Source organism: Callospermophilus lateralis, chromosome 3 (assembly GCF_048772815.1).
Source record: "Callospermophilus lateralis isolate mCalLat2 chromosome 3, mCalLat2.hap1, whole genome shotgun sequence".
NCBI lineage: Eukaryota > Metazoa > Chordata > Mammalia > Rodentia > Sciuridae > Callospermophilus > Callospermophilus lateralis.
This window is the reverse complement of record NC_135307.1, coordinates 40,372,144-40,444,232: the sequence shown is the minus strand read 5'-3', so window position 1 is coordinate 40,444,232 and position 72,089 is coordinate 40,372,144.

Sequence of the window (72,089 nt, the reverse complement as noted above, 5' to 3'; positions counted from 1 at the left end):
TGTTATGTCTGTTACATTTTTTATATAGGGTGATTCTCCAAAGCTCCTGTGTTTCTGCAGGAATATTCAGAGATAAAATTATTGAACTGTGAAAGCTCTAACAGAATCAGTCCATCCTAGTTTGAATGGACTGGATAGTAACTGTAGGCAGGTGGGGCATGACTGGAGGAGGTAGGTCAATTGGTGATGTGCCCAGGAAGGGTGCATTTTCTCTGCAGCATTTTACTTTCTGACCCTGCAGTAAGTTCAGCAACTTTTCTCTGCTGGTGCATTGCTTTATCTTGGGCCCAGACAATCAGTCAGCCATTTATGGACTGAAACCTCTTAAACAATGTGCCCCAAATAAACTTTTCCTTCTCTAAGTTGTTCTTGTTGGGTATTTTGCTCTCAAAGACAAAAAGCTGACTAAAATAATGCCCATGCAACATTAGTTTGGAAGTGCCCTATGTTAAGTAAACACTTTTGAAAGACTTTATCAAAGTCAATTAATTTTTAGTCATTATTTACTAAATAAATCGCTTAGTAAATCACTTAGAACAGGGTAACTAAATTTTTCAAAGACTATTTTCCATGAAGGACAAACTAGCCTGGATTTCAAGTTTTCTTGTTATATCAATCAATATTCTGTCTTTTTACATATGGGAACTGTTTTTATTTGCTCTTTCAGGCCTAATATTCACGGACTGAGTGCAATAGACCTCAATTGGAATGTAATTGAGGGGACATTTTATTATGAAGGAATTAGCTCAGTGGGAGCTATAAATTTTTCTTGAGATTTAATATAACATAGCCAATTTTCAGAAAGAATTAAGAGAAAACACCAAGGTGGAATGTTACAGGAATGCAATGCTCATTTGTGTACTGGGATTGTAAATGTGAAGTAACATCTGTTTGCGAAATGATGCATCGGAACATTGCTTCTCTGAATTTTGTACTCAAATTCATGTATAAAGGTATAAGTACTAGTGCTAAGTTGAGAAATGGATTAAAAAATATTACATCTGTCTCTAGTATTAAATAACAAATATTCTGTTAGAAAACCTAACGCCCAATGGGAAGTATAGAATTCATAGTTGCATAGTTGTGAATATTAAGAAAAGACTTAATGCTTTGTTTTCACATATTCTGTAACTTGGAAAAGCAAATGTATTTTTTTGTTTTCAAATATTAAAGAAATGAATAATTTGTAGGAAATAAATTATTTATTAATGTGGAATATAGCCCTTAAGAGTTTTACATTTCCAAGCTTAGAAGGCAAACAAGGTCATAATGTTTTTAAAAACCCTATTTATTATGGTGAGTCAAAGGCAAATAGCATTTAAATATTTGCTGAGTTTTCTGACCTCAAGACAACTGAGGCAACAAGCCCGGTTTGTACACAATTAATTGCAATTCACTGAGGAATGTCATACCTACCATAAGAGACAAACAATTAATAGTGATCACAAAAAAAGAAAAACTTAATAATTACTATTGAGCATAAAGAATACTTCTTAGAAATGTCCTTTTACTTTGGACTTTGAAGGATAAATTGAATTTCACAATCTAGACATGGGAGTGTGCCTGTTTTGACAAGGGGATAGATTTGGGATCCTGAATTGGGTATGAAAAGCATGTGTAAGAATGGAGAATGTTTCAGCCTGAAAACTGATTAAGAAAATGGTTTGAGAAGAAAATTGAGGATATAACTCCAGGGAAGCATGCTATTCTTATTATGGACACAAAAGAGATGTGGGGAAACTAAATCTTGTGAGACTAGATAAGAATGTTAAATGGTCTGGGAAGTTGACTTTATTTATATAAATAGGGAGATCTCTGACATTTATACTTTTTTACTGTGATAAAATACAGAAAACATGAAACTTACCTTTTGTACAATTTTGAGGGTGCAATTCAATGGCATTAAATATATTCCTGATGTTGAACAACCTTCACCACTATTCATTAGGTGAATAATTACTACTATATATTTCATTTGTTATCAAAAACCTTTCATACTTCATTGATAGCTCTCCTACTGTATCTCCATTTATAAGATTTACTCAGTTTATTGTATATCATTTATTGTATATCATAGATTTTTTAAGGAAAAGAACCAGCAAATTTATTTTGAAGGCAGGAACCTAGAATATTTCACATCTTTATATCCCTTGCTATCACCAACAAGCTAGTTAAATTTTCTAGATTTCTCTCACCTAGAAATTTAGAATACTAAATTACATAATTACTAAATTCTGTTTATGTAGAAGCAGGTATGTGACCTGTGTCCCAAGTTAGAGAAACCCTGCACTTGGAGTAATGCCATCTTGAAATTCTTTATAACTTTTGAAAAAGGGGTCTCACATTTTTATCTTGCATTGGTCCTTATAATACTTGGTTTTGTGTAAAAATACATATGACTTTCATAATAAATGAGCTGGTAGATATTCTGAAATATTTTCTGCTCTGTATTCTTTATCATAAAGAAAAGTAAATTTTCCAAGGGAAGAATTGAAGATTCATGAAAATCAAAAAAATTCAGCTCTCACACCTCTACCCCCTTACACACAGTGCTATACTTAAGACTGAAATTGCCTCACTTTGATTGCCCACAGAGAAAAGTGAAGCATTTTGATTTACCTACCCAAGAGTTTTCTAAATGTTCTTTTCAGGCAATATCTTTAAACAGCAATACAGTTATGACAGGTTGAATTACAGCATTTAGCACTTTTCCAGGAGTTTTTAGATTTCATATGCTTTCTGCCTTTCAGAAAGATCTGTGCCAGACACCTCAGATATGAAATAAATATATTTTTATTGTCTTCTGGAGTGTGTGATGTCACCCATCATTTGCAGTAAGTCTATTTTCTCCTAGCAGGAAAACTTGAATGGTCTGGGGTCTCCAAAGATTTGATTATCTCTAGAAAATGAAATCTTAAAATAATCAACTTAAGAGCAACTATATATTCTACAGTTTAAAATAAAGTTTCTGCTAGTTTATATCTTGAAATTTGGTAATTAAAAGAACAATACTAAACCAATGTCCTAATGAGTAAATAATAGCTTTTGCATGCCTCAGTGAACAGAGAATTATCATGAGTTTCTGCCTCTGATATGAAAATTGCAGATGGTTAATTACTATTAATACAGACATGTTTGCTATAATAAACCTATTACTTTAAGTTTTATAAACTTCTCTCCATATTGCCAAAGTCATAACGTTTTGAAGTGTTTGTTCTAAAAATATTTACATATTTCTACCAACTAATTTTGTCATCTGATATTTACACCATTTTGAATATCCTTATACCTCCTCCTTCCCATTAAAGATGATTCAGAACACAAAACAATTTAATATTTTCCATAGTGTCTCAAATTACATCCTTCTCTTTAGAAGGCATCACTACCTTGAATATTTTGTGACTGGTTGTGATTTTCCCAAGGTCAAGGATGTGTTTCACTACTTGTACACAATTTTAATAGGCACTGACCATATACCTGACATATTTCATGTGAAGTGTCAGAAAAATAATGCACAATGTAATAATAGACTATGCTTTTCATGGTATGCAAAGATTTTCTACCCTTTTGTATACACCTTGAAAAAGCCCTTGCTCAAGTTCCCATGTCTTTCAAACATTACATAAAATATTAATATTATTTTTGCTTGTTTTGTGAATGAATAAGGATGTGAGTTTTCTAAATTTAAAGATCTGGTCCAGATCAATCAATACATTCATTGGTCTATTGATTAACAATAAACATGTCCAACATAGTAGAAAACAAATATTTTATTTTATTTGGGGGTCAATCACATTTTAAATAGCTGACCACTATGATAAAAAAGTCAATTTAAGATAAACAAAGTATGACCCAGAGAAGTCAAAATGTCTAAAGATATGTTATACCTTATTTTCTAAAAGAACATAAAGTGAGCTGCTACTCATGTGTTCAAAACAAAAGTTTACCTAGAAATATTATTAAATAAAACCATTGACATTGGAACAAATTGTAATCCATGTTCTGTTTGTTAGATTACCTTGATATCTCCTTCATCATTTTCTAATTTTAAAACAACAAACCATTTTTAGTTCCTTTGCTGAGATTCACAAAAATATTTTGCTTAGAATATGATAATAATATTTTATTAGAATAACATTTAGAATTAAAATATTATTATAACATTTTAGTATTATATAATATTAGAACATGATATACTATTCTAATTTGATCAGTATAAATTATAATTATACTATTCTGTAGAAAGTATTAAATATCATTGACCATACAATTGTAATTTTATTTACATTTGTATATCTACACAAAATTATATGTATGTATATACCACACTATTTTCTTCAATAAACTGTCTCCAAAAAATAGAAGATAAACTATCTCCAAAAAATAGAAGAACATGCACATTTGAAGTTGACTTCTTTCAGAAATATTACTTAGATAATAACAAAGAATAAAAACTGTTATCAACAAAGGAAAAGAACTAGATTACAAAACATGAATGGATTCAAGAATTCAACAAAATTTTAGAACAGAGAAAGAATGTAATTGAGTGGTCATTGGCATGGCAAAGCAGAGAAAGGTGAAAAGTCAGTAAATGTCAAAATTATGTTTAGAACTTTCAGGAAAAACAAGAAAACTCACCTTGTGTTATGGTTTAGGTGTGGTATCCCCAAAAAGCTCACAAGTGAGACAATGCAAGAAGGTTTGGAGGAAAAATGATTAGGTCATAGCCTTAACCTAATCAGTTCATTGATCCCTGATGGGATTAACTGGGTGAGAACTGAAGGCTAGTGGTGTGTGGCTGGAGGAAGTGGATCACTGGGGCATTGGCTTTTGGGTATATAATTTGTATCTGGAGAGCAGAGTCTCTCTCTCTGCCTCCTGATCACCACACTAGCTGCTTCTCTCTTCCACACTCTTCTGCCATCTTGTTCTGCCTCACCTAGAGCTCCCAGGAATGGAGTTAATCTTCTATTGACTCAGACCTCTGAAATCCTGAACCCTGAAACTCTTCCTCCTCTACAGTTGTTCTGGTCAGATTCTTTAGTTACAGCAGCAAATATTTGGACTAAAACACCATGAAAAATCACCTAGAAAAGCTACTGAAAATGGCAGCTGTGCCAAAAGCCAGGATGATATACCAGATGCATTGTAATAAAGAGTAGCATGTGTGGGGCTGGGGATATGGCTCAAGCGGTGGCGCGCTCGCCTGGCATGCGTGCGGCCCGGGTTCGATTCTCAGCACCACATACAAACAAAGATGTTGTGTCCGCCCATAGCTAAAAAAAATAAATAAATATTAAAAAAAAAAGAGTAGCATGTGGATCATGCATAGGAGCATGAAGCAAAAGTCCACAAACTGGCCTACCCGAAGCAGCAACTCACCTACCCTCCCTGATCCCATCACTCATTTTTTCCAATTAAAATACCGGATGATTGTCTCATGGAGAAGTGTGATGGTCTCAAACAAAGCTATACATATCTCATTTAAGATTACTTTATTGTAAATTGCTTCATTTTATCCTACAATGAATTCCAGGAAACATCAAGTGATACCATATTTCCCAGATTCTCTCAACCATCTTTTTAGTTTCCAGCTGCATCAGTAGAATTACCACAAAATTTTAAACAGTCATACAAAGCAATTATGCAGTATTCAAAACCCAATTCAATGTCATTTCATACAGTTGTAAATTTGTATGAACCAAAGAATACATATGACCTAAGATTTCATCTATCAAATAGAATATTAATTTACATATTTTAGAGCATTATAGCATTCTGATGTTTTTGCATTATTTTGAAAAAGAGTTTACATGTCTAAAGAACTGAGTAAATGTAAAAGTTTAATAATCATCAATATGGATGAAAACTTCTGACTTCTATAAGTAGACAGAATAAATGGGTAAATATAAATGTAAAACTTTTAAAAATCCAGAGATGCTGGTTTCATAATTTAGAAGATCAATCCCTTTTTGAAGTCTGAAGCCCTAAACAAAGGAATTATAAAACAATAATAAAGTTTATGATTCTTTAAAAAATATATATTTTATATAAAATTATAAATATATATTATATGTAATTAAATGTATAATTCTTAAAATAATTTTTATATTTACTTTAAATAAAGTTTTTTGAGAGCAGTTCAGAGGCAAAGGACTCTTTAGTAAAGATTAGGTAGTGTATAAAGAACAGATTTGGGGGCTGGGGTTGTGGCTCAGAGGTAGAGTGCTCGCCTAGCATGCGTGAGGCACTGGGTTCGATCCTCAGCACCACATAAAAATAAAATAAAGATATTGTGTCCACCTATAACTAAAAAATAAATATTAAAAAAAAGAAAAGAGATTTGTTTCATACAGTTCTGGAATCTGGGAAGTCCAATGTAGAGGGGTTCCACAGCCCAAGGTCTAGTGAAGGCCCTTCATCTTATCACAGTAAGTGGAAAGGCAAGTGAACACACATGAATGAGAAGAAGTTATGAAGGCACCAAACTCTAGAACATCCCACTAGAATGGCAACAAAGCTACTTTCATAATAGCCAAACCAATTCATCCAAATCCTCAAGACCTAATTCCATTTTATTAGATGCTATCTCCCCAATACTGCTACACTGGGGATTAAGTCTCCAAAATTTAAACTTTAGTGGATATATTCATATCCTGGTAACATGATTCTTTCAGAATTCATCTTAGAGAAAGACAATGTGGTTAAAGAAGCAATTGAGGCCCAGCTCCTATGTCCTTGTGTAGAATCTTAAGGGAGATAGAAGAGGCAGGACATGGATAATTGATGTGATCTCATTGGAGCTTTTGGATGGAGGAAAAGCTCTCTTTTGAAAGGTGATACTTCTGGGAAGCTCACCCTCTTCTCTTGTGCTACTATAAGCCCTCAGAGTTTATTTTTGCTAAAATGCAGACGGGGAAAAGGAATGAGCCTCCTGGGCTGTCATTTGTTCTCACATTTTTTATATTTCACAAACTTGCAATCTTTAGGAGAGTTTGGCAGTTTTCTAAATACTATTCCATAAATGATTTAGTTTTTCGATTTAAACATGCAATCTAATTAAGCTTATATTCAATATCAGACTCGGAAAACTTTAGATTAATCATATTCATAAGTTTACTTTATTAGATTTATGAATCATTTAAGTACACAAAAAGGTTTTATTTGAATCAGACAATTAAAGTAATTTAGAAGGTAATTTAAAATATTACATGTGCAAATTAAATTTAAAGTTTACAATTAATTCTGTTTGAAATCAAACATGTTATGAAGAGACTCCTAAACTTATAATTGTTTTATAAAACACATTAAAATCTTAAAGAAATTAAAATTCTAGCATTGATAAATTGAGCATTAATTCAAAACTGATGAAATATTGTCCTTAGTGGTCTCTTATGGACACAAATAACCTTTGAGGCTGTAAAATCCCCACAGCAGAAAACATGGCTACAACATGAAAATAGGCCTAAGATCACAAGCCAACAGGAAAGAAGAGTGTGAGAGAAAGAAAGAGTCAGGAACCAAGTGACATCTTAAATAAGCTGTAAATAAAATGATTAGAGAGGCAAGAGAAAATCATTTATAAAGAACAAAGTATTACAGTAAAAGAAAAAAGTATATAGTAGAAGAGAGATCTCTTAGGAACTTAAAAATGATAGGTGATTTTTTAAAATGAAGATTTCAAATATAAAGGGGGCACATTAGAGAAAGAGATGAAAAAATATGAGAAAAGAAGAATAAAATCAAAACAGCAAATGCAATGTTATACATTAGAGCATGCCTGTAATCCCAGCAACTCAGGAGGAGTTACGTACGTATTAGAGGATTACATATTAGAGGCCAGCCTGGCAATTTAATGAGATTCTTAGCAACTTATCAAGAACTATCCCAAAATAAAAAGAGCTGGTGATGTAGCTAAATGGTAAAGTATTCCTGGGTCCAATCCCCAATACTAACGAGAAAAAAGATAATTATATAAGTACCAAATGTATATACTTTCAGACTTCCATACTATCAAATCTATAGGCTTAGCATCAGCAGAAAATGAGGTCCAAGGCAAATTGACAAATGGTCTGTTTAAGTATTTGGAAGGTTCCAAATATAGAACTACTCTACAAAGATTAAAAATGATTTTTCTCGTTTTGTTTTTCTTAGTTCCCAGCTAATTCTATTTTTTTTTTCTTAAATTTTATTTTTGGCTCCTGACATTCAATAAAAATCTTCATCAAAACACTAACTGACCATAGTCTAAAGGCACAGAGACTTCAGAGACCACTCAGAATTTTATAGAAATGATTAGAAAAGTTACTAAATAAACAAAATATTTTGTTGTTGTCAATTTTTAATTAGAACATTGTAATTACACATTTCAGTTTTTTTGACAAAATTATACATACAAGGTATTTAATTTCAATACCCATCCCTTTATGGAGATGACATTGAATATATATATATATATATATATATATTATATATGTGTGTGTGTGTGTATATATATATATATATATATATATATATATATATATATAAAATGTGTGTGTGTATTTTATTTCTAAGAGTTTTGATTGGTTTCTGCTCAGTATTTCTACTTCTTTATTGACATGGTTTTTCATATCTTTTGTATTTTCTCTTTTTTTTAAAAAGAGAGAGAGAGAGAGAGAATTTTAGTATTTATTTTTAGTTTTCGGCAGACACAACATCTTTGTTTGTATGCGGTGCTGAGGATTGAACCTGGGCCTCACGCATGCCAGGCGAGTGCGCTACCGCTTGAGCCATATCCCCAGCACTGTATTTTCTCTTTTAATTCAGTCCTAAGATATTTTAGTTCTTTAATATTTGTGTACGTGTATGTGTATGTGTGTGTGTGTATGTGTGTGTGTGTGTGTGTACTGAGTATTGAGCCAGGGCATTCAATCACTGAGCCACATTCCTACATCTTTTTGTATTTTATTTAAAGCTAGGGTCTCACTGAGTTGCTTTGGGTCTCACTAAGTTGCTGAGGCTGGCTTTGAATTCGTGATCCTCCTGCTTTAGCCTCCTGAGCCACTGGGATTACAGGCATGCATCACTACAAATGACCCTCATTGAACATTTAATAATCATATATATATATATATATATATATATATATATATATATATATATATATATATATATGTATATTAATAATTGTTCTCTGGCATTTCATCCACTTATGTATCTTCAGGATTCTTTTTTTGGGGGATGGGTTGTAACTTGAGGGGGCGGGGTTGTCTGGTGCTTTCTTCATATTTTCAGAGGTTCTGGACTTGCAACTCAATTGAGATGGATTTACCTTCTTCTGTTACACATGTGTGATTGTGTATGTAATTCTTTTTTATTCTAGGATTTTTCTCTGTTTTTGATTTAAGAGTAGATATTGAGGGATGAGACCCAAAATTTCCTACTGGTTGTTCCTCTGTGGGTCTTGTTTTGTTTTAGTTTTTTTTTTTTTTTTTTGTCTACCCAATTCTAAGAGTTGAAGTAATATTTAGGCTTAGATGGGGTTAGATGATGTGTTGGGTGAGGTTCACTGTTGCTTGACTGAGTTGTGAGTACTTTTCATCAGTAGGATCTCTACTCTGTGGTCTTGAACTGTCCCAATCAGTTTATAACCCCTCTTAAGAGTGGAGGTATCCAGAAAGAGCACTAATGTCAGTTGCAGATGTATAGTTTTGAGATAAATGTCCGGTGTGTACTTGAACTTTTGCAATACTCATTGCCACCTATATAGCAATGGTGAAGTCAAAAGTTAACATCAGGGCAACAATATAAAACTGTGGACCAAGTCAGGCATTCAGTATCATGGTTCTACTATGTTATCCACTGTATTAATAATCACAACAACATAAATAGAGTATGAACTACATAAACTATATATATATATATATATATATATATATATATATATATATATATATATAAAATTTACTTGGATTATAGGGTGGGAAGGTGAGAGAAAGTTTGAAATATTTTTAAAACATTTTCAAATGAGAGGCACATGGTAGTGAGCAGATGTTGGCTATAAAGAAGAAGGAATAAAAGATGTACAGAAAGTAATAAAATAAGGAAAAAGAGGACTTGGGAACAAGAAAATTTTGCTGTTACTGAGGGAAGAGAGTAATGTAAGGGAGATAAGAGGAATAAGAACTGAGGTATGGACAAACCATCAACTGTAAGATCAAAATGGCTGAAACCTATGAAAAACTGAACTCCACCTAAGACAAGTTAAGGCTAAATAATAAGCAGGTACAGAAGGAAACAATTAATATAAAAGTAAAATTATATTAATATACATATATTTTTTCAAACCAATGTGTTTAGTAAGTACATTCACTTCCCTCCCACACCCACATATATACACACAAAATCATACATAATAGAAAAAAGTAAAAATAATACAGTACAACGAGATGATGTTTAAAAAATCTTTTCTTTAAATATATCTATCAATTCTATCAATTTAAATAAAGAGTAAAGAGAATAAAGGACGAAGAAGGAAAGAACAACAAAACAATGAGGAAAGAAAAATGTAAAACAAAAGAAAGAATGAAAGAATGAATGAATGAATGAATGAATGAATTTTGCCAAGAAATAGAGTCTGATTTCCATTGATGTGTTGAAAACTAAGGGCAGGGATGGATTTTCATACTTGGTATTTGTTTTTAACTTTGTAACCCTTGAGTTGAGTATTGTAGGTTGTTAAGCCCAACACTTTTGTGTTCCTCTCTTAGCTGTCAGCCTTTGTGCTTGGGAGGCAAAGCTGGTTGTAAGTAGATCTCAGTTTCTAGTCTCCTGATATACAGTAGGATAACCCAATTGGGGTACCCATAAATTGTGTTTTTGTGGCAATTGCAGAGTTCTAATTTGGAGATTCCAGTAATTGGGGTTTAGTTTAGATTAAACTTTGGAACTCTCTGGTGTTTGAGAATTGCTCTCCACACCCTATTGGAGGGGAGATGCTGGTCTCTGCAGGATGTCTGGATCCCTAGTAAAATCCACTTTTAGGGCATAGGGATAAAACCTCCACAGGTTTCACCTTCACCACTATGAATATGAAATACCAGGTATCTTCCCTGGAGTACAGACACTCCTGTGGGCCCTATCTATAGTGCCAGCAATAATGGGAGCTTTCTCCTTTGGGATCCAGAGCCTGAATGGTCCAGGCACACTTTTCTTTTTCTTTTTTTTAACTTTTATATTTATCTTTATTATATAATTTCCAATATTATACAAAAATGAAATTTGATGAATATATCTATCATTTTCATCTGTCACTTTGCAGGCACACTTTTCTTTGTGCCTATTTTGGTATCTCTGGTATCAGAATATTGTCTGCTCAGATACATGATTTCCAACTTCCTGTGTCCTGGCTGTGGGAGTACAGGGGCAGAGGTTGTAGGCATTGGGAGTGCAGCATTGGCCTGGATGTGGGTATTTTCTCAGCCACAGGAGCACAGCTTTTTTTTTTTTTTTTTTAGTAACTCCATTGTAGCTGGTGGGTACCTTCTCTGGTAGGGTGAGTGAATGTGCTTTTTCCCCAGTGGTGGGGAACACCACAGCAGCAGCTTTCCCTGGGAACCTGGCAGCCATTTTCAGTGCCCAAAATGTTTCCCCTCCCACTGGGAGTCATTTTTGGATTTGCTTTCCCTGATTCACTTTCACTACTGACTGTGTCTACTGCTCTAATCCCAAGTCAATTATTCTTTATTTTTTAATTTCTTCATCTGACAGCCATGCCGTCTCCGTTGCTACCATCACTGGCTGTCACACTGGGGCCCAGGCTGGTACTGTTTTTCTAACTTACTTTATTTTTGTTCTCATTTCTGATTTCTGTGACTCTGTTTTGTTTTCAAGTTTCAGTAACTTCCCTTAGATACCCACCTCCCTGAGAAGCCATCTTCCTGCTTTGTAAATCTGATGTTGAGCACTCTCTCTCTAGTCCACCAACTTCTATTTTTTCAACAAACTTCTATTATCCATAGCAAGGTACAAAAATGAACCCTGATGTTCAGAGCCCAATTTTCAGTAAAAATTTTGAAACAGGCAAAGAAACAAGAATGTATGACCAACTCAGTAGAAAATAACAAAAATTGTTCTTGAGGAAGCCCAGAGAGTTGATGTAATTGAAGAAGACTTTGCATCAATTATCAAAAAGATAGTCAAAGACCTAAAGAAACCAAAATCAAAGAACTAATGGAAATCAGGAGAATGAAGTCTTAAGAGACTCTTAAGAATATGAACAAACAGATAAAAATGACAAAAAAGAAACTAAACAGTTTCTGGATCTAAGTATTCTAATAACTAAAGTGAAATGTTGTGGTTTTAATAGAAATTTGATCAGGCAGAATAAAAAAAAATCAGCAAACATAATTATAGGTCCACTGAAGTTATCCAGTCTGAAGTACAGAAAAGGAAAAGAATGAATAAAAATGAACAGAGCCTGAGAGACTGTGTGACACAATTAACCATAATAAATGCTTAATGGAATCCCAGAGAACTGAAGAGAGATCGGGGTGAAATAGTATTCAAAGGCATAAAGGTCAGAAAATTCTCATATTTGATAAAACACAAGAATCTACTTGTCAAGGAAACTCAACAGATCTCAAGAAGGACCAAAACAAACAAACAAACAAAAAGCATACCAAGACACATCATTAAACTGCCAAAAGACATAATCTAGGAAGAATCTTGAATGCAGCAGCAGAGAAGAGATTCATTCAATACAAGGGCTCCTCAGTGTAATTCACCTCCAGCTTCTCATCAGAAGCCACAGAGAGCAAAAGAAATGTGGTATCACATGTTTTAAGTGTTAATTAGGACAAGGGGCACTATGCATCAAGGATTCTGTATCTAACAAACTATCCTTTAAGACAAGGAAGAAATTGTAAACTTTTGGCAAAGCAAATCTAAGGTAATTGATCACTAGTAGAGCTCCTCTACAATAAATGCTAAAGGACATCCTGCTGGTGGACATGAAAAGACGTTTAAATTGAGCTATATGATGAAATGAGGAATCTTAGTAAAGGTAACTACTTACCTGACCTAGAACCCAGTTTTTATTACAGTATTTAAAAAACTGTTGACGTCTTTTTTTTCTATATGAGTTGAGACAAACATATAAAACAATAATTGTAAATCCATGTTAATGGACACAAATGTTTGTAGATAAAATTTGTGTCAACTACATAAGGGAGAAGAGATCTATTTCTTTAAGTGGATAATTTTGTAAAACATTAAAACTAATATGAGGGCTGGGGATGTGGCTCAAGCGGTAGTACACTTGCCTAGCATGCGTGGGACGCTGGGTTCGATCCTCAGCACCACATAAAAATAAAATAAAGATGTTGTGTCCAATGAAAACTAAAAAAAATAAATATTAAAAAATTCTCTCTCTTATTAAAAAAAACTAATATGATTCTAGCTAACTATTGAAATAGGTGGTTATGGGTTTAAGAGACTAATTTTTATAACCAAGAAAATAAGGAATGTGAAGAAGAGTGGAAGGAAACCAAACAGTACAGTAAAAAAAAATCAAATATAAGAGTTGATAATAAATTGAAAAATTAGGGAAAAAAGATATTAAAATGCATATTATATTTAAGTCAGAAAAAAACAATGTATTTCAAACCTTTACTTATATTTGTAGAACAACTTGTCCATATCATAGAAATGTGGCTGATTGTTTCTATGTACTAGCTACATGGAAACAAAATATAGCTAAATTATGCTGAGTTGATCTAAAGGGAAGAATATCATAAATAACATTTAAATATCATGAGTCAGTTAAAATTAACTATGAGGATTTATCAGTTTATTAAACCATACCTAGAGCAGAGATAGTTCAAAGATACAGGATTATTTTAGCAAGGCTTAATAATTACTTGAAAATAATTTCTAATTATTTCTTATCACACTTCCTGGTGGAAAAAAAAGCCTTTGAAGCAGGGCAATAAGCAAACTGTCAAGCAAACATTCATCATGACATTTTCATATAACTTGTTGCCTATTGGGGCCAGAAAACTTGTTTTATGATACTTTTTTTATTTGCCCTTATTAATCAAGGTATGTAAGTTTGATTTAATCATTTGAAAATAAAATTTGTAAAGAATTGCATTTTAACATAGGAAAGTACAAATTTAACTTTAAAGCTGAATAAAATCTTCACTCAAATTGCACACATTATGGCATATCTTGACTTCACAGCCGTTTTCAAGTAGACTGACATGTTTGTTCTTATTACCTTTATTCTGGAACAGGATAGCCCTGCCATGGTTTTGTTGACAAGGTAAGGCGATATATGTTTCTTTTTTCTTTTGTAATGAATGAGATTTGTCTGACTTATGCATGATTGGTTCTTTTAGAGTTGTCAGAAAATCTGCTTAAAGAAAACACCTTCCATTTAACCAAAAATATAAATACATATAGGTAACATGTTCTTTGCAGGAAAAGCAGAAGGACATTGCATGGTAGAATGGAAGAAAATCCTGCTGTGGTATACTATCACTATGCTGGACTGTTATTCAGATGCCATTTATCCAGTATAATAGGAATCACATATGAGAACGCTAGAATTAAAAATGCAACTTGTGACATGAGCATGTTTATTTTATTCATCTGACTTAAATGACAATATTTCAGAGTGACAAAGTTCAAGTATTTTAGGAAAATAAATGACATATACCTGAGGTCAAAGGAGTCTTCGTTTTATATAAAACATGGTCAAATCAATGGTTTAAGTCTGAAGTACAAAATAATCTATTATCTTGTCTTTTTCTACTACCATATGGTTCCCATCAATTCTAATTCTTTACTGAAGTCCATACTTGAAAACTAAATACTATCTTGGGCACTAAAAGCCATTAAGTGGGAAAATGTCTTGGAAGAATGACAAGGTGATTGGCTACCTCAGGTCCAAATGTTTTGTCCATTAGAACTCCATTTTAGCCTGCCTAGACTCTGTAATCTTGTTTCTAAAATAATTCTAAATACAGTCTCTTTATTTTCAGAATCTTGAAATTTGTGTTACAAGATCTCCTGTTTGTGGCAGCTTGCGTTTACTTAGCAATATAAAATGTTGGGAATCTATTTCCTAACCTATTATTTTAATGAAATATAAAAAGGAACTAATCAATATAGAACAAGTTGAACACATTTTAGCTATTCTATAACAAACAAATTTAGAAACAATTGTAAAACATCTTGATATACACAAACTTCCTCAATACTGCAAGTCACAAATATGTCTAGTGTACATTGTGTCTGCCTTTTCCTTTGTGGGCTATCAGTTTATACATTTTAACCTATTCTGCATTCCCTCTAGTGTTTAGATTTGATCAAAATTGTGAAAATTCAACCTGAATTCTTAATTAGAAAGACTTGTCTTATTTTCATCAAATTGTACTCCTCCCCACACACACACATGTAATGACTGTTGTCTGGTTGAACAGAAACTCTTGTCATTATCTATTGCCTTGTTTTGCTTTTTGCTCTAACTTTAAAAAAGTTCCATTCTTTTGGCTTGATTTTCTTGCAGCTGACATCTGGTGCTGTCTGTGTATCTGGAAATGGCCCAGAAAACATAGCTGCTAGGAAAAAAAAAAAAAAGGAACATTCTCTCTTTTGTAAAGGTTAGGTACTGATCCTTTCCAAAGCTAACTAACCTTTCCACTAGTCCCCTTTTAATAGGAATGAATCAAGTTCCTGTAAGCACTGAAAAACACAGATAGAACATATATTTATTAGAATTTATATAATGTTATCAACACTTAAAAATGTTATAAATCATAAAAATTTTGCCCATATTTGCCTGTTTTGTATTTAAAGTCTGTTAAATTATTCAAGCTAATACAGCAGTAATGTCTGACTTAAAATTCTATGCCACCTGTGATAGTAGAGATAGAAGAATATAATTTAATTTCTTGCTATAATGATAATTCTATGATACTTTACTTTCAAATGTAAAGACTGAATGAAAAAGTCATTTCAGGCCTTAATGGATAGAGCTAAAATATATTAAAAATGGAAGTACTTTAGAAAATTCATCTTAGTTTCTGCAAAATTAGCACAGATACAAGAATTAAACATTAGAAGCTTTGTAACTGTCAGGGATCATTTAAGGAAATGGAGAACATCTTTGCCCTTGAAAACAAGAAGATATTTAATATAAAGAATTGTATGATGATAAAAACACTAAAGGGGGAGATGAGATTCTAGACTTGTTCTCTGAGAACACTCAGAGATGCATGTTCCATTTACCATTGGAAGGTGTATGTGAGGCCAGTACCAGTGACCTTCAGTTTGATAACATACCATTGCAGCAACAGACCCAACATTAGGAAGCTAGTTCTGGCCCTGTGCAATTCCCTGACTCCACATAACCAGAGTGTTCTGTGAGGATACTGAATCCTGCATTACCACTGCTCTAAGCATCTTTATTTCATGAAGCCAGAGACAGGAATATGGCAACAGAAATATGCATTTCTAATTTATGTGTTAAATATTAATAATACTGAATGAATGTCAATACATTTATTTTCTATCAATGTCTTTCACTGGTTACAGGAAATGTTTTCAGAGCAGCAATAGACAAAGTGCCTGAAAATTAACTTTCCACTTAACTTCTTCCTTCCAATTCTTGTACTTAGCTATCTAATTGGTGAGAATTAATTAGGATCCAGAAGCCTAGCTGCAGGGGATCTCAGAATTATAGTCCTAAGCCTTCTAATTTTGATACTACAGAATTTCAAACCTAGGATGAAATCTTGCCAAAGGACAATGTGTATCTAAGGCTCAAAGAAGGCAAATTACAGTTTCTCAGAGGATGTTGCTGTTGAGCCAATTGATACCGTCTGTTTACAACTATACTTTAAATTAACCATGATTCAAGCAAAAGGAATCCTGGTTAAAAATCATGTCCATAGATTAAAGAGGCTTTCTATGTTAGATCAACATTGCAAGAACAAAATAAGGTAGAACTGATTAACCAGGTATTTTAAACAGAACATTTTTTTTTTTCTGAACTAAAAACTATGTGTTTACATATAGAGTGGAAAAAAAGTAAATTGGATTTATTAAACATTGGGTATATATCATGAACCACAGGAGATGCTTTTGCTTAAGTTATTTTTAATATACTGAGACATAAGATTTCCAAATAAGCATAAGATTCAGTTGCATCTATAATATGGCAGTTGTTAAAACAGAAATAAAAGCTTTTGAAGTAGATTTTTTTTAAGCCAAAATGTTGGGAACAAGTTTTTCTTGTTTAATTTGGATTCGGGGGTGAGTGTCTAGGTCTTCATTACCTAATACCCCTTTTTTACCCATCTGAAATTTAAAATCAACTGATAGGAGAAGGAGTCAGGCAGATGGAAACCAAATGCCCCTTCATTATTCAAATTGTTCCTAGTGAATTTGATTTAAGTATAAGGGCCAAATCCATTTCCTCATCCTTCCTGTCTTATAAATTTAAACCTTTGAACTGCCACCAACATGGAAAATTTGAATCTGCAGAACAATCGTACTTACCCTGAACTTGAACTCTTCTTGTGTGGAAGGAAAGAGATGTAACTGCCTATGTTAACAGCCATTATCCCACTGGTAGAAAGAGGAGACCAATCATATCAGCCTTCCAACAAGACCTCAGATGTCCTCTGGATGCAGTCACTTGTGGAACAAAGGCTACCATGCACTCTGGGGAACCCTCAATTAAATATTCCTATTCCTGCAGTGGGAGACAAGTTTTCACTCTAGAAACAAGTGGGTCTTTGCAGTGTATGATATATCCAACAATTTAAGTCAACATGGATTTTAGAAGGCACTAAAGAAATAGCATACCCCAAGAGTTGCATTTATGATGTAAGATATGTAAAAAAATATTTAGGATGTTATAAAAATATACAGTTTACTTAGAGCATTTACTCTGTCTTCTCAATTTCCAGTTATCTTCTGAAATATTAAACTCTTAAGTCCTTTCTTCTAGCCCTTTCCTTCCTAGGAATAAGAACCTGATTCATCAATTCTAAAGATAAATTCAGTAATAGTTGTTTTTTAATCTTTGATTAGGCAATACACATTTTTAAAACCATTAGATTATATGATAGCCAATGAGCAGGGCTCCGCATAGATTAGAAATATGTCTTTAGAAATATATGCAAACTTGGCATATTTTAATTTCTCGTTTTACTTTTAGAGATGTAAGATAGTTATGAAGAGAAGAATAAAATACAAGTGTAATACTTTATCAGCACAGGTAAAGAAATGGATTCTTTGCAAATCAAGAGTAACTCCATCCCGTAAGTTAGTAATTTGAGTTGTCTCTCTTCTTCTCTTTGTTAGCATGGCTAAGGGCCGGTCGATTTATTTATTTATTTATTTATTGTTATTTATTTTTTCAAAGAACCAACTTTTAGTTTTATCAATTTTTTCAATTTTTTTTGTTTCAATTTCGTTGATTTCTGCTCTGATTTTAATTATTTCTTGTCTTCTACTACATTTGCTGTTGTTTTGCTCTTCCTTTTCTAGGGTTTTGAGGTGTAGTGTGAGTTCATTTATTTGTTGTTTTTTTTCTTTTTTTGAGAAAAGAACTCCAGGAAATGAATTTCCCTTTTAAAACTGCTTTCATTGTGTCCCATAGATTCCGGTATGTTGTATCTGTATTGTCATTTATCTCTAAGAATTTTTTTATCTCCTCCTTTATGTCTTCTGTAACCCATTGATCATTCAGTAACATATTGTTCATTTTCCAGGTGATGCAGGATTTTTCCTTCCTTCTTTTATCATTGATTTCCAGTTTCATTCCATTATGATCAGATATGGTGCATGGTATTATCTCTACACCTTTATATTTACTAAGAGTTGCCCTATGGCATAATATATGGTCTATCTTTGAGTAGGATCCATGTGCTGCTGAGAAGAACGTGTATCCACTTGATGATGGTTGATATATTCTATATATGTCTGTTAAGTCTAGGTTATTGATTGTGTTATTGAGTTCTATAGTTTCTTTATTCAGCTTTTGTCTGGAGAATCTGTCTAATGGCAAGAGCGGTGTGTTGAAGTCACCCATAATTATTGTGTTGTGGTCTATTTGACTCTTGAACTTGAGGAGAGTTTGTTTTATGAACGTTGCAGCACCATTGTTTGGTGCATACAAATTGATAATTGTTATGTCTTGTTGGTGGATGGTTCCTTTTAACAGTATATAGTGTCCTTCTTTATCCCTTTTGATTAACTTAGGTTTGAAGTTGATTTTATTCAATATGAGTATGGCCACTCCTTCTTGCTTCCGAGGGCCATGTGAGTGGTATGATTTTTCCCAACCTTTCACCTTCAGCCTGTGTATGTCTTTTCCTATCATATGAGTCTCCTGAAGGCAGCATTAGCTTGTTAAGAAGAGGAAAATGACATAACCCTTAGTGCGGTTTCTGGCAATTAGTAACCCCTCAACAAATGTTTTATTATTATAATGAACAATGCTCAGGTAACAAATAAGTGTTGAAGCATGGATTGAAGGCAGTATAGATCTGCAAAACTTCTAATACCCATATTACTGTTATACAAAGTGACTTCAGTATGTGCTACAAGGCTGATGACCAAGAAATGTTTCTTAAACTGAACCAAATGCAGGAGTCACTGGAACATCAATTGAATGAGTCATTCCAGTACCTTTCCATACAGTGTGAACATAATGGAGGACACTCTTGCCATTAGGGTATATTGCTCTGATGAGCAGTAGCTCTTTTTCAATTTCCTTGTCACAAAATGAATGAGCCTATGTATGAGAGCAAAGAGGGCAGAGAGGAATGATTCTGACTTGCAGCAAATTGTGGAATGTTTTCTTTCATCATGAACTGTGAAATTCTTGGATTTTTTAAAAATATGAAGCTTTGATAGGATTGCCTCCCTTTTCTCCCTAAATTTTGTCCCACAGCTAATTTGAATTAAAGTTGTCACATCTGTGTTCTTAAATGCTGCAGCTCTTTTAAGATGTCTAAGTCTTAATAATGTACTGCCACAGGTTTAGAAAATTTTTAAGAAAATGTCGAAGAGATGACTTCTGCCTAGGTTGTGGTCCTTGAACAGTGTCACTGTGAGTTTGATGAGATGTTCTGCCTCCAGCTCTTCAAGATCTCAACATTTCTAGAGCTGAAGGTCAATACCTCTGTCCTAGGATATAAAATTATATAATTACATATGGTTAAATTATCAGTTACTATGATTATTTTGCACTAATATCTAGTGACACCAATTCTTTTTATCCCTTCTTTAATCTACAATTATTTTTTGAACAACCATCATATCAAAGACAGGAAGTTAGACTTAGAGGAAGGAATAAGTTAATTTACAATGCTATTCCTGGTCCCGCAAAATCACAGTAGGAAGGGAGGCTAAGAAAAGTGATTTGATACTATGTATCATAAATAGATGCATAAAATATTCTCAACAAGTATTTATTTACTTCTAGGTGTAATGTAAGAAAAGCTTGAGGAAAGCATGGGATATTTTTAGTGAATGCCAAGAAGTAAAATAAAATATTGATGCAAAAAATAACACCAGAAAGACAAGTTGGTGCCAAGTTGTATAGGACCATTCTAAGAAATTTATAGAGAAAAAGAGTCAAGGTTATCTTAGAAAATTCAAGAGATAAGAGAGGGTTTTTAAATTTTTATTTCATTAGTAGACACATTTATCTGGCTCTCTGTGCACTTACCATTTCATCAATATTGGATGATCTCCTAGTAGGTGCTGGTGATATAATGATGGATGTGATAGTCCTGACTGTGTACTTATGTTACCTATAATACAGTGTCAGGGAAGGAAAACAAAAAAGGCAACATAAAGCATAAATATTTTATTTCATCTATAAGTTGAATATCATTTTGACTACTTTTAAAGTATATTTCATTAACAATTTAGAATTAATATTTTAATTTTAAAATTCTGAAATATTATATGATATTTCTTTGTTAAACTCCTCCTAATAGATGTGGAGGGATTAGCCTTGGGGGTGTCTGAAGCTGAGTTCTGGAGGTGGTGCCTGCTGTGTGGTGTCCCATGAGATGTGAGCATACTGAGAGTTCAAAGTGCTCTGGGGAATTGAATAAGAGCCCTTTGCTTACTTTGGTTTTGTTCATTTGTTGGTACTAAAACTTTCATCATGAAACCTCCTATGACCTAATACCTGGATCAATATAAACCAAATTCATATGATATTTCTACTTTCATACATCATTTATATGCATAAAATTTAACAAATTCCAGGTGGACATCTTTTTTTTTTTTTTTTTTGGTACCAGGGTTGAATCCAGGGACACTTAATAATAAGCCACATCCCCAGCCCTTTTTTTATATTTTGTTTACAAACAGGTCTTGCAGAGTTGCTTAGGGCCTTGTTAAGTTGCTAAGTTGCTGAGGCTGGCTTTGAACTTGTGACCCTCCTGACTTAACCTCCCCAGCTGCTGGGATTACAGGCATGTGCCACTGTGCATGGCTCCAGGGATCTGAGTTTTCATCCAGTTTCTTGCTAAAATGGGAGCTACATCATGAAATTAAATCACTTCAATAAGACACTGACCACCAGCCTTGTTCTTCCCAGCTGACTCATGGAATTTAATTTTTTGTGAATGGCCATTTTGCTGTGTATAAAAACTTTGACTTAGAAAAACTCTAAAAAACTGAAAAAAAAAATTCAACTACCTGTGAATTTCATCTCTACTTTAAAAAATTTCTCTTTCTACGCTCCTGTTTCACAGGATATGGACTTTACTTCTGGCTATATATTTTACTTATTTAGATTTTGTAATGCGAATGCTTTTCTATGTCCTTGAGGAAACACTATTCTTTCTTAGTTATTCCTAGCACCAATTCTACCAGCTTTCTCTTGATTAGCAATACAGTTCCAGCATAACCTTGACTTTTTGTAGAGAAATCTGAGCACTGTAAAACTCAGGACTTGGACCTAGGAGACTAGTAGGTCGGTCAGGCAATTTATAGATTTTATAACAATCTTTGAGAAATCTCAAAAGTCTGAGGAAAACAATTAACATTTATTAAGCACCAGGAGTGTTCCAATTTCTGTAATTCATGTTTGGCTTGCATTATCTTTTACATTTACCTCAGATTTTTTTTTCTTACAAGCCATATAAACAAATATAAAACAACAATATCACCATAGGCACTAGAGCAACTTTTGAAGGTCATGTACCCCTTTTTGCTGCACCTTTAGAGTATTGCTGAAGTCATTTTAAAATATTGTTTCTCTGAATCACTGCAAAATCTGATGTTAGAGTTTAGTAAGCTAGTTTAAATCAGTAAACATGTGATGGTTTGACCATGATTCCTCTCTGAAATAACTGCACTTGGTTCATTACCAACGGATTTCAATTGACACTGTTTAAAAATTTAATTTTATATAAGAATATATATAATTCATGGAGATTTAATTTTGAAGCCGTTACTTTCTCTGCTCAAGTCTCAAGGTTAAAGCCGCTGTTCCCAAACAGTCTGATTCAATGAATACTGCTGTGTATAGTGTATGGTACGCAGTAGACCAATAAAAACAATCTGATTGATCTATCTCGTTATGGACTTGATGGCTTCCAAAGCACTAGCTATAAAATAAGCTAACTGGAAAATCAAAGCTTTAGTGACCTCAGAGGACTCTTCATCACATACTGCAGTTTAAATCATGTTACTTTAAATTTAGATATCACATGCACGGCACATTTTATATAACAAACCAGTGGAAACTTGTAAATAGCATTTTATTTTCCACCTTTCCAGGCTGGAACACTTGGACTAGTGAACAGCTTTCCAAGTATCCACCTTCTCTCAACGTTTAGACTTCTATTTTAGTTAGATATTTCAGGTTCTTCAGTCTTGTTTCCCAGCATCTATATTCTTTTTTAAATGCGTCATTCCAAAGAAACTCACTAGTCCTCTTTACATAGCTTTATGTCTCCCTAGTCGATACATTTATATGCAAAAATCATTAGTTTGATTCTAAAATTTTAATTTGGCAAAAATGAAGGACTTTTTTTGTAGCTGTAGCTGAATATTTACAGACTAGTGGAACAAAAAGGACAGTTTAGTAAAATAAGGTAGCTGTGCTTGGTTGTTTTTTATTTACAGGAATGGTATTATTTTTACAATGATACAAGACAGTTATTAAGTTTTTGGAAAAAGTTGAGTCCCTCTCATTCTATTAGACAAAACTGAAATTTGCATCATCATCTTTCAGCATTCAGTTTTTCATGTAGCCCCTTTCTCCTTCACAGCATCCTAATATTCATCCCTCTCCCTTATATTCTAACACTACCCTCTAGCTATATAAGTATTATTTTACCTGTGTGAACAACTGGGTAAGGGACTTTCTACTCAGGGACTTTTTCATTCTTTCATTTTTCTCTCTCTCTCTCCCCCTCCCTTCTTCCCTCCCTCTCTCCCTCTCTCCCTCCTTCCTCCCTCCCTTCATCCCTCCCTCCCAAAATCCCTCTGTTATGTATTTATTTTAAAAAACCACCTGCTCTAGTAGAAAATCATGACACTGAGTTGAAAAGAAATAGCAATGGATAGTAGTAGCATATATTCAAATTCTTATTAAAAAATGATGTACTATTTGCCAACCACTGTATGAGGCACTAGGATATAGAAATGAAAGATGTTATCTCCTTCCAGGAAATATTCATGTTAAGAGAAATATAAACAGGAAAACATGACATGATATAAAGACTGTTAGGTACTATGATAGAGAAAGACATAGATTGCTATGGCACTAACAGACACCCCAAATCAATGAGAGGCTTTTTAAATGCAGACAAAATAAACTTGGACAGCACTAAAGAATGGATCCGTTCTCACTGGGTAATGAAGAGAAAAGAGATATCCCTTCCAGAGCAGCGTCATGAAAAAGGAATGGAAGATGAGAGGGTAATGTTGGTCTGAGACATGAAACATGTTCATAGTATCCAAAGAGTATGACAAAAAGAGAGACATATGACAAGAGTATGACACAAAAGAGACATATGAGAGTGGGCTGGGGTTATAGCTCAGTGGTACAGTGCTTGCCTAGCATGTGTGAGGCACTGGGTTTGATTCTCAGCACCACATATAAATAAATAAATAAAGGTCCATCAGCAACTATTTTTTGTTATTTTAAAAGAGACATATGAGAAATGAGAGTAGTGAAAATTTTCAAATGGCAGAAATGTAGAAACTCAAATATATATATATATATATATATATATATATATATATATATATATATATGTTTGTAAGCACTGACCCTGAAATTAATGATTAAGTTTAGATCCTACCACTACTATTTACTGATTATATATCTTTGGTTGAGTTACTCAACCCCCATATGTACCATTTAACTCATCTGTAAATTAGAAATAATAATAGAAACTACCTCTTAATAATTAATATGAGGATAAAATGGTTATATATATATATATATATATATATATATATATATATATATATACAGAGAGAGAGAGAGAGAGAGAGAGACTTTGAATCATGACTAAATTACCATTATCATCATCCTTATCAACAACATCCTCACAATTATTACTATGACTATATTAATCATTTGGCAGTGGAGATACATTGAGGGGAGCTTCCCTGAACAAACTGTCTTTAGCATGAGTGTTTCTTGAGAAAATTATTTTTTGAAAGTTCATTTTGGCAGTAGTAAGCAAAATTGTTTGGCACAATTGACTCTTGAAACAGGAAAATCAGAGGTATTTGCAGTATATCATTTAAGAGAAATAATAAAGAGAGAACCAATATGGTACCACAGTGGGATAAGAGAAAGAGATGAATAAAGTGATTTTAATGAGTAAATTTCATTTGAGTTGGTTATTAAGTATCTAGAGTAACCAAGGCTACCTACAAGGACTCTGAGTGCATGATGGTATCTTTCCCTAAGTCAAGGAATACAAGAGGGAGAGTGAGAAGCTGATGAGCTGATGAGCTGATGTGCTGAGAGCCATTGCCAAGTAGAAATGACACATGGCAATTTCTTTGTCAGCCTACCCAATGTTGCTTAGAGGAAGGACTCTCCATATTGGACCCAGGTCATTTGTAGTGACATTGCATGTAAGGTGACCTTGCTCAAGGACCAGGGTGGATCCGGGTTTAGGGCGGATCAGGGTTTAGGGCTCTCCTTGGGTTTAGGGCGGTTCCAGGTTTAAGGTGTACCCTGCTGGGAATAGGGCGTATCCTGCTGCCTCAGGCGTGCCCGCTCCTGGAGTTCCCATTGAGTTTCTCATGGGATTCAGAGAGTATTTGGGATTTTCCCCCAGAACGTGTTTTGCCCCAGAACGTGTTTGTAGAGGGCCGGTGTGAGATCAGGAATAAAGAATTGCTGTTTGAATCTACAAAGCTGTGAGTGGCTCGTGATTTTGTGCCCAGCCAGACTGCGGCACTGATGAACAATGGTTCTGGAGCTCAGAAAAGATTCATTCTGGAGAGTCATCAGTGTTAGATAAACTCATAACTAAAGAACGAATTGTACTGCAAGAAAAGCAGAGGGTCTAAAAGGTGATGCTTAGGAAATACCAACAATTATGATAAAGACAAATAAAAACTAAAATATGTATACTGTTAGACACATCTTTCAAAAGGATATGGAAAAAGAATGCAACAGTTTCACATTCTATGTGCGATTCAGAAATCCCCTCTGACTCTTGTTAGAACACTTTAATAGCTTTCTGCTGTATCTGGCATAAAATATCCAAGTATCCACCTTTCTGTCTCCCTACTCAATACATTTAAATTCCTTATGTGATCTCACTTCTACTGTGCTATTCAGTGATCAACCTGCTCCAGACACATTGTTCTTATTTTCTCTCTCTCTCTCTCTCTCAACACTCAAGAGCATTTGAACTGGTTGCTCCTTTTGCCAGGAATGCCATTGACTGGGCTTCTACATGACATCTCTCACTCCAAATAGAACCTTCTCAAGAAGCTTCCTGTGACTCTCAAGCTAATGCATTCGCTTCCTCACAGTCCCTTTGCTAGTCACTGTCTCTCAAACTACCTTGTATCATCTTATTATTTCACACTTCCTGATACTACCTTGTTTGATTATCTGTTTTTTTATTGTCTGCTTTCCCACAGGTGAATGCAATCCGGTTCATATTATACTTCTGTCTGTCTAGTAAAGCCAGACTTCTTCAATATGAAACAGTTCTTCAGTCTTTCCTTGAATTTTACCACTTTGATGTTTCTGCAAGTTCCAAACCAGTCATTCTGTACAGTGTCCATCAAACATAGTGGCCTCAGGTTTCCACATGCCTAGACCTGGCAATGCTGTTCTGATGGAGTGACAGAATAATACAGCATTTTCCTCTTACAGAGTGATACATAATATTTGATCTCTTACTGGTTATTATAAATTTCATCATTTGATTTTATAAATGTACAATCCCTCTTTATCCCCCTCTGTATTGTGTTTGATTAATAAACATTTTGTGAGGAGGAGCTTTGATAGTGTATGTAAAATTCTGTGTCTCATCATACTTTTCACCCACTAGTTTTAACACCCATTAAAATTTATTTTTGCATTAAATTATTGACTATTATTGTGTGATTGCTAAAGGCAGATTTTCTAGCTCCAAATTTCCTTCCTCATTTTTCTATAAAGAAATGCTACCTCTTGCCTTCATCTCTTTCTTTCCCTTTCTCTTTCACTCTCCTTCCCTTCCATTCTCCACCCCTCACCCCTTCTCTCTCTAAATATGAAAACTCATGAATTTTATTACACTTATTTTGTTTTAACCTCATTGTTATTATTTAATTTGATAAATTGCCACAGATGTAGACAGTAGATTTCTTTATACATACGAGGATAATTTTTAATGCTTTGTGTTTTGGAAAAATTAAGAAAATGAATGGGGTTTCAAACTTGGATTCACAGCTGTATCACCTGTGTAACTTTTAAATCTCCTAATGCTCAGTCCATACCTAGCATCAATTACATAAAAATATTGAGAAGTAAAACCCAGCAATAAATACTTTTTAAGTTTTCCGAGAAATTGAAATGTAAAGCTAAATTTTAGACTCAATGTAGAGAGACGGGCATGTTAGTATAATTTAGTAGAGATAGAGATAAATGAAATGAGGGGAGAAAATAAAATTCATAAAACAGGAGGAGAAATTTTTCTCCAGAAGCTATCAGGACATAAGAGCACATTCTAATTTGTTTTCAGGATGGGAAGATTAGGAAGTTGAAGGATATCCTACCTAATATCTTCTATTTCCCTGGGAAGAAGTAGGTTAGTTTATATGTTGACATCCTGCAGTGAAATTAGGTTTACTTCTAGGCTAACACAAAATTACTGATAATTTTCCCCCTGAATTTGGTTTTAATTCCATACATGCAGAAAGATGAGTGGTTTGTAAAACCAAAGGCAAAGTTGGATTATGGTGGTTAAGATTCAAATAAAATTGAACACAGGAAGGGTCAAATTGTGTGAAAATGTGCAGTATCAAAGGCTGGAGGACATCTTTATTATTATTATTTTTAATAGATTTTTATATACCATATGTAGCATTTACTTACAATATTTACAGATACATTTTGATACTCTCTAATTATGATAATACAATTCTAAGGAAAGTTATACATTTATTCCTACACAATGAAGTAGCTGTTTCTGAATATTTTAAGAGAACATGTGTTGAATGGCTGCTTAGTTTAAAGTATTAGAGTTGGTTCTCTTGCATTCCCTGTCCTGACTTTGGGTCAAACCTTCTTGCTGTGATGGAGGCTCACAGCCACTGCTAAACAGAGATTCTTTCTTTCTCTCTTTCTTTTTAATTTTTTTTTTAGTTGTTAATGGGTCTTTATTTATTTATATGCAGTACTTAGAATCGAACCCTGTGCCTTACATATGCTAGGCAAATGCTCTACCACTGAGCCACCACCCCAGATCAAGAGATTATTTCTTAAAAATGTTTTTCATAAGAAAAACAAAGAGAATTCTATTTTAATACTATTCCCTTTTATGTAAAGAAGTAAAAGAGATGCCTGTGTACTGTCTTTGTATCCAAAGAAAGCATCCCTTCAATTCATTCTCTACAGGGCAGGTGGAAGATTATTTTTCAACAATCAATCTGATCATGTCCCTGCCTTATTTCAAACTCTTTGGTGATTTCCAATTGACATTTATATAAAGGCCAGATATCTTCTGCCTACCTTACTCCAACTCCACCCTGACCCATTAGTCCCATCTCCTCTCCCACAGCCCCTTGCTTACTAAGAGCTGGTGAATATCTTCTAAATGACTTTTCCTAAGAATGGGTAGATTCTCAGACATTGTGGCAGGAATTGTATTGTGAGCCTTAAGAGCTGTTTTTAGAAGCTTTGAGTGACTTCACTCTGCAGTAGATTAACAGATGAAGATAAGCAAATGCTATGGTATTTCAAATATGCTGTACTGAGGGGCCTGCCATGTTTCAAACATTGGACATATGCCACAAGCATAGACTTATGTCTGAATCTTCTTACCTTAATTCTTTTGTATTTGTGACTAGTCTTGATTCTGTTTCTTTTCTTTTTTTTAACTAAAGTTCATCCTTGTCTTATTTTCATTATGATTAGGTATTTACTACCTGAACCCTTTCTGCTAAATAGTAGGCTATTTTGAAAAAAAACTATCCCACAGCAAGCTCTAATTATAATTCAGCTGAACAATAAATTTATATATCTTAAAATTATTCTTCTAAAGATAAGCTTGTTACCTCAAAACAAATTTTACTTTCTTAGGTAGAAAATAAATCTTTTAGTCAAGTTCTGGGTCATAATCATATTAATAATAGTTAGAGAATGTTCTAAGTGTAATTATAGCCATCCTACTGGAAGTTTTAACTAATCTTTATTATTATTATTATTTGTAACTGTGTTATGAAAAGATAATAATTCTATTGTAGCAACAAAGAAATAATTAATTTATGGTAAAAGCAAAAGCAAAAAAATTTTTAAGCTTTAAAAAATTATTTTACAATAATTTTTAATAATTTTACTTAAAATTGTTAAAACTTGGTGAAGATATAAAAATTAAGACAAATAGGTATAGAAAGTGAATAATATCATGTAAAGGAAAAAATAATGTATTATGATAGATATTAAAATACTTTTTAAACTCAAGATTCAAGAGTATGAGGAAAATCATGGATGACAATAATGATGCCCCAATGCCATTTCTGTAGGCATTGATGGTGCCTCTACACCACACATAGTTTTGGCTACCTTAATGCAAATGGACAAGAGCACCAAATCAGATGGAACCTTGAGAGTAGAAAAAAATGAAGAAAGAGAGAAAAGTACAGTATCTGGGATAGATGCTGTCCAACCAATTAAAGTACAATCAAAGCAGCTGGTTAGCCCATGGTAAAGACCCCAAGGAGCAAAGAAAGCTCAGATAAGATCCAAGTAGGAAATTTAATGCTACAATCAAAGAACAAGAAAAAAGTACAGTCAAAATTTAATTCAGAAACCAGCTGGCAAACAGTGGGCAGAAGGAGCTCTGGCAACTTTTCCCTGAAAATCTGTCAGTTTCTACATCATGGACAGGCAACAGTATTTTAGAAGAAAGAATAGTCTAGAATCTTGCAGGATTTACAAGAACTTTAGACGACTATAATTTTCCTCCATTGTGTCAAATACTGATTAGTTCCATGAATTTGTGTTCAAATGAGAATATTAAAGATCTCAAGCAATTCTCAGGAGCTAGAAGAGTGAGATTGTGAGCTAATTACAAAAGTAGCCATACATACCTCTTTTGTTAATGCTGTCAGTATTGATAGTGGCCTCAATGTCATAAAATGTCAAACTGAATTTCACTGCCAACTACTGATCTGAATTCAGAATTTTAAAGACGATTGCAGAATCCAAAGAAACTTTCAAAAAAATCTCTTCTGAGTAGATATTAAAAATTTACTTTCTGCCAAAAAACCTTAATAATGGATGCCTGACACAATCTACTTTGGCATTTAACTATTTTACATGATTGCTACTTTGAGTTTGGGGTTTCTGTTCACATTAGTAATAACCTTAAATAGACTTCAAACCACATAAGTTTTAATACTGTATGGGGCTTTGTTTTATAGAAGATAATTGTTCTAGTCAGGAATCAAAAACCGACATCCCTCTAAACCTATCTTCCCCTTTCTTTCCTCCTTACCACTTTATCCTACAAGCAGACACCCACAGGTGCTCAGCCATCTCACCTTGAAACTAACAAAAACATTATATGTTCTGTTTACTCAGTTCTTAAAATACTTTTCATCAACATTTTTTTTTCTCAAAAATAAATACTGGATTCAGTTTTAATAGTTACCAATAAGAGTACACTATTCTATAAAAAAATTTCAGCCTTAAACTTGATGTTAACTTAGGAGTCTATCTCAAAGAATAAAATGACATAATACTCTCAAATAATTTGTCTTAATTATTACCCTATAGGATTCCATCTGAAATCCACACAAATTTATTGAGATTTATATGCATATATATGTGCTTTAGGAATATTTACATTAAAATAGTGTCCTTAAAGTGAGCCTAAGTTCTGAAGTGAATGTTTTAATGTAAACAAAATTCATCCATAAATTGAACTCTAAATATCATATTACATGTTAATTGTTTAGAGTGAATTTCTTTTTAAATATGTCTTTCCCGCCTCACCCCAATACTTCTAAATGTTGACTTCTTTCTTTGATATTTCATTTGTCAAATGGAATTATCTCATGAAAATTAGAGCTCCCTTTGGGGCTAGCCCAACTTCACTAGGTTTTTAAATTTTCTTTTCTGACCATATCTGAGGTAGTACTTAGGAAGGGAGGAGTACTCTATATCAAGCAGTTGTAAGTATTTGATGAATGTTAATTCATTTAATTTCCACAAGGTAATAAGGAAATATAAACTACAGTTATATTATTTTGTAGAAGCATAAACTGAAGACAAGAAATATTAAACAACTTTTTCCATGGTCACAGTGCCTAGGGTATTTTTGATTCGATTCTGTTCAACATTGGGCTACATACTGAATAGGATTAAATGATACTAAAAAATGAAACAGGTTATATTTTGGTTCTGTGATGTAAGAGATATACTTGACTTTGATCATTGGTATTTAATGCTATTAAAATTGGACATAGGACTTTTGAATGTATGACTGGATTATTAACTGTTTATAATATTCATATTTATTTAATGAAAAGTTGCACACAACTTTTCTTAGCGTATTCGACCTTTTTTCCACCTTTCAATCCAAGTATTACTGTAAAATGTATCTTTCCTTATAATTAGAACATGTAATAGTTGATTTAAAGTCAGCATATGGAGAATGAGGCCTTTATCTGGTATCCAAGATTGGTTCCACAAAGAATAAAATGAGCTAACCAGCTTCACAATGATAGAAGACTTTCAAATAAAGGAAGCAGCATGTACAGCTGTAGCTAATTACAAATTTGGGCTTCACTTTTGTTAACAGCAGACTGATGTTTGCATACCAAGCATTTGTTGTAAATAGATAGCTTTAATAAGTGGGAAAAAAGACAGTGAGCAACACAATGCCAGGGGTAATTACAGCTATGTTTGCAAAAACCACAAATGCAGTATATAATTATCTTAATATGAAAAATGGAGATTATCTCATATTTTAAGCTCTTTATTAGGAATGATTCTAAAATTTGAATATTCTACTATTTGAACAGTTGTCTGAGACTGACTTAACTTTTTTGATATGCTACTTTATGTAACACATGAATACAAGACAATAGAGCTTCAATGAGTAAATCTTCATCTATTAGATAAGGTACTTGAAAGTACACTTGGTCATTTGTAGTTTGTTGTAGTAATGATTTATGAGCTGAAGTAAAGATGGTATTAAAAGGCCATTGAGAGGTAGTGTCATTCATTTAAAATTGAACTACACAAAAGCCATCTCTATCATATTCACCCCTGCCAAATAAAGACGTCAATACTTTTTATTTGGCCATGATAACAGCAGCATTGAGCTATCACATTATATTACAAAAGTAAAAGGGAAACAATAAACAATCATAGTGACTGAAATTGTATAAAGGGAGTTCATAATCCTCTGAATTACTTCTGTCATGAGAGTTGAATAAGAATTAATATAGAAAATTATAATACAATGAGTATCATATGGTAGTACTAATTACTTACCAGAATTAAAAATTCTGACAAAAGGAAACACAAACAAATCCAAAATTTTTAAGAAGCCTATGAGTGCCCACATAAAATTCTATGAACAAATCTATGAACAAATGCTTATAGCAACTTTAAGATCTACAAACAAATTATAGGATAACATCAGAAGACCAAATATAAGATTTATTGAGATAGAGGAAGGCACACAGTCTCAAACCAGTTTTATTCATAATTGCCCAAACTTGAAAGCAACCAAGATGTTTCTCAATAGTAAATGGAAAAAGATATTGTGATACATTTTTACAATGGAATATTATTCTATAATAAAAAGAAATGAGGTATGTAGCTATGAAAAGATATGGAGGCGACTTAAGACAATCTGAAAAACCTATACACTGTTTGATTTCTACCATAAGACATTTTGGAAAAGGCAAAACTATGGGTAAAAAGATCAGCAGTTCCCAGGAGTTCAAGGAGAGACTGGGATGAGTAGAAGCACATCGGATTTTTAGGGTAGTGTAATTGATCTGTATGATGTTGTAAAAATCAGGTTTATGTCTCTAAATGTGTCAGAACTCCACAGAATATGCCACACAGAATGAACCATATGCAAGTCATGGATTTTAGTTAAGAATAGATTATTGAGGGGCTGTAGTTGTAGCTCAGTGGTAGAGTGCTTGCCTAGCAAGTGTGAGGCACTGGGTTTCATCCTCAGCACCTCATAAAAATAAATAAATGTGGGAGCCAAGGTCCAGGTTCCAGCCCAGGACCACCTGCTGATAGGCAGACTAGTGTTGGAGCCCAGGCCCAGGACTAGGACCATCCTGTCAACCTTCTTGGGACTAGGCCTTTCCCACCTCCATCTTGGGACACTGCAGCCATCACTGTAGTTCTCCCCATACAATAGCATCCAGCTTGGGACAACAGATAGGGCCTGGAGGCACTGAAACTCTGAACAGGCAGCCCACCCTTTTAGCCCCATCTCTGAAAGTGTTTGCATCCATATTGGGACACCCCTACTACTATCTTGAGTTATCTCTGCTATTGCCACCACCACATTTAGTTGTAGTAGCATTTATCGTGGGACACTGGCAGGGGCTTAGATTCCCAACACCAAGATGAGTCACAGGAAATCTGCATAGACACTATAAGATTATGGAGTAGAAATACCTCAGATTTGCACTGCAAGAAAAGAAGACACATAGACAACATGAGGAAAAAAGGGAGGAAAGTGCCCCAAACTAACCAAGATTCTATAATAATAGAATCCATGAACAGCACTGTTGATGAAATGTCAGACAAAGATTTCAGAATGTACATAATTAAAATGATCTATGAATTAAACAATGACCTAAGTGAGCAAATACAGGCAAAAATTGATCACTCCAAAAAAGAGATATAGCAGCAAATACAGGCAACTGTTGATCACATCAACAAAGAGACAAGTGAGCAAATACAGGTAGCAAAAGACTACAAAATTCATGTATGAAGATGTGAATTTGGTGTCAACATACCTTATATACAAACAGAGATTTGATAAATGGTGGTATAAAGGTGTATTAAGAATTGTGTACAAAAAAAAAATAAGAGAGATCATATATAAAGGCATAATTTGGTATGAACATACTTTATATACAGAGTTACAAAAAATTATGCCGTGAATGGATAATTATGAATGTAATGCACTATTGTTATGTATGTAAGAAATAAATTTAAAAATAAAGAAAAAAAATAAAAAAAACCAATTTTAAGCTGTCTCTACAAAAAAAAAAAAGACTACTTCAAGAAAGAGACACTGGGGCTGGGGTTGTAGCTCAGCGGTAGAGCGCTCTCCTTGCATGTGTGAGACCCTGGGTTTGATCCTCAGCACCACATAAAAATAAATAAATAAAATATAGTTATTGTGCCTATGTATAACTAAAAAAATTAAAAAATAAAAAAAAGATTCTGAAAAAAAATCAGAAATCTTAGAAATTATGGAAATAATAAACAAAATAAAAAACTCAATGGAAAGCATAACCTACAGACTAGATCACTTGAAAGACAGAACATCAAATAATAAAGACAAAATATACAATCTTCAAAATAAAGTTGACCACACAGGGAAGATGGTAATAAACATGATCAGAACATCCAATAATTATGAGGTAACGTCAAAAGACCAAATATAAGATTTATTGGGATAGAGGAAGGCACAGAGTCTCAAACCAAAGGAATGCACAATCTCTTCAAGGAGATAATATCAGAAAATTTCCCAAACATGAAAAATAAATTGGAAAATCAAACACAAGAGGCTTATAAGATACAATTGTACAAAATTACAACAGATCTACACCAAAACACATTATAATGAAAATTAATAGCATACAAAATAAGGATATAATTTTAAAAGCCACAAGAAATAAATAAGATTACATATAGGGGATCTCTACAGAGTTGTTAACCCAGATTCTGAAAGCTAGAGGATCCTGGAACAACATATACCAAGGTCTGAAAGAAAATGGATGCCAACCAAGAATCTTATATCCAGCAAAATTAAGCTTTAGATTTGATGACAAAATTAAAAACTTCCATGATAAAGAAAAGTTAAAAGAATTTACAACTAGAAAGCCTACTCTACAGAACATCCTCAGCAAAATATTCCATAAGGAAGAAATGAAAAAAAAAAAAAAAGAAAATCAGCAAAGGGAGATATTACACTAAAGGAAAAGCTAATCAAAGAAGAAACAAATCAAGTTAAATAACAAAAATAACTAGAAACACAAATCATGCCTCAATAATAATGCTGAAAGGCAATAGCCTAAACTCATCAATCAAAAGACATAGACTGGCACACTTATTGAAAAAAAAAAAAGACCCAACAACATGCTGCTTTCAAGAGATGAGTTTTATAGGAATAGACATTCACAGACTGAAGGTGAAATGTTGGGAAAAAAACATACCACTCACATAGATTGTGGAAACAAGCAGGTGTTTCCATCCTTATTTCAAATAAAGTAGACTTAAAGCCAAAGTTAATCAAAAGGGATAAAGAAGGACATTCTATACTGCTTAAGGGAATCATACATCAACAAGACATAACAATTATAAATATATATGCACTCCAAAATGGAGCATCTACTTTCATCAAACAAACTCTTCTCAAGTTCAATAGTCAAATAAACCACAACACAATGATTCTAGGTGACTTTAACAAACCTCTTTCACCACTGGATAGATCTTCCAAACAAAAGCTAAAAAAAAGAAACTATAAAACTGAATACTACAATCAATAACTTAGACTTAACAGACATATATAGAATAATTCATCCATCAAGCAGTGAATACACTTTCTTCGCAGCAGGACATGGATTCTTCTCTAAAAGAGACTGTATATTATTTCACAAAGCAATTTTTTGCAAATACGAAAAAGGAGAGATTCTACCCTACATTCTATCAGATCATAATGGAATGAAATTGGAAAACAAAGATAAAATAAGAAACAGAAGCTACTCCAACACCTGGAGCCTAAATTGTATGCTAGTGAATGAACAAAGGTTTGCCAAGACATCAAAGAAAGTTAAAAAAAATTCTTAAAGGTAAATGAGAACATTGATACAACACATCAAAATCTCTGGAACACTATGAGGGCAACGCTAAGAGGAAAGTTCATTGCATGAAGTTCATTCCTTAAAAGAAGAAAAGGTGAACAAATAAATGACTTAATATTACATCTCAAAGCCCTAGAAAAAGAACAAATCAATACCAAAAGTAGTAGAAGAAAGGAAATAATTAACATTTGAGCTGAAATCAATGAAACTGAAACATAAGAAACAAATGAAAAATTGACAAAACAAAAAGTTGGTTCTTTGAAAAAATAAATAAAATGGATAGAACCTTAGCCATGCTAACGAAGAGAAGGAGAGAGAGAACTCAAATCACTAACATACATGATGAAAAAGAAAATATCACAACAGACACTATAGAAATACAGAAGATAATTAGAAATTATTCTGAAAATTTGTACTACAATAAAATAGAAACTATCTAAGGCATCAAATATTTTTCTAGAGTCTTATGATTCAAACAGAATCAGCATGATTTATACAAGTTAAACAGATCAATTTCAAGTAATGAAACAGAAGATGCCATTAGGAGCCTGCCAACCAAGAAAAGTACAGGACCAGGATACACAGCTGAGTTCTACAAGACCTTCATAGAAGAACTAATACCAATACTCCTAAAATTATTTCATGAAACAGAAAAAGAGGGAGCCTTACCAAACTCATTCCATAAGGCCAATATCACCCTGATTCCAAAACGAGGCAAAGGCACATTAAACTAAGTAAACTTCAGAACAATATTTCTAATAAACAGATGCAAAAATTCTCCATAAAATTCTGGCAAATTGAATACAAACACATATTTAAAAGATAGTGCACCACAACCAAGTGGAGTTCTTCTCAGGAATGCAAGGTTAGTTCAACATATGGAAATCAATAAATGTAATTCATCACATCAATAGACTTAAAGAATCATATGATCATCTCAATAGATGCTGAAAGAGCATTTGACAAAATACAGCACCTCTTCATGTTCAAAACATTAGAAAAACCAGGGATAACAGGAACATACCTCAACATTGTAAAAGCTGTCTATGCTAAGCCCAAGACCAGTATCATTCTAAATGGAGAAAAATTGAAAGCATTCCCTCTAAAAACTGGAACAAGCAAGGATGATCTCTATCACCACTTTTACTTAACATAGTTTTTTTAAATCTAACCAGAGAAATTAGACAGATGAAAGAAATAAAAGGGATATGGATAGGAAAAGGAGAACTCAAACTATCATTGTTTGCTGAAGACATGATTCTATACTTAGAGGATCCAAAAAATTCCACAAGAAAAATTCTAGAAGTAATAAATGAATTCAGCAAAGTAGCAGGATATAAAATCAACACCCATAAATCAAAGGCATTTCTGCATATCAGTGACAAATCCTCTGGAAGAGAAACTAGGGAAACCACCCCATTTACAATAGACTCAAAAAATATAAAATACTTGGGAATCAACGAAAGAGGTGAAAGTCCTCTACAATGAAAGCTACAGAACCCTAAACAAAGAAATCAAAGAAGACCCTAGAAGATGGAAAGAGATCCCTTGTTCTTGGATAAACAGAATTATTATTGTCAAAATGACCATACTACCCATAGCACTATACAGATTTAATGCAGTTTCAATCAAAATTCCAATGACATTCCTCATAGAAATAGAAAAAGCATTCATGAAATTCATCTGGAAGAATAAGAGACCCAGAATAACCAAAGCAATCCTTAACAAGAAGAGTGAAGCAGGTAACCAATAGTAACAAAAATGGCATGGTATTGGCACCAAAATAGACAGGTAGACCAATAGTACATAATAGAGGACCCAGAAACTAACCCACATAATTACAGTTATCTTATATTAGACAAAGGTGCCAAGAACATGCATTGGAGAAAAGATAACCTCTTCAACAAATGGTATTGGGAAAACTGGAAATCCATATGCAGCAAAATGAAATTAAGCCCCTATCTCTCACCATGCACAAAACTCAAAGTGGATCAAAGACTTTAGAATTAAACCAGAGGCCTTGCACCTAATAGAAAAAAAGTAGGCCCAAATCTTCATCATGTCATCTTAGGCCCCAGCTTCCTTAATAAGACCCCTATAGAACAAAGAAATAAAATCAAGAATCAATAAATGGGATGGATTCAAACTGAAAAGCTTCTTCTCAGCAAAAGAAACAATCAGTGAGGTGAATAGAGAACCTATAGAATAGGAACAAATTTTTACCCCACAATCAGTATTTATAGCAGCACAGTTCACAATAGCTAAATTGTGGAACCAACCTAGATGCCCTTCAGTATATGAATGGATAAAGAAAATGTGGTGTACATACACAATGGAATATTACTCAGCATTAAAAGAATCAGATAGAACACAAATCTCTAGGATTTATAAAGAACTCAAAAAACTTAACACCAAAAAACAAACAAACAAATAGGCCAAGGAGCTGAACAGACACTTCTCAGTAGGTGATATACAATCGAACAACAAATATATGAAAAAATATTCAACATCTCTAACAATTAAAGAAAAGCAAATCAAAACTACTCTAAGACTTCATCTCACTTCAGTAAGAATGGCAACTATTAAGAATACAAACAACAATAAGTGTTGACAAGGATGTGAGGAAAAAGGCACATTCATACATTGCTGGTGGGACTTTAAATTGGTTCAGCCAATTTAGAAAACAGTATGGAGATTCCTTGGAAAACTTGGAATGGATCCATCATTTGACCCAGCTATCCCACTCCTTGGTTTATACCCATAGGACTTAAAAACAGCATACTACAGTGACGCAGCCACATCAATGTTTATACCAGCACAGTTCACAATAGCTAAATTGTGGAACCAACCTAGATGTCCTTCAGTATATGAATGGGTAAAGAAAATGTGGTGTATATTCACAATGGAATATTACTCAGCAATAAAAGAAAATAAATTCATGGCATTTGCAGATAAATAGATGTAATTGGAGAATATTATGCTAAGTGAAGAAAGCCAGTCCCAAAACACCAAATGCTAAATGTTTTCTCTGATATGTGATGCTGATCTATAATGGGGATAGGGAGGGGAGAATGGAAGGAATGGACAAACTTTAGATAGTGCAAAGGGGAGGGAGAGGAAGCGAGGAGGGATGGGGGTAGGAAAGATGGTGGAATGAGATGGACATCATTACCCTAAGTGCATGTATGAAGACACAAATAGTGTGACTCTATTTTGTGAACAACCAGAGACCTGAAAAATTGTGCTCTATGTGTGCACTATGAATGGAAATGCATTTTGCTGTCATGTATAACAAATTAGATTAAATAAATAAATAAACAGAATAAATAAATGTGTCTATCTACAACTAAAAAAATTAAGAAGAATAGATACTTGAAAACAGCTCATTGCTTGAAACACATGTACCACACCAATATGAGGTGCTATTAATAGAAGAATCCCTGCATGTGGGCATCAGAGAGTATACAGGAACCCTCTGTAATTCTAATCAATGTTTCTGTAAACTTAAAACTGGCTAAAAATTAAAATCTACTGATTAAAAAGCTAAGATTAATATTAAAGAAAAATGGAAAGGGAGATTTTTTTTAGTCAATAAGAGAAGTTTGAAGTTATCTTATTATGTAAAGTAAAATCAGTTTGAAGTCATTTCTCATGAGCAGTGCCTAACCTTTTCTCTTAAATTCACATTAAAATATTCCTTTTTAAGTTACAAAAACATCAATGTTTAAAATGTTGAAAATGAGTATTGACATAAATCTATTGCCAAGACTCTTTTTACATTTTTAATATAAAAGCTCAGTGGAACTGGAATGAGAAAAATTTGTGCATATATTATTTTTGTTGGACACAGGGAAGCACTGGGAAGGAGGCACCTACTAATAGAACAACTGAGTTATATTTTAAATTAGATATCAAATCTAATGATATAAAATATGATTTTAAACTATGATGATTGTATAAAAACTAGACTACAAAGAGGAGATTCCCAACTTTGATTGAAATGCTAAGTTGATGAGGATGAACACAGGATATTTTGAGGATGCTATGAGACTGTTCAAAACAGGGGGCAAATCAATTGCAACATTAGATATTAGAATGTAATGCCTTGTATGAAAAAAAGATTTAAACTGTTATTTATATGTTGATGGATTCATTACTCAGTTTACATGTGTCCTGAAGAGGATTTGTCATTCCTTAAAAAAAAATCAGATTCCTATGCTACTATGACTGGAAACATTCAACCTGATTCTACAATTTGTTCTAATTTGTTAACTAAATTAAATAAATAATCATAAGGAAAATAAAAATGTTGTTCCTATACATGCTACATCTAGATTTTGATTCACGTTAATATACCTAAAGATTCAGTAAGATAGAATGGTCCAAAAAATTGGCAATAGTCAAGAATATACAGATGAAAAAAAAGGGAGAGAATTAAACCACAGCAGATGGGGTAGAGAGGGAAGAGGAGAGGGAAGGGGAGGGGGGATAGTAGGGGATAGGAAAGGTAGCAGAATACAACAGTCATTAATATGGTATTATGTAAAAATGTGGATGTGTAACCGATGTGATTCTGCAACTTGTATTTGGGGTAAAAATGGGAGCTGATAACCCATTTGAATCAAATGTATGGAAGATGATATGCCATGAGCTTTGTAATGTTTTGAACAACCAATAAAAAAATATTTAAAAAAAAAAAAAAGAAATAACTACAGTTAAAAAAAAATCTGTATGACAAGTGTACTCTCTGGATCTTTAAACACAAGTGTAAAATTAGGTAATCACTTCTCAGAAATTGAAAAATGGATTTGCATAATCCAAAAATATTTCACTGCTATGTCCTTCTCCCTTTTTTATGCTTGATCTATTTCAGAGAAAAGAGTTTCAGTGAATTCTGGAAAGTGATTGGCACGATGAGATTGTGAACCAGTTTGACAGACTAGGAAACAGCACATTCAGAATTCTTATCAAAAGTTTTGTGAGTGCATGGGTGAGAATTTTTCTAAGGGATATGCTTACTAGTAGAACTTCCTAGGACAAAATACACATGCACTTTTGAACACTTTTTTGTCCCCAAAATACTGGTACCAAATTACCACCCACCCACTAATAGTATTTGAATCCCTATTTTCCCGTCACTTCATTGATATGTGATATTACAAGAGTTGGTATTGCCTCTTAGATGTCTATGCTTTAATGTGTTCTCTCAAGTATTTTTAGTCAGGTTTTCACTTTTGATAAACTACCTGAGAAAATCAGAGGACTAAAAAAAGCATTTTGACTCACAGTTTTGGGGGTTTCAGTTCATGGTCGCTTGACTCTTGACATCTCTGGTCCTGTAATAAATAAATAAAGCAGAATATCGTGGCAGGAGTACATGGTAGATAAACTCTGCTTACCACATGGCAGTCGGGAAGCAGGGAGGGGAAGGAGGGGAATGCTTTACAGCAAATCCCCCTCCCCCAAACCCATTACAGTATGAACAGAATAATTTGTCAACAGAATAATTTACTGATGCAGTCAGAGCCATGATGATTCAATCACTTCCCAAAAGCTACACCTTTGAATATTATCGAATTGCGGACCAAGCCTCCAACTCATAAGCTATGGGGAACATTTTATATCAGATCACAACAGGTATTGTTTAGCTTTACTAAGAATGCACACTGACAATCATGTTTCAATCATTACTTTGTTGAAAAGATTCAACTGTCTTCTGGATTTTTCTTTTGCTGTTGGCAAATTAGTTGTTTGGGCTATTTTCTTTTTAAAGGTATAGTACTTTAACTCTTGAAGAGCTTTTCTTTTTGGTTTATGTTCTAAAGTTTCCCTGTAGTGATCTAATTATAGATTTGTTCTCTGTATACTGACTCATTGTCAGTCCTAAATATGAAAGCTCTCTATTATCTTCTCTTTAATTATTGCATTTTCTTCATTATTCATTTTCTCCTTTGGAATTGTCTTTAGACCTATGTTGACCACTTTGTCTATTCTTCATGCCCTTTCCTCTTCTCAGTGTGACCCTTTTTATACAGCTGAGTTTCATTTGAGAGAGGTTTCTCCTCAATTCCTTCAGCATATTAACTTTCTCTTTAACTGTCCAATTTACCATTTAATCCAGTAATTGAATGTTTTTATGTCAGTGGTTATATACTTTTTTTTTAGAAGTTGGATGTATTTATTTTTCTATATAGTCTGTTTTTATATAATTTTTATGCTTTAAATTTCTTTATTATATATTTAATTATTTCATGTGTAACAATGTCTTGTTTGATGTTTGTGGTGGTTTCTTATTGACAAAGTTTCCATTTTATGACTTTCACTCAAGGTGAATGGTTGTATTTTTGTTTTGAGATTATGCATGAAATTATCTTTGATTCCCATTTTGAAGGAGAATATGAGTTTACTTTGGGGAGGTTTCCTTCCAAAATTGTTATATATTTTCCTTTTTTTCCAAAATACCCAGTGTTTTCAATAACTTATGTCTAATATTTGTGAATATTAATAATTTTCTGAATGTTTACCAGTCATGTAGTGCAGAAATTGTTAACTATGGATTTGTTATGATCAGGTATATAGTTCTAAAATCTAGGACCCAAGCAAACCAATCTCTCTGTCATCGTATTTTAAGAGAATGCAGATTTTTTAATCCAGTCTTTCATTAGATTTCCACTCCCTTGAAGGTCTTAACTTTTATTTGGGAACCTCAGTTGTAATTCCTTATTTTAATTGCTCCAAGACTTTATCTCCTTTTCATATCTTGGCCTTAAAACAAGTTCTTGAGATGCTTGGGTTAGTTATTCTCAAGGAGGTTTGTTACCATCTTCTAGGGGAAGTTAGTTTGTCACAATAACTGAAAGCATACAGTGATTTTGCTAAAATAAACAATGGGTGTGCTCTAAATACTATATCACTAAAGAACACTGGCCTTGACCAAAAGCCTTCTAGGATGACCACTAGGTCAGCTCACATGTATTATATCTTAAGTTTTAGTTCTGACCTCTTTTCATGGAGAAGATGAAAATTTTTTCATCTTCTCTAGCAATATTATATTACACTTAGCATTATACACTATGACTTCTTTAAAACTTGTTTAATTTTCCATATGTTACCAGAAGTATATTTCTATTAACCAAATGTATGTATGACAGTGTATGTACATCTATTACATATAGATGGATGCATATCTATGGATATGCATATACATATATATTTACATATCATAGGATATATGTACACATATAGAGCATTTAATAAATACTATAGCATATTTATTTACCTAGCTAAATAAATATATAGCTATCTTCATGTTTTGAATTTTAAGTGTACCTTCTGTCTTTAAAATTACATAGAAAAATGCTTAGACTTACGCAGATTTTATATTGATAGTAGTTGTTTCTGTGTTATAAGTGCTGTTATGATGTATGAATGTTGAACTTTCTGGTTTAATTTTGTAATATAATTTATTTTTGTTTGTAAATTCTTTGGGTACATTCTTTGGTGGAATATTGTATATTCATGCAAGTTTTGCCTTTAAAATTTAACACTAGTCATTCTAAACTAATATACTGCTTATAATTAAAGCCTATAAAATTATGAAAAGTTGTGGTTAACACGGGCTATGTACCAAATTCCAATTAATGGTAAAGACAGAGAGACATGTAGTGTTTCCTTTAGAAATCAACAGTGATTCTTGTGCAATATTCTTATGTAATTCTTATATACTTTTATGTAATTAGAGCACCATCTCTGGCAAAACAGAATAGTAAGGGAGAACTACAAAATAAGTGGAATGATACTTGACTTTTATTTTAAAATGTTTAAATTTTTACTACAACAATATGTACTTGTTGAAATTTGTCAAAATGAGAGATGGAGAGGTATGTGGTAAAATTTTAATTTTATAAAAATTAGTCTGCTTACATTGCAAACTTAAATAGAATATGAATGGAAAAAGAAATTTTGAAGCTTTATATAGCTTTTTATATAAAGCATAACTTCAGAGAGAAATTTTCACAGGTAAGGAACTAAGCTTTGAATCACTTTATTACACACAAAGGTAAATTTGGAGATTGCTTTATTTCTTTGTGAGGGAGTTTCTTCCTAGTGTATTGAAACACAGTTGAAATTTGTTTATTGATTTTGTATTTTGTAACTTTTCTGGATTTGTCTATCATGTATAATAAGTTTTGACAGAGTCTTTAGGACTTTTTTCATCTAAGATTATGTCATTCATAAACAAGGACAAATTTATTTCTAATTTAGATGCCTTTTAATTTTTTTTTTGTTGCCTACTTGCTCTGGCTTAGACTCCAGTGTAATGTCAAGTATAAATGTAAAAAAGGAACACCCTGTCCTGTTCCTGATATTAGAAGAAAAGCTTTTATCTTCACCATTGAGTAGGTTGTTAGCAGTGGCCTTATCATATATGCCCTGTATTGTGTTGAAGTATGTTCCTGCTATACTTAATTTTTGAAGAGTTTTATCATGAAAGCATAATGATTTTTGCCAAATTATTTTTATATTTATATTATTATGATTTTATTCTTTGTTTTGTAAATTTGGTATATCACATTTTTAATTTGCATGTTGAGCCATACTTGAATCCCTGAGATAAGTCTCACTCGATCATTGATGTATGATTCTTTTAGTGTATAGTTGAATTTAATTTTGTTATTATTATTATTATTATTATTATTATTTTAAGATTTATGCATCTTTGTTCATCAGGGATATTGGCTTGTAAAGTTTTTTTTATGGTGCCTTTGTCTGCCTTATGTATTATACTAATGCTGACCTAACAAAATGTGTTTGGAAGTGTTCCATGCTCTTCAAATTCTTGGAAGAACTTAAGAAAGATTGATATTAATTATTTCAATGCCTGATAAAATTATGAAATTGAAGAAGACTTAAATGGAAAGACATTATGCATGAATTAATAGGAAAAATGATATTATTAAAATATTCATACTAACTCTCAAAATCTATAGATCCCATACAAATTTCATACTACTAAAAGTGATCTACAGATTCTCTATCAAAATTCCAATGTAATTTTTCACTGAAATGGAAAAGAAAAAATATTCTAAAATTCACAGAGTCACAAAAGGACTCTGAAGAGCCAAAACAATCTTGAAAAAATATGAATCTGGAGGCATCACACTTCCTGATTTCAAGCCAAATATGTGAAAAAATGTTCATCTTCTCTAGCAATTAGAGAAATGCAAATTAAAACTACTCTAAGATATCGTCTCACTCCAGTCGGAATGGCAGCTATTATGAAAACAAACAACAATAGGTGTTGGTGAGGACGTGGGGAAAAACTCATACATTGCTGCTGGGATTGCAAATTGGTGCAGCCAATATGGAAAGCAGTATGGAAATGAAAACTGGGAATGGAACCACCATTTGACCCAGCTATTCCTCTCCTCGGTCTATACCCAAAAGACTTAAAAATAGCATACTACAGGGACATAGCCACATCAACATTTATAGCAGCACAATTCATGAAAGTATAGTATTTTTAATGAATAATCATTGGAAAACTGGATACCTACAACCAAAAGAATGAAATGGAACCCTTATCTTACACACTATACCAAAACAACTAAAAATGGGTTAGATTTGTGTAGTACCTGAAGCCATAAATACCCTAAGAGAACAACCTCCTTGACACTGGTATTGGCAATGGTTTTTAAATTTTTTAAAAAATTTTTAACTCTTTTTTGGATATAATTCCCATAGTACAAACAACAGGAGGAAAAATAAACAAGTTAGACTATGCCAAAGTGAAATGTTCTTTCATAGCAAGGGAAACCACAAAATTAAAGCCAACCTATGACATGGGGAATAAAAAGGTTGCAGACCATATGTCTGATAAAAAGTTCATTTACAAAATTTGTAAGAAACCCATACAACTCAACAGTGACAAAAAGGAAAGGAAGGCTGGAAGGAAGGAAGGAGGAAGAAAAGGGATGTAAATTGTGCAACGAACCTTAATAAACATTTTTTTTTTTTTACAAAGAAGTTCAAGTTGAAATAGGAATATAAAAGTACACTTAATATCACTACTCATCAGGGAAATGTGTATCAAAAAATTATATGAGAGGATAGGAAAGGCAGCAGAATACAACAGACACTAGTATGGCAACATGTAAATCAATGGATGTGCAACTGATGTGATTCTGCAATCTGTATACGGGGTAAAAATGGGAGTTCATATCCCACTTGAATCAAAGTGTGAAATATGATATATCAAGAACTATGTAATGTTTTGAACAACCAACAATAAAAATTAATTAAAAAAAATTATATGTCACCTCACACCTGTCAGGATTGTTATTACAAAACAGTGAGATACCAAGTGTTGTTGAGCATGTGAAGGAAAAGGGATACTTGTAAACTGTTACTGTATCAAATTATCACATTACTATCTTAAACATATGCACATTTTATTTGTCAGTTATTCTTTAATAAAACTGGAAAAGTAAAAATTAAAAAATTGAAAAACAGCAAGTTTGGAGAACATAACAGTGTGGAAATCGGGTTACTGTCCCTTTCCTCACTCTAGGGAGATCCACAAAACCTTCCAACTATAAACTTGGAAGTGCCTACAATGCAGAGGTTTCAGCTATTGTTGAATTTCTGTTGTCTATTAGTCAATCTGGTCAAAGATGAAAGAGAAAAACAAGGTCTTCTAATGCTGGATCTGGGTTAGATTATTTCTATTTACTAGAGAACCATGGACTAATTGTCATTTTCCTACTAACTAGAGGAATTGTCCCATTTCTTGGAGGAAGTAAACAGAGTAGAATTATTTTGGGGAAATCACTCCAATGGTACTTATTATTCATTTAAAAAAATTGGCTAATATATCAAACATCAAAATGAATCACTGGTTCAGGCAGCTGCTGGGTCAACAAGATTATCTGAGGAAAATTTTTAGTCTGTAAGCTTCTATCCCACCTTACTTAAAAAATTAGAATTTTAATGATAGATCCAGGGGATTTATAGATTTAAAAGCTTCTCAGAGTTTGTTTTAGATAATTATCAATTTCATGTATCAATCTCCAGCCACATAAGAAGAGTAAACCCTTTTTGATTTAAGACATTGCCTCTTATTATCACTATAATTATTTCTTGTGCCTGTGATTATGATTGTCAGTATTATTGTATAATTTGCCATCTGCCTATTGAAAAAAAAGAATATTGGATGCCTGTTCCCTTTTCAGGCCTCCCCTAAATATGGATAGAGGAAGCCTAAATCTGAAGAAACAGATACTGATATTTAAATATTTTATAAAATGGAAGCATATGTATTGAAAGAAAAAAGACAAAAGATAACTAATTTGAACTGTAGTGTTTTATCTACATTTTCAACTTTGTGTATTTAAATGAAGTAATTACACATGTAGAGCCTAACTACTTGAATATTTAAGGTGAGTAGGTAAGATAGCTCTTCAAAAATTAGACGGAATTGCTGCATGTATTTGCAAATATTTACAGCAAGCTGTATAAAAAAATCACTCATTGTGAAAAATGAAAACCAATCAATATTTAAAATCAATATGAAATAGCATCTAAAATTCAGTATCAATAAACTAGGACAGTATTTGTTAAAAGTGGATGTCGGGCAGGGCTGTAGCTCGGCGGCAGAGCGCTTGCCTAGCATGCATGAGGCACTGGGTTTGATCCTCAGCACCACATAAAAATAAGCAAATGAAATAAAGGCATTCTGTCCATCTACAACTACAAAAAAAAAAAAAAAAAAAAAAGAAAAGAAAATTAAGAAAAAAAGTGGATGTCACTGAACATTCTGTAGAGTTTACATGGAAATAGGATTATTTTAGCAGTAAGAAAAATAAAAAGCACAAAATTCAGTATTTCTAACCTTTCAATTTTCCACATATGTTAACAGAAAATCAATTTTGTTGAATCTTGTGAGTCAATCCTTAAATCTGTGAAATATGAATCATTTCACTACCTGTTATTCCAGACAGTATTTCCAAGACAAGTAACATATATTTGAAAGGAATGACTATTGATGCAAATTTTACTTAATATTGTGTTTAATCTATGATTTTTCAAAAATAAGACATTGTATAGGTCATTAAAGTGATGTACTTTAAGAAAACAAGTACCAAGAATGTCAAACATTAAAAACTTAAATGTCTGAAAGTTGTAGTGGTGCACACCTGTAATCCCAGAAACTCAGGACTCTGAGGCAGGAGAATTGCAAGTTCAAAGGCAGCCTCCACAATTTAGCAAGGCCCTAAGCAACTTAGTGAGACCCTCTCTGAAAATAAATAATAAAAATGGTCTGGGATGTTGTTAAGAGCCCCTGGGTTCAATCCCTGGTATGGAGGAGGAAAAAAAAAAACAACAACAAAATCTTAGATGGTGATTTTTAAATTTTTGTTTTGGTCAGCATGGTAAGGGTTGGGAGAAAGCTCAGTGTTTTCTTGAGAAGACACATTTTCTGCTATATTTTTCTTGCCATACTGTTTTATACATGTCCATATTATCAAAAGTAGAAGTTTTTTTATGAGCTAGTGAAAATTTAAGAAAGATTTCCTTTGGGTCCTTCCTGAGGAAGCAAGAAAAAAGCTGAAATTCACTAATCTGAATAAAAACTGCTAGGAAGAAATGTGTAGCCAAGTAATTGGGAATGGAATGTGAACTATTGTTCTGCTCAGCATCAGGTCAAGACATACTGTTTTGGAAACGTTTGATTTTTGCCAACACGCTATATATTGGAAAGCTAATTCTCCTAAGGTAGGTAAATTTTCAAAATGCAAACAACCCTTTGACTACTAAAGAAATTCAGCTGTCACGGGCAGCAATGTATTTATAGATGCCAGCTTCTGCTTCATATCGACAGTAAGTCTATGGGTTAAGTTAATCTGTATGTGTGAAAAGATATATTATCTTCTCTAAAACCCAGGGGAGAAGGTGCTGAGGAGGTAGAAAGGGGAAAGGAGGGAAGGGAAGACAAGAACAAATCATAAGTGACAAAGTATTAAGTATTAAATATGCAACTTTCACTGAAATAAAGACAACTTTTAAAAGCCAGTAAATGCAGAAGTTAACGTGTAATTTAAAATGTCTCTTTGCCTTTTCCAAAGGACTAAAGAATCAATGGGATTGCACTTTAGTATTTACTGGTTTTGAATGCTGTTAGGATTTTAAGAAAGGGAACATTAGAGCAATGAAGACTCCGTTCATTGAACTCAGTGTCCCCTTTCTAAAATCGTTTTGTTTTGCTGTTTATAAGGATAGCACTGATTAAATACTATGACTGATTCAAAGCATCTGGAACAAAGTCTTGGGACATATTGGGTGCTAATTGAGGCTATTTTTAATATGTTAAAAAGGATAAGTAGCAATAGGCAGTAACTAATATACTATCAAGTATCAATGAAATCATTGTAAACCCTACATTGGAAACAGAGCAGGTCCTAAAATGTAAGCATTTGGGTATGGGGAATGGTTCAATCCAGCTAAAACTTGATGACTTTTCCTAGGAGTAGAATATTTGATAAACTGATTGAGCAAACTTCTTAACAGCATTGTCAGAATATTTTAATATATTTAACAAATCCGTGTATCCTGATTTATACCACTTACCTCATATTATAAAAGGAGCTAAATATAGTCTGAGATGGCATTCCAGGAATTCAATTCTGATATAGCTGCTCATAATTCACCAGAATGAGCTCTTGGTAATAGGCCAACAGGATGTATTTACTAGAAATTCATAGAACAGAGTTTGGCCAGTCAGATATCTTTATTCGCAATATCAAGAGTGAGTAGGAATTTCACAGAGGGGAGGAACTTTTCTATTTATGATACTGGAATCTGTGACTTAGGTCCTGATCTGGCAATCCTCATGGTTTTGATAAGTTATCAATGTGTTTTTCTTAGATTTAATTTCTAGAAGAAAATAAAACAATTTTTCTATCATCCATTTTGTCCCTAATTCCTAGGGTGAGGTGTTGGTGGAGGGTGCATTTTCAGGAAAAAGGAAAGAAGGTAGGTGGCTAGGTCTAATCTTCTTTGGGATCTGATAATTGGGACTCTGAGCAAACAGAGTTTCCATTTGGGAGGAAAGAACTCATTAACTATGTAATGCTTTAAGCAGAATGACCTAGGTTTAGGGTTGTTAAGGATAAATCACCAATCTTTGGGCTTGTGAGGCATAATCCTCATGCAATTCTCTGAAGTATAAAATGACCATGTTTTACAATATAAGGGTTCCCTGTTGTTTGAGGGTAATCAAGGAACTCTAGAAAACTTGTCTAACATTCTATGCCAGAGAGTAAAGGTTTGAGGCTACAAGAAAGGATATAGGACCTATATAGAAAGTCCCATACCACTTCATACTTTACCCAGGCCTCTTGGATATGGAGATACTTTAAGTTATTAATAAATTATGGTTAGTTCTCTGACTTGTGGCTTATTTAATAATGTGATTCTTTCAGTTAGTTAACTTGGCAAGAATAGGAGTATCAGAAGCAACTTTTAGAGGAGCAAAATTTGTGTTGATATTTTTACTGACAATAATCACAACAATGCTTGCTTAATTTTGACTCATGCATATCAGGTTTATCAGTAATGATACAGTGTAGTTTCATATTTCTAAATCCAGTGATAGATTATAGAAATAACTTTGAGAAAACTATGTCTCCTTACTTGTTAAAATGTATTGATAATTATGTAGGCAGGATATACGATCTTTTAAATGTGGCATTTTTGATTTTTGATGTTTTATATTGTAGAACTTTCAAGGACTAGGTAAAAGAGTCCAGAATTGCTTATAAGGAGGTGGACTGCAGCCCTGACAATCACTTAAAATTGATAGTAATAATAAACTTCAATTTTTATTTTCAAAATATTGTTGATATCTTGCTTTATAAAAAGGTTTTTGTGTTCTTAAATTTTGCAACTGCCAAGAGAAATTCTTTGAGTACGATATTATGAAATCTACATTCTGGCAGTGCCCTGTGAGACAGGTGTCAATAATGTGGACTCTGCCTTCAGAGGGGCTTCATGTAACATTTGCCAATCCTTGATTTGAGCCAATCAATACAACACAAGGTCAGTTGGAATTAGATAAGACTGTTTATTTAAAAAGTGGCAATGCTGCTTTCAAGGATAATCTATGGCTGTTAAGAGTTTCTTATTCTGGTTTTCAAGGACATAGACATTTCAAAGAACTAGATACAAAGTAAAATAACAACTCTGACAGTGGAATTTTCAAAAATATTTACACAAAATAATTTGAAATAGCAAAAGTGTGTACTTATTAATTCATTTATTCTTTACTGTATTTCTGTCCTCAAATGCCAGATATTTATACAAAAAATCAAAGAAAACATCTTGAGAAATGACTAGTGCACCTTATTGGAAATGTCTCAAGAGTCTATTCCAATCAGGCCTGCATTAGAAATTCCTCAAGATGAAAGTCCTTTGGATGTAGGTCTCTTAATTCATTCAGAACCAGTACTTCTTAGTCAATTTGAGCAAACCTCCTGGAAACTATATCAAGATATAGGCTTAGTAACTTCATAGAAATATTCTCAATTGCCTGCACTTGTTAAATAAGCACACTGTTTCCCTTATAAATTTACTTCCTTGAAAAATACTCAGGAGACATTGAAATGGAGATCTTCAAGTTATTTTATTCCATTCTGAGAGAGTAGAAAAATGCCACTGTATCCATAATTGAATATTGTTGTATATTTTTAAAAAATATTTTTCTAACTATTCATGAAATAGTTGTTAACAGAATCAGATAGATTTATTTTGAATCCCAACTCGTCTTTGTAACTTGAAGTATGTCACTTAATCTTTCTAAGACTAATTTTTTTTCTTCGGAGAATCTAAGTTGAATATCAGTAGTATTTAGACTATTGATTGAAATCCTATCTTATAAGTTTGTTTTTTTATTACATAAGGTAAATTAATTAAAATAATATATCAACTACCACAGCAAATATAAGTGGTCAGTAAACATTAGTAAGTTTATTGCCATGAAAAATGACCCTTGGTTATAATCAATATGTTTAGTAGAGTAGAGATGCTACATTGATTGAAAGAGATCTTGGAAAAATAACAAGTGCTAATCCCCTAATGTCAGGGAAGGGATCTAACACAACAAAGTTTTCATTTTTTATTTTAACTTTTTGGATCATACCAGTAATCCATTGTTTCTCCTAGTTACCAATACTACACATAATATATGTTTATGAACATAAAAATGAACATTATACAGAGCAAAACTATCTTCTATAAATAAATATTTCTTGCTTTCTCTGTGCTAACAGATCTAGACTTGATACAGGTACAAAATATATATGAAAGGATTTGTTAGGTAGGAAATTATTTTAACAATGGAATTGTTCTTCCTTTATTTCAATCAAATACATTTATCCTGCATCTATTGTTAGATATTAGGGATAATGAAAAAACATAGCAGCAATTTTTTGAGGGTAAGAATATGCAGGACATTTTATCTTACGTATAAAGTATAGCAGGTACATGGGTGCATACAAAAACTGCATATCTAAATATGGAGGTTTGCCCTCAGTTTCTGTAAATACTCATAAGTAATTATTTCATCTTCACTGGTTTATTAGGGAATGGTGTATGGATGTTCAAACTAAGTTCTCTTCTGCATGTCTTAGTTATTATGGCTATGAATAATTGAGTCTAAATTTCTATATAGCCTCCCTGTATCAGGACTTTTTGTTCTAGTTACAAGGAGTTTTTTTTTTTAACAACTAAAATGAAGTACATAATGGAATAACTATTTCTCTAATATGAATTCTGTCTCTGGCAGTTGTCTTCTCTTAGTTGTGGGGAAGATTTGGAGTAAAGAAGCTGCATGTATTATAGTGATCTTGATTATGTTTTGAAGTCATGTTAATTGGGAAGAAATCAATAATGATTTCCATTCTATGAGGGAGTTTAGGTAAGAAATGGTCCTGATTTACCCAGCACCAGGCAAGTTTCTGTAATGCAGGAACTTTCACTACATAACTGGGAAAACATTGTGCAAACTGACATGAATTGGTCATCTTAAAATTAGTAAGATACTTTTTGTGTAACATCATTACACCTGTTTTTGTATATGATGGAAGTATATAAATATCTGTGCATGGATTATATAGAGAACATTTTTTTGCTTTTATAAAAACTTTAAATGACATTTTGAAGTGGGTATCACCATCATATTTCACACAAAAGAAAACTAAACCTTAGAGAGGTTAAGTAACTATTTGGTAACTTTCTGGTATATGTATATCTATCTATCTATCTATCTCTCCATCCAGCTATCTATCTATCTATCTTCCTATCTATATAAATATTGATCTATATAATCATGCTTTTATTTTATTGTTAGAATTTTCTTACATTAGCATGACTTTTTTTAATGAATAAAATTTGAGAAACTCTCTGCTTTGGTAACCATTTCCATCTCCACATAAGGAGAGTTTAACTGCAAAATGAGAACAAGCTCACTGTTACGTCCCTACTTTTTCTAGAAAATAACGAGTCATAGAAAATCCTCTATCCCTAACATTGAAAATGTATTCATTTTTATATATATTTCCAAACTGCCTGTTTGTCCAGTTGCAACCAAAGAATGAAAATGTACCTAAAAATCATTAGCAAGTCACCCCCACTTCCAAATACTCCACCTTAATAGAATGTCTGCCAGAGATCCAGGTTTCTTCTTTTTCATCATCATCTTCTTCTTCTTCTTCTTTTTTTTTTTTTTTTTGGTGTGTGTGTGTGTGAATAAAAATTTATTTGCTCATTTCTTGCATTTGAAGTACTATTTGATGACATCCTTGGCCTAAGATTCTTTGCCATAGTCCTTAACAACTCTTTTAACTCTATAAAAGTTGTTTTCCTTTCTGACACCTTACAACCCTGCTGAAACAAAAGTGATCACCAAAGGGTACCCTTGCCCCAAAGTTATCCCCAACAGCCTTGATTAATTTTGTCTTGGCAAAAGAAAAGTCCAGTGCTGTTAGCTTTTTGCCCAGTTCCTAGTGCCTGCACATTTTCACACTGACTGGTTTTCTGACATGGAAACGATGAAAAGGGTTTTAAAAAGAGGCCCGCACCATTCATTTCTATTTCATTTCTCAGTGTTCTTACTGCCTCTAATACTCACTCCTAATACTTTCCCTACATCCTTTTTTTTTTTTTGCTGTTTTGAGAGCACAGGTTGACATATTAATGGTGCTGTGGAACCCTCTGGCTCTCTCTAAAGTGCTGTCCACTCCATGGAGGAAAGGCTGTGTAGTTTCATTTAATTATTGTGCTTATTCTTTGAGACTCCAAAGACAGATCTGACACCTGTATAAAAAGGTCTGGGATAATTTAACATGAACTGAAATAGCTTTGAACAAACCATATCAATGACCAACTAGTCATTAACTTCCTAATGCAAAAGCAATATGAAATGAAACAAACTAAAACAAAAATCTGCCAAGGGTATGAAGATATAGCTTTTCTTCCCTGAAATCTGCTTATCCTTAAAGAAATTACATATGCTAAAAATTGTCCGTCTTTCCTTAGAGTCATGTATTTGGAGTTTTAAATTTCTTATCCAAATACTTTGGTTTATAGGTTAGGAAAATGAGTGTAGAACTGCTAAGATCTTAACATTTGGTTATAGAGTTAGTAAGTGGCATCCCTGAGAATAACATTGTTTCAGTCTGGTTTCCTCAGAGGAAGTGACAGATAAAAATGCTGATGTGAATGTAGTTTATTTGGAAGATGATCTCAGAAAGGAAGAATGAGGTTTGGGGAGCAAAAGATTAAAGGAAGGAAAGTCATACCACATATAATTTCCATTTCGCTGCTGCTAGAGATGACTGATTCTTGAGCCTAACACACCCTCTTTGAGTTGAAAATACCCCAATAGTCCAATGTGTCTCAAAAGTTGAACTCCCTTATATCTGTGTGACACATTTTATGAAAGCCATATACTTTCTCTCTAGTGTCTCATGGCAGTGAGTTAGATTCTTAAGAAGAGGAAAAGTAGGAGGCTTAGGTAGAAGAAAAGCAAATAATTAATTTACACATCAGAAGCTGGTTAAAACCTGTGATAATGGTGACAAGATTTGGTGTAAGAGGTAAGGATGATATAATTTTAAATGATGTACAAGAGCTAGGTGCATCAGCACACAACAGTAATCCCAGCGGCTTGGGAGGCTGAGACAAGAGGATTGATTGCGAGTCAAAGCCAGCCTCAGCAAAAGCAAGGCACTAAGCATCTCAGTGAGGCTGTGTCTCTAAATAAAATACAAAATAGGGCTGGGGATGTAGCTCAGTGTTTGAATTCAATCCTCAATACCACCCACCTCAAAAATACGGTGTACAAGAAGAATCTGATCATCATCATAATAAAACAAACTTTGATATTTCATTGTGCTGGGTACCACAGAATCATTATCATTTCATTCAATAACAATTCAACACTTTTAATTTTTAAATTTTTAGGGAAAAAAAAACCCACAATATTTTAAATGGCAGTCCCTAATCATGAAGTCACAGTTCACTTGGACACTGTCATTCTGTAAGTTTCCTAGATTTCAAAATTTGTACAAACATTAAAACATGCAGTTAAATATGTATTTATTGATTTTAATTTATATTTATTTGTTTTGTAAAAAATTCCAAACATTTAACACTTCCTTGTTTCTCACCAACATCTGCATATACTTTTTTTATTTGTATAGTAATGTCAAAGTCCTAACCAAAAAAAAAAAAAAAAAGTAAGAAACTGAAGCACTTTATCTCTTCTATTTACAAATGTTTTATCTGTCTGGAGATTCAGATTCTTCAAATCAGACAAAGAAAATTCTCTGATCAAATTCTATATGCAAAAGGTAACCAAAAGCATTATGTTCTATTAGAAATGCAGGTGCTTGACACCATTTAATGGAACACAGTGGTGTCCCACAACGTCTCTGACAACCTGAAGTGTGCCTCCTGAATAGACTTGTGAAAGTTTAATTGGATAGGAGACCACTGCATGAGGGACCACTAGCACTTTAATAGCTAGCTGCAGACCCCTAGTGAGGTTGAATAATTACAATCAAGGAGCTATAGCCGTTTCCATGACTGCACTTATACTTCTGCAGAAAGGACCATTTTCCCCTACATGACAGTCACTTTGTATTAATTATAGATTACATGCTTCAGTCCGCTGTCATTATGCTAGCATATTCTCATAAAGGATGGTACATTAACCATAAAATACTGTGTTCATTGCATGTATGATTGTTCAACTCCCTGCACTGGGTGTGTATATGTGGAAGAAAGGGAAAAAGAGGTCACTTTATAAATGTCACTGGCACCAGATGTGCAAATAACAAATGAAATGGCAGCAAAGGAGAGCCGGCATACTCTCAAACAAAAACATGGCTATCATGTGCACTCCACCCTCTCTTTCTAATTTTTAACATATGTTGGTTCAGAATACAGCAAGCTTGAAATACAGTTAACATTAAACAATTGAATTCTTCTGATTCATTCAAAGCTAAGAATCCTCTGCAAAGATGTTTCTGTCACTCTTCAAACCTCTCTTTTCGTGAACAATGATGATGGATCTTGAGTTGGGGAAGAGAAATCACAGATGATTTTTCTGTGTGCCCATCACTGAGTAAAGTGTAAACATATATGATTTCATTATAAACAATCTCTTTAAGGTAGGAATGACCAAACTCTCTTTATAGCAAGAGTAAAGAAAAGCATATCTAAGTTACACTTAATTTTGTGCCAAATGGTAGGGAGGACTGGATTCAATTTCAAGATCATCCAATACCCCCATTTATGCGCATTGTACTAGATTGCATTTCCTCACAATAATGAGAAACATAGGGAAATACTTAACATATTTTCTCTTAAGCTAATAAAAGAAGCTCATGATAAAAATTGCATCATAGTTTCCAGAAATGAAACTGTAGATCAATTAGGTAATTCAAATTTGTAAATGTTTTTTATTTAAGTCTAAAAAAAAACTGTATTTCTTTAAACTTTACAAACTTAACCCTTGAACTACTTTCCTCTATTACTCTACTAAAATAGTATGGTGAGGGTTAAACAGATTACTAGGTGTTTTCCATCAAGTTTTCTATGTCTGTCTTCATCTCTCATTCTTATGAATATCCATTAACAAGAAAGGTGTCAAAATCAGGTACTGGAACTTTTGAGCAAAATACAGTTTGGAGAGTGAACTGTTATGATTTTCTAATGAGATTTTCTTTTATACAAAAATTTTCAGAAGCAGGTATTATGTTGCTATTTCTTATTACTAGTTACCAACTGTAAAATAATAAATTGACTCATAAATATTTTAAAGTATAATTGTAAACACATAGACTTAATCTTACTGATAGATTTCTATCTGTTTTGGTTCAATGCTAGTTGGATATTTGATATTTATGTCAGTTGGCACTTGCTTAAAAATTCCACTGCGTCAACCATTAAGAGCTTCACCTAAAAATTCATTTAATTTTTTTAAAAAACAATTCTTTAAAGTATTATTGCATTCCCTATTTGAAAGGTGAAGGAAATGATGTATAGAGAACCTAAGTAACTAGCTTCTGGTTGATATGGATGCTTAGAATTTTGAATGTCGCTGATCTCTATCCAGAGTCTGTGCTTTTAGAACACCATTAAACTGCCCTTTCATTTTACTTCATATTCTCAAGGTGGACCAATCCTGGTCGATTCTCAAAACATGCCAGGCTTCTCTTTATGGTTCTGCTTATAAAAACATTGCTATAGCAACTGTGAGGTAGTTGATAGTAGAAGGCTCACAGATCTGACACTGTTAATCCCTTCCTTATGTTCACAGCATTAACATTTAAAAATATTTCCATTTAGAAAACAAAAGTGTTAGCAGGATCAAAGAAAAATAATTAGAAGCTGCACTTATCAGGAGTTGTGTTCATTACAGAAAAGCTTCACAGAAGAAGCAAATTTATGATGATTCCCTTCTGAATGTCCTCAGGCTCTCTAGTCCTGGGCATTCTCCACGACTTCCCAACATCTGCACCCCCACCCATGAAGGCTTGGCTCCCAAAGGCCCTTTGTACTCACTTGGCTCAGTAGGTCTCCTTGCCAGTCCCCCAAACCATTTTGAACTGAAGTGTCTTTTGCATCATGTATATGCTTGGGAATCTCCAAAACCATTTGTTTGAAATTTAGAAAAAGCAGAGCCTCTGGGGATTAATACTTATTCTCAAGCCTACAGTAATTTACCCCTTCAAAATATTATGATACATAGTATTTAATTTTTAAATTACTTTGTATCTTATAAATATGCCTCTTGCTTTCTTAATTTAATTTCTCTTTACAGGACTGTATTATCTCTCTAAATAGATGCTAGGCATCTTCAGATGATTAGATATATTCTAGGATTTTCTTTGATCTTCCTTTTACCCCATGACTGGTATCTTTACTGTAATGAGGATGCATTCACTAAAACATTATTTTAATTGAAAGGAAGATGGGTTCTTAATGAGTTGAATTAATTCCATTTCCATGTTATCCAAATGTGGGGCAGATATAGTATCAAATAGGAGATTAGCTTTTTCAAAGGATGGGAGTGTACTTCTTTGTGTGTAAATATATGCATATGTGGTGAAGGTATATATAAATATGTATATATACATATATATCTACACACACTTAGACACACAGAGAATATAAGGTAAAGTAGAAAGTATGCTAGAATAGAGCCCAGGTAACTACAAAAAGAAAAAAACAAACAAACAAAAGAAAAAGAAAAGCCATTATAACTTCTTGTATTGGCTAACTAAAAGTACCAGTCTCTTTTCACTCACAGCTGCATTGCTAATTAAATTGAATGGGATCAATTTTAGCTGAACATTAATGGTATAATTGCATTGCTGTAAGTAATTAAAACCTTATCCTACTTATCCTGACAGATGGTTTGTTTGAGCATTTCAACTGCAAAGGATAAAATTTATATAAGTAGAATCTGGAGAATAGAGTCACTTGCTCATATTTTGGTTGCCTGGGAAATAATTCCATAGACTTTGATCCCACTGAACTTTGCTAGGAGATGCAGTCAGTAGATCAAAATGCCTCATTCTGTAAGACTCTATAGATAATTATTGCTTTACGTGAATTGACTTATTGTGAAAGCTTTAATGGCGTGAGTCTTAATTTACCATAACAGAAAATTTGAATCTTAGAACTTTATCTGAGGAAAAAATATTTTTTCAAAGGAACAAGCATTTATTTCACATAAAAAAATATCTCTTTGACACACAGCTGACCACCCAACGTTGTTTGTTTTGAACATGTAAAAGAATTAGAGAAATATTAGGCTTACATTTTATTAATGAAATGTTCCAGTCCCTGTGGAATGTATTCAATCAATTATACATGGTACCCATTTACAATGTACTATCACATGTTCTTCTGTCCATCATAGCTATTTTACAAAAACCTAAAGTTGTTCTTCAACAATGGACCTCCATTCAGTGAGAACAATCCATTATACTAAAGAAGTATCTAAAAACCTCAAAATTACTTGTTTCTCTACATGGTAAGGGATTCATATACCTTAGAACCAATAGTCACTTTTCTTTCTTCTTCCTTCTTGTTTTCCTACTTCCCCTTTACCTTCCACCTCTCCTTTCTTTCCCTTCTTCTTTTCATTTTTCAAAAAAAAAATATTTTAATGTTCTACATTAGCATGTATCCTGAGGAAAAAAAAAATTTCTTCCCCCAAGATTCCCAGATATGTCATAGTGAACATGTAAGAAAGGACTTGAGGTACAAAATGCAGGGAAATAGCTAAGTTGAATAAATATTATGATCATAGAATTTTCTTCTAGGTCTTTTCATGTTTTGTCTAGAGAAATCTTCCTAGTGTTGAATTTATTTTTTTGAAATATTAGTAAAGTGTTCTTTTCATTTATGGTCATATTTCTTTTAAGACTATTTACCAGAAACATTTTAATGACATTTCTGATTTTTAGTCATTGTTCAGAATTGCAAGTTCAAAATGCCCTATCAAGGAATGGGATAATTTAATACCAGATCTCACATTATACTACAGAGTTGTAGTAACAAAAGCAGCATGGTATTTGCATCAAAATAGACATGAAGACCAATTGAATTAAATAGAAGACAGACAAGTCCATATAAATACAATCATCTGATACCAAAAAGGTGTCAAAACCAAATTTGGTTAAGACCATCTTTTTCATTCCACCATTTCTCTTTTTTCTTATCTCTCCTCCTTCCCATTCAATTCACTTCCTCTGCTTGAATGAGTTTTCTATTTTCATGAGATGTCACACCCCCTTTCTTTCCTTATTTTGTCTATACATAAATTAGGACTAGAACCACCATGTGACCCAGCAATACCACTCCTCAATGGTGCTGGGAAAACTGAATGTTCTATGTAGAAGAACGAAGCAATATCTCTATCTTTCACCAGCACAAAAGTCAATTCAAAGTGGAGCAAAAGCCTAGGAATTAGATCAGAAACTCTGCAACTGCTAGAAGAAAATGTACAATTTCAACATGTTGGCACAGAACTGACTTCCTTAACAAGACTCCTAATGCACAAGAAATAAAACCAAATATCAGTAAGTGGAATAGCATCAAATTAAAATGATTCTGAGCAGCAAAGGAAACAAGAGCATGAATAAAGAACCTATAGTAGGGGAGAAGATCTTTATTAGCTGGTCCTCCAATAGGGATTATCATTTTTTTTAATAAAAAACTTAGCAACAACAACAAAATAACACAATCAATAAGTAGGCAAAAAAGAACTAAACAGACATGTGTCAAAAGAAGAGATACCAATGGACAATCAAAATGACATTGAAATTTTATCTTACAACAGTCAGAAAGGCAATTATCAAAAATACCAATAATAATAATAAATGCTAGTGAGAATGTGGAGGGAAAGATGCACTCATACTTTGTTGGTGGGACTGCAAATTAGTGCAACCACTCTAGAAAGCAACATGGAAATTCTTCAAAAGACTAGGAATAGAACCACCATATGACCCAGCAATACTATTACCACTGTTTACAGGTCTTTGTTTCCCTGAATGCTGAAGTATAACACCAGAGAAGCATGCCGAGGCAAGAGTAGAGTGGAAAGTGGAAAGCTTTATTAAAGGACAGCAGGAAAGACTTCCTCCCGGAGGAAGAAGGGGACCCAAAGGCAGAATCCATGGAAGGGGGAGATCTTCCCTTTTATAGCTCAGATCTTCTTTTAGTCCTCCCACATTCCTGTCCTTTGTTGCCTTCTTTCCTGATAGAATGCAGGTGAGAAGGCCCAAAGGTGGGAGATAGGTGGACTGGAGTAGTAATCTGGGCAGGAAGGGCCTGGGGTGGTTTGATTAGCACCTCCCAGTTTGCTGGGAGCTGCTTCATTAAGAGCTCCTTAGGATGGGTTCATGGCAGGGCCTTGGGGATATTAGCATTTCAATTTCCCCAGGTGCTGTTCTGGTTTTCTGGACTCCATTCTTGATAATGGTCTCTATTTTCTTTATCTTATTCTTACCTAACTACACTAACTACCTACCTTCAATACTACTCCTTGATATTTAACCAAAAGAACTAAAATCAGCTTACTACAGAGAAATGGGCACATCAATGTTTAGGGCAGCACAATTCACAATAGATAAATTATGGAACCAGCCCAGGTGCCTGTCAACAGATGAATGGATAAAGAACACTTACATGGCATAAATACACAATGGAGTTTCCTCCGCTATAAAGAAGAATAAAATTTATGCCATTTGTTGGTAAATAAATACAACTGGAGATGATTATGTTAAGTAAAATAATCCAGACTCAGAAAATCAAGGGCAGGATGTTTTTTCTCATATGTGAAGGACCAAAATAAGGAAAGAAAGGGGGTGAGGCATCCCATGAAAACTAACAAACAAAAAAAAAACTCATTCAAGCAGAGGAGTAAATTGAATGGAAAGGAGGAGGGACAAGAAAAGAAAGAAATGGTGGAATGAAATTGAACAAATTATTCTTTGTATGTATATGAATATACTTCAGTGAACTTTACTTTTATGTATATCTACACAGCACTAATTATAAAACAAACAAACAAAAAAAAACCCTTCAAATTCATAGAAGGAAGACCAGCAGAGTAGAGAAAGGGAAATAGTGGGAGGGAGGAGGAGAAGGAAAGGAAAATACTAGGGACTGAAGTGGAACAAATTATATTCCATGCTTGTGTAATTATGTCAAAATGAACTCCAATACCATGTATAACTAAAATGCAGTAATAAAAACATAAAAAGGAATATAGTGATTTTGAAAAATCAGTTATGTGTTTTTCTTAATAATCTTATTGAAATGTAGTCTTTTTTTAACTAACTACCTCAAAATTTATGTATAGACAAAGTTTTACTCTATTCTTCTCTATTGATTGAAACTGATAAAATTTGCGGGGTATATAGTCATGGGATTGTCATCTGAAGCATTTGAAAAACAAAAACAAGCTAGTAGATATCTCCCCGTTCTTTTGAAAAACTCATGGATTCCTCCAAAAATACTTAAAACATAAATTTTGAAATACATATTGTACTACCAATAATGTTTAATTTAATCTATTTGGAATTAGGCATAAAATAACTGAATTTAAGCTTTTTTGTTTTGTTTTGATTACAAGTTACCAAATAATGTCATGTAACCAGATGAGGAGCCTTTTTGCAATAGGGAGTTTAGTAATGGGGAATCCTTCACATCTAATATTCTGTATAAGGCACAATGTAAAAATTGTCACTGCTGTTGTAAAGCATCTCAATTAAGTCCAAAACAGTAAGTAATTCAATCATACTTTTCTCATGAAATTATACCAACAGCTGTAAACCTCCAGATGTCTATTGTTGCAATTATACATGAACTGTTAGTCTTTCTGACAGGCATGCATAATATGAATATATGTGTTCTTTCCTAGAAACTGCCTATCATGACCTGTAGTCTTCCTTCCATGAGAAGATTTATGTTTAAAATATGCCCCTTTACTTAAATGTTAGACCCTTTAAGATTTTCACTACCATACAAATATGAAGGTAAAAACTGCATGTTAGTACTATTCCTTATTGCAAATGTTTGAAATACATTAAGGAAAAATAGAACATTTTTTTGATTCCTTATCTCTGAGGTTTACTGGCTTTGTAGTAGATAACTCTACATTCTCCCAAATATGATTTGTCACAAATGTAAGAGTTAGTTAATGAAATAGTATTAACATTCTCCAATTTATTTATTATATCTGTGATGAAAATGAGTCTTTAGTACCTACTCTGTGAAAAGCATTGGTATTTGAGTAACATAAAGTCAAAGTCTAGACTATGCTTTTAGAAGAATATATCTTTCATCAGCAAAAACTACATCAAAATTCTATCCCCACAGGAATTCCACACAAATGCAAATGACTGATAGTTTGTCCTTTAGAAATTTCTCATGTGAAGTCTGTAGTATAACCACTGGATATAATAAATCAGAAGAGGCATAATGTTACCCCACTGACAGATACACCAGATACTTACTACACACCTATTATACGAGTAACTTTAACTAGATGCAAACGGGAGCAAGACAGTCACTTACCCTTACAAAATTTATCTTCTTCTAGAGAAGACAGTTGGTAAATGTAAACAAACAGGAGCTTAAGTTAGAAAATAAATAGAGTTCCTTTAACTATCTGGACTGTCATGAAATAGTTCTCTAAGGGAGTTCGTAAGATGAGTGACAGGTTTGGGTATTACTAACACTGACAATGACTATGTGCAGCTAACTATAAGAAGTTTGAAATAGTTGATTTTCCTGAGAAGATGAAGCAATAGTTCTAATTTAATTAGAATATGCCTGATGGGGGAGATATATTTTGACTCAATTGACAAAAGTAATCATTTGGAAATCAGGTAGACATAGGAGAAACTAATCTGATGCAGTGAGAAAAGACAGAACAGTAATTTTAAAATTGTTTTCAGTGAGAATATTGATTTATTTTATCATAACAAAGAGATAAGCAAAATACAATCATATTTGATGGGTAAGCAAATCATGAAAACAGTAGAAAATACAAGGACATCATCATCAGTATACAGTTTTCCTTCAGTAATAGAAAAATCTAGGTTTTACATCTTCTTCTAAAATAACTAGATTGATAATTCTACTTGTGATTGTCTCCCTCAAAGATTACTCATCCAAATTGCAAAAATAAACAATAAAACATTTAATGTCTTTAATAGCATATTCAAAGTTTGGGATACTATTAACATTAATTAGCTTATGTGTGACAAACACATTATAATAAAAGTTTTTCTAAAATTTTTGTTTAAAAATATCTAAGGAGGCTGATTGATGAATTATTTATGATTGGTGGTTTAAATGTGAGCAATAATAATAAAAATGAGGATGGATAATATTTTAAGTTGTTCAAGCCACTGGAAGGGGTCTGCACATGAAAATTCCCATATTTAGCAGATACAAAATTATTCTCTTTGACAATCAGAGATTGTTATCCAAATTGAAATGTCAGTAGCAGGATTAGTCAGGCATGTACTTAATAATACAAGTATATAATGAGACCATGGGAGATCCCAAGAGGAGACAAGAACAGAACAATTACTATATGGCTCACTCAAATTAAAAATTTGGTTAAGTCAGCAGTTCTTGTTAGGACATAAAACTATAAGTGCTAGAGATGCCAATACCAGATTAGGGTCCAGAGACAAAGTTTTCATTCCTTAGAGAGAAACTGGAAAGAAAATCTCAGAGGTTTGTGTTTCAACATTTGACTCTCAAGAATAGGATTTTACCTATCAAACCAGGACCTTTAGAAGACATAATTGCACAGTGCACTGTGTGCTTTGGTGGAGGCTGAAAGTGGTAGTGGTCATGATGTGTATTTACTTTTTATTAAACTCTTTAATATTTTCAAATAAAATTTCATATACACGTTTGAGGTTTTAACATGAGGTTATGAGATAATATGTGTATTAACATTCTTACCACAGTGAAGCATCTGAACGTATCCATCATCTCACATCGTTATTTAATTAAACAAAAATAGAAAATTATGGAGATTTGAATTATCATTTGACCCTAATTCTTAAAATGCATAACAAAAGTATCTCAAAAAAATTATCTGTAACTACAAAAAATTATCTGTACTTTCAAGTCAGGTTTATTCTCAAGCAGTTGTCTTAGAAACTTCAGTCCACATAATCTCACCCAGCAGTTGCCATCAGCTTTGCAATATACTTAGTATTAAAGAGAGATGAAATAACTTGGTCACTACTCTGTATAGACTAATTGCCAATACATAATAAAATGTAAAAAAAAAATCAAATAATATTATGTAAAACTATTTTTTTGTGATCCTAGTAATTATTGGAAACCTATGTGGTAGACAAAGGCTTTGTGCATCATAAAGAGTTAGTATGAAAGGCCCAACTCAATGCACAGGTTTTTAAAAAGCCCTTCTTTTACTAATTCTCACTATAATGTGTTTAAAAATCAGGAGTTCCTGAATTTAATCTGTCGCTCAGTATGGTGGGCAGGCAGTTTCTATATTTAAATAACTTGACCTGGTAGCTAAAGAGTTGTTTTGCTGGCTGGTTTTCTAAATGTAGCTTTATATACATTTATTTACTGGAAAATACAAATTTATGTAAATAATAGTTCTTATTTAATTTATAGCACTTATCTAACTTGAAATAGGAATAAAACCTATTTCTCTCCTGGAAATATAGTTGCATCTCTATCTTAGTCAAGACTAGTTTATGATTTTGGTTAGAAAAATAATAAAAATGGGAATAATTATTTCTTTTCTGCCTATAGAATTTTTTATAGTACAAGATAATGCTCTCCTTTGATTGTCTAATTCTTCAATTTACAAATGCTTTTAATGAAACCTAAAGTATGGGAAACTAAAGCACAAATAGACAAAGGGATTATAACAAACCCAAAAGTTTTTGTATAGTTAAGGAAACATTAAAAAAAAATAAAGAGACAATCTTTAGATATGACAGAAAATATTTGTAAACTATACATCTAATAAGGAATTAGTATTCAAAATGCATAAGGAACTCAAGCAAATCAGTAGTAAAACAACCCAAAGGAAAATAGTAAAACAACCCAAAGGATTTGAATAGATGTTTCTGAAAAGAAACTAATGGCCAATGGACATATGAAAAAAATTCCCAAACAAGATAACACTTGTTGGAGATGAGGAAGAGAAAAGGGAAATTAAGTACTAATACAAGGAATGTTAGTGTAGCCCTTGTAGAGAAGAGCATGGAGTTTCCCCCAAAGAAACTAAAAATAAAACTGCAAAGAAAGAGTGCAGTTAAAAAGAAACTAACTTACATTAGATTCAGGATCTAAACAGTTGCAGCCTTACAAATATGTAATGGAAGGCAAGCCTACTTAATATTGAGTGTAAAAAATGGGCAACCAAAGAAGTGAGGTTTTATTCTCTATTTCAGGAAAAAGGAAAATATCCTTTAAAAGTTAACTGTTTTAAGAATAATCAACTCTCCAGCTTGCTTAGAATTTACAGAAACATTCTAGGAATACACTGTGAAAAGTAACAAAATCTAGAGAATATGTAGAAGAAGAATTTCAGTGAAAAAGGTGGCTGGATTAGCAGGATATCATTGTAGTGAATTTCTTTTTATATTGATTTTGAAAAATATAAATGACAGCGGAATGCATTACAATTATTATTACATGTATACAGCACAATTTTTCATATCTCTGGTTGTATATAAAGTATGTTGACACCAATTTATGCCTTTATGCATGTACTTTGAATGATGATATCTATCACATTCCACCATCTTTGCTAAACCCCTGCCCCCTCCCTTTCCCTCCCACCACTCTGTCCTATCTAGAATTTATCTATTCCTTCCATGCTCCCCCTCCTTTCCCTACTATGAGCCAGCCTCCTTATTTCAGAGAAAACTTTCAGCCTTTGTATTTTGGGATTGGTTAACTTCACTTAGCATGATTTCTCCAAGCCATCCATTTACCTGCAAATGCCATGATTTTATTCTCTTTTATTCCATTGTGGATATATGCCACATTTTTTTATCTATTCATCTAGAAAGTGTAGAAGAAGAGTTTCAGTGAAAAAGGTGGCTGATTGGCAGGATATCATTGTAGTGAATTTCTTTTTTTTTATTGATTTAAAAAAAAATAAATGACAGGTTGGCTCCTAGTTTAGCTATTGTGAATTGTGCTGCTATAAACATTGATATGGCTGTGTCCTTGTAGTATTCTGTTTTTAAGTCCTTTGAGTATAGACTGAGGAGAGGGATAGCTGGGTCAAATGGTGGTTCCATTCCCAGTTTTGCAAATAATCTCCATACTGCTTTCCATATTGGCTGCACCAATTTGCAGTCCCCCCAGAAATATATGAGTGTACCTTTTTCCTCTACATTCTTGCCAACACTTATTGTTGTTTCTCTTCATAATAGCTGCCATTCTGACTGGAGTGAGATATCTTAGAGCAGTTTTGATTTGCATTTCTCTAATTGCTAGATGATGAACATTTTTTCATATATTTGCTGATTGATTGTGTATCCTCTTTTGAGAAGTGTCTGTTCAGGTCCTTGGCCCATTTGTTGATTGGGTTATTTGGTTTTTTGGTGCTTAGCTTTTTGAGTTCTTTATATACCCTAGAGATTAGTGCTCTATCTGATGTGTGAGGGGTAAAAATTTGCCCCCAGGATGTAGGCTCTCTGTTCACCTCACAGATTGTTTCTTTTGCTGAGAAGAAACTTTTTAGTTTGAATCCATCCCATTTATTGATTCTTAGTTTTAATTCTTGCACGATAGGAGTCTTATTAAGGAAGTTGGGGCTTAATCCTACATGATGGAGATTAGGGCCTACTTTTTCTTCTATTAGAAACAGAGACTTTGGTTTAATTCTTAGATCCTTGAACCATTTTGAGTTGAGTTTTGTGCATGGTGAGAGACAGGGGTTAAATTTCATTTTGTTTCATATGGATTTCCAGTTTCTCCAGCAACATCTGTCGAAGATGCTATCTTTTCTCCAGTGCATGTTTTTGGCATCTTTGTCTAATGTAAAATGATTGTAATTTTGTGAGTTAATCTCTGTGTCCTCTATTCTGTACCATTGGTCTACTAGTCTGTTTTGGTGCCAATACCAAACAAACATTGACAAAACTTGTTCTTTAATCATTGGTCTGTGGTCAGCTAGAGAGACTCTGCCTCAAGTTCTGGGCTGCTGGTCTTGACTCTACTTCTTCACTGTGGAGTACAAGCCAAAGAGGATACAGGCACCTTGGTCATGTTCTTCTCATACCAGAGATTGAAATCTTTCAGAAAAATATGGAAATCTTGTTCTACCCCTTGAGACCTAGGCTTCATATTGGCACACTTTCACTTGCACATAAGTAGCATTGGTCAAAAAATGTTGTTTATTCAATTCTAACTACAAAAGAATGTAGATGCGAATACTTGCTGAGCAGTAATCTACAATACTGGTAAAATTGATATTCTAATGCAAAGAGAGATATCTTCATTTATTTGTTTTTTGGGTAGATTGGAGTATTAGAAAGTTTTCTTGTTCCGTAAATTCATTGTTTTAGTTGTTTTTGTTGGTCCTTACATATATTATTTCTAACAGCATTGAATTTAAATGATTTCTTGATGTAGTTGTCTGAATTCAATTGCCTCTAAGACATTTAACATTTTTCCCTCTCATTTAACATTGCCAGATAAAATATAGCACACTCAGTTCAATTTGAATTTCAGATACACAATGACTACATTTCTAGTAGAAGTATGTCTTATATTGTATTGCTTATTTGAAATTTAAATTTCAATCAGCATCCTGTTTTTTTATATTCTACATAAGGAAACTTATTTCCATTAAAGGATTGTATTTGGCTAACATCCTTCGGCTTTTTATAATAAGCTGTTCCTATGGGTAAGCTATTTCCCAAAATACAGGAAGTCTTAGTTTCTGACCCCGAGTAGGTTGAGAAATCCAAGATGATACCACCTGTGATAAAGTCTGTGAAAAGTCATCTGTATATTGTGTTATAAAGCACATAAGGTAGAACCTGACCGTAAGTGGGAAAGTTAGGGAAAAGATTTTTGGTCCATGTATTTGGAGAATGCAACAGGACAAATTAAACATCAGTTGTTAAAGATACATGGAACTCAAAAGCAATTCAACCACCCATGAGAATAAGAGAGAATGTGATTTCTGTTTTCTTTATATGGCAAGGAGCTGGCTGCATAATTGTTGTAGCAAACACTGCTTTCTTCAATTGCCAAGGTTGAAGTATTTGCTTGACTGAATTCCAGAAAACAGATTTTCCTTGTTCTGTTTCTTCTTTGTTGTCATTGTCATCTTGTTTTTTATAGTTTCTATTACCATTACTATTAAGTCTCATATTACTGAAGTCTAATATCTTTAAAAAGTCAGTTTCGTAGACATTATTTAATTAAGCTGTTTAACAACTTTGTGAAGAAGGAGAGGAGAGTATTATTATTGACATATTGTGTTGAATGAATCAGAAACTTAGAGTTTCTAAAGAATTAACTTTTACTCATACAACTAGTATGCCTTGAGGACTTAACTCAAATCCTCTGACACCACTGAATTTGTACTTTCTGATGCATTCTAATATTTCAGTTCTATTTCATTATCTCATCTCACAGTATCATATGATATGAATAATCTGAATTTTGGGATAATGGGCAATATGGAGAATGGATCAATATTTCTTCTCTGGAGTTTGGCTTTAGACACCACACATAGTATTTAGGACTCATCAAAATAATTGGACTTTTACTATTTTCAGCTGTCAATCTCAAAGAAGCTCTGTTGAATGAGATTTAAAAATGGAGGGAAAGGGAATATAATCTCACCAAATTTAATTTTTTTTTTACTGGGCCAAGATTATTACATTTTACCAACTCCATCGCATTTTTATTTGCCTCCTGGATTTTTTTCTAATGCATGTTATGACAGATATTACTGTAGAATTGAGACCTAAAGACATTATTGGAATACTACCTGTAAGAACCAATTTTGAGTGGACTGAGATGCATTATCTTAAAACTTCATTCTAATTGTAATCTATTTTTGAATAAAATTGAGTTTCCTAATTTACAGAAGTAAAATTTAGAATATTATGCTTAATATTCATAATGCACAACGTGATTTAATCAGTTGTGAGTGCTAGACATTTAAATGAATGAACTGCACATACATAATCAACAATATATTATTTCTAATTGAGTTAAATGCCAAAATGAGTTTAGTTTATCCTGCAATGTTGAAGGTGTTTATAATTCATTTTGAAATGAGTTTTTCCTTATTATGCACAGAATTATAGAAAACTAGATTTTGGTGCACAATATAGCAATTCTGTGCTTTTTTTCAGAATTATTTAGTTAATTTACAAGAGCTTAAATTGTGTGGAACACTGTGTTGTACATCTATAAATTAAATTCTTACCTTACCGATAGCTTATATTTTAATTGAAACAGTTTATTCTTGTTATGTTCATTTGTACCTCATTTAATTTTTTCTTCTTTTTCCTTTATCTTTCTCTTTCCATCTCCTTTTTTCATCTTCAAAAACCTGGTATTTTAAAACATAAAGTGACTGAACACATTAGGAATCAAATTGTAAGTTTATGAAATTTATTTTTTGTTAGATTTTAAGTTTTTTTATTTTTACAGGTTTTTAAAAATAACAGAAAAATTTGAAGACTAAACATATCTCCATCTTGAAAAATATGTGTTAATATCTACCTTTTATCATCTGCAATTATTTGTCTTCATAACACTGAAGTGGAACAAACTCATTTATTATACAATTTACAATATTAACCATTAGATTTAATATTATGAAGGAATGAATCACTCATATATAAAATATTCTGAGATCCTCTAAAAATATTTCAAGAAAAAGTATAAACATTATCAAGTACCTAAAAATAAACAGGATCTGGTCTTAAATTTACAAAATATATTAGGTGATCTATTAAAGACCTCTACACTTTGAAAAAGAAATTTAAACATGGAGCCAAATCTGATGTGCAAATAGAAATACTTATATAATTGTAAAAAAAAGTGCTTAGTGAAAAGTGGGTTATATATGAAGAACCTAGAGAAAAGCATGTACAGATGTTTTAATTTCATTGAGAATACTTCATGAAGCAATGGTATATGCAAATAAGAAAACCAAACATTATAAAGTTTGAGATATTGGAATATAGTTTGAGGAAACACTGAAATGTTTTTTCCATATTTTATTTACAATGAAAAGTAAATAAACTCTTTGAGCTGTTTCAGGAAGAATTAAGCAGAAAATATAGTGAATTCCCATATTACCTCAATCCTGCCCTTTGCCTGTTCTTTACACATAATTTTCCCTAATATTAATATCTTCTTCCAATGTTTTTTAAAGGATATGGATGATGTATATGACTAATATTCATAAATTATTTAGTTTAATATGTTTAATAATATCATATTTACAGTTATATACTTCAAGAGGTATAAACAAGATGTATAAAAATATCATTTTATGATTTTTGAGACTACCACCTGAACACAAAAAAATGAAGAAAACTATCAAGTAGTTTACAATTGAGTTCCAGAAAGTATGGTTAAGGAAAACAGAAGAAAAAGTATGAAAAAAAATTTGAAAAAGATCAACCAGAAAACAATTACTAAGTACATACTCTATGTAATTGTTTACCTAAATAAAGGAAACTTTTTAAAAAATCATCTAATGTACTTTTATAACATAGATGACTGATGTAGGTATAGTTTTGTAAAAATATATTTAAAAACATACAACATGAAATCTGTTTTTCATAAATATCTAAATGTGCAGAATTGTTATGGAAAACAAAACAGAGGGTCTTCAGACAATTATAACAGAACTTCCATAAGAACCAGAAATCCTACTACTTCTGGGTATTTATCCAAAACATGAAATACTACTTTTGGGTATTTCTCCAAAACATGAAAATCGTAGTCTCAAGGAAATACATATCTGCATTCCTATGTTTATTGCAATCTTATTCATAATTGCTAAGAGGTGGAAACAACCTAACCAACCACTGGCAGATGAACTGTCAAAGATCTTTCTGACAAGCACCCTGTAACAAACAAATGAATAGGAAAACAAAACAAAACAACAACAACAACAACAAAACCCTCTTTTGGATTTTTTTTTTTTTTTT